The sequence below is a fragment of the Perca fluviatilis genome, chromosome 1, assembly GCF_010015445.1.
Source record: "Perca fluviatilis chromosome 1, GENO_Pfluv_1.0, whole genome shotgun sequence".
Lineage (NCBI taxonomy): Eukaryota > Metazoa > Chordata > Actinopteri > Perciformes > Percidae > Perca > Perca fluviatilis.
The window spans coordinates 32080938-32153026 of record NC_053112.1 but is presented as its reverse complement, the minus strand read 5'-3'; the positions used below and the strand labels follow the sequence as shown (position 1 = coordinate 32153026).

Here is a 72089-nt window from a genome sequence, read left to right as displayed (position 1 = left end):
AAACATGACCTCACTCAATAAATAGTTCATAAGATACCGGCCCACGCTGGATTGTAAACTTATTGCAGCCGGCAGGAAATCATATTATTTTTAATAGCGAGGTTCTGTGAAATCCGCACGTGAGTCCCTATTTCGATATTTCCACATACTGAGGCCTAATAATAAACAACCCTACCTTAACCCAAATCCCGGGTATCTTCAAAATAGATCCCTGACTTTGATCACACATGGTAACAAAATAAGTGGAATTAATTACACATTTAGACACAAAATGAAGTGTGTGACAAGTAAATTATTAATTTACAGAGGGTTATTTGGCAGTAATGTACTATTAGCTTCCAAGACCATGGAGTGTGTTATCCTCTTAATCCCCTCATGGACCCTGAATAAATGTCAGACTGCATCGTCATAAACTCGGAGGGATAATGTAGCTCATCCTGTAAGCCAAAAACATAAACACCAATAGTCAACCAAGTGCTTTGAGTTCAACTAGCCCCGTTGTGTGTAAATAACAACCGCTATTTTCAGTGGGGCTATTTCTGCTAACGCAAACTATAGTCCTCATTTGAAATTAATCATAAATAAAAACGAAAGCATAGAGTCCTGTAAGTCATACTGCGTTGACATAAAAAAAAAAGGTGAAGCATAGTAATTGTGGAAACAGTGGTGTCTTACTTGCTCTGTCAAACGGTGCTTTACTTGACTCCACGTCTCCCCCTCAGCGAGTAAAAGACGTGACTGTGGGTGTTTGCTTTTTTCAGTCATTGTTCAATTTTTTAGGAATTTTTCGAAGTTCAAAGCACAAAGTCATCGATGATTGAAAAAACGGTGTGAGATAGGAAATATGATACAAATCGTCTCTAAACAGTCCCGAGTCTTTTAGTGGGCGGTGGTTTAAAGCGATTTTAGACGCATGCAGAGTATTTCATTCGTTTCTGTTTCTGTCGCTGGTTGCAAAACCAGACCCGCACCACGTTCTTTTTCAGGTCCAGCTTCTCTGCGATTGCTGCGATTTTCTCCGAGGAGGGACGCGGCTGAATGGCAAAATAGGCCTCCAGTGATCTCTTCTCTGGCGCGGCTATCGACGTGCGCTTCCTCTTCTTCTCCGCGCCGTTGAACAACTCGGGTTTATTAAGTTTCTCCCTGTGTGATTTCTCGGCTTCTTCTAGCCAAGCTTGCAGGATGGGCTTCAAAGCAATCATGTTGTTGTGAGAGAGCGTGAGGGACTCGAATCGGCAGATGGTGCTCTGGCTGAGGGAGCCCACCCCAGGAATCTTCAGGCTGGCTAAAGCTGACCCTACATCCGCCTGGGTAACCCCGAGTTTGATCCGTCTCTGCTTAAACCTCTCTGCGAAGGCTTCCAAGTCCCTTGGATCGGCGTCCACGTCGCTCATGCCCATGTGCTGTTGTAGCCCGTGGGCGTGAGCCATGTTGATGGCTGCCTGGTGCATGTGGTTCATGCCCGCCATGTGGGCAGGGTGCGCAGCCGTGGAAACCACCGAGCCATCCGGCCCTGCCATGGCTCCTAGTGTCAGTCCCGGGGTGATGTGGTCCAGCAGGTCCCCCTCCAGTGCCTGGTGAGGCTGGTGATGGTGGTGATGGTGGTGGTGATGGTGGTGTCCGGACAAGGCGGACGGATGAGAAATAGGCACCGAGGAGGAGGAGGAGGAAGACGAGGTGCAGGGGAGAGTGTTCATGGTGTGGTAGGTTGCGTCCGGCTTGAAGGGACTGTGATGTGGAGGGTGGTGGTGGCTCTTGGTCTGCGAGACTATATCCACCGCCGCTAGAGCTTCAGCCCGGGCCAACAAACTCTCATCCAAGCCTCCGAATATATTGCTCTGCAATTGCAAATAGAATGCACACATAGCCGTCAGCAGGGAATTCTCCCTCCACTCCTCGGTTTAAAACATTTCCAGAATGTGAAAAAAAAAAGAAATCCAAAAAAAAAAGGAGCACACAAAACAAGACACATGCAACATCCCAGGTCATAAAAATTAATACGCAAGGCAAAGCCGACTGAATACATAAGTTGAGCAGAGGAAGAAAAAAAAAATATGGAGGTGTTGGGTGATTTGCTGTGCAGACATGAAAAAAACATCAAGCAAAAAAAAAAAAAAGTGGGCTGTCAAAATGTGCCTTTAAGCAGTGATTATGCAGAATACGTACCGGTGGGGTTGGGAGACAGGCTCTGCGCATAGCCTCCGAGCTGCTGCCGCTGCTGCTGATGATGGTGTTGCTGTGTCGGGAGGACGAGCAGGACGATGAGGGTGCATTGGAATTGGAGGATGAGGAATGCAACGAGTACTTGGGTTCGGGCAAGCTGGCGTGAGCCATGGCAAAAGGCTGCTTGCTGTTCAGAGACATCATCATCATATTTGCGGGCGATCCAAGCCTCGGCAAGTTCCTTTTAATAAGTTAAGACTCCGCCTCCTCGGTCGGGAGTTGAAGCCCAATTGCTTCGCGGGAATCTCAAGTCACTGTCGAATAAAGTGTAGGCTGAAGATGGTCGTCCAACACTGAAGTTATCACATCTATTTATTATTGCTAGCGGAGGTATGGAGGTGTCTCGTCTTTGTGGCAAATGAGATAACGCAGGCACCAACAAGCCATGCAACTGAGCGCAGCCGATACCTTTTCCGTTGTGGACTTGTGGCGCGATTGTTCAAAACAAAAACAAAAATAACCTGTTTTTTTTTCTCCTGCAGCCGGCTCCACCTTGTATTATATATATATATTTTTTTGCCTTGGATTTGTTTTTTTGTGGCAGAACTCCTCATAGACGACGCCAGAACGATTTGAAAAAAAAAGTTTCTTTCCGTATCTTAGGATTTCCAAAATACTTCTAGTTTCAAACAATTGCCGCTTTCGTTGACCTGTTTGGCTTTTGTGTGAAAAAGGTTTCCGTCTTGAAATGACCGTAAGTGAGAAGTAATGGTGGTGACAGTCTCTGTGCTGTACCTCGTTGAATGCTGCGGGGACCCGAACTGCCTCTGCTCTGAGGCGAAGGGCAGACTGAGTCTCTCTCCGCCTCTCTCTCTCTCTCTCTCTCTCTCTCTCTCTCTCTCACACACACACACACACACACACACACACACACACACACACACACACACACACACACTCTCTCACTTCTCTCTCTCTCTCTCTCTCTCTCTTTACAGCTCTCCCAGTCTCTCACCCTCTCACATACACACACTCTTTTCAGCTGTACCTGAGAAACCCTTTCATGATTTATTATTCTTCATTAGCCTCACCAGCACCACCACCGCCGCCGCCGCCGCCGCCGCTGGGGACTCTGCGCATGGGCAGTCTGCGACAAGGCATTTATTTCAAATGACTGCTTCTTACCACCAACACCTCGTGACTTTTTCTAATAACGATTTATTGCAACTGAAAATATGTTATTGTTGAATATTGAAACATGGACTTTAACCTTTGCCAAACAGACAATTGCGTCTCTGATAAATACAATGGACAGCTCCACACCACTGACTTAGGTCGAAATACATCCAAGTTATTATCATTTAAAGTCAAAGATATAGGCTATAACTGTGATTTTATTATAACACCTAGGCCTACGGTAAAAAATACAATTTGTAAAAAAAAAAAAAAAAAAAAAATCTAATAGTATTGGAAACTGCTCTGATTATTATAGCCTATTTATATCTTAATTTAAGGTCTAGCAAATGGTTCATATTATCGCCTGCAATTTCTTCTCATTTGTTGCTATGCCGCTTGTATGAATTTGGAAGAAACGTGTAGAAAATACGAGAAATAAATTACTAAACTTTGTGAGAAAATTATAATATTTGGTATTATTTTGTATTGTTTTCTGCATGGTGCTTTCTGCATGCAAACGGGGCACTTCGTGAATGACGACAAAAGTGGATATTTCAAATAATTAGCACCGTTTAATTGCAAATCTATATACTTGTCATAGCAGGCTATTATCTTATCTCTCCTCTAATTAAGCCACATCATTGGTAACGTCATTAAAATATTTAATCACGTTGTAATTAACAAGGGGTGTCTAATTTGTTTAATACGGTCACGTCTATAGGATGAGATAAATGTTATGATGTAAGTCTATCGGAGGTTAGAACATATTCTTATGGCAAACAATGCCTCTTGGATATGTTTTCTTTTTCCTATACGGCTCTTAATTTTTCAAACACCTCTCTCTCTCTCTCTCTCTCTCTCTCTCTCTGCACACACACACACACACACACACACACACACACACACACACACACACACACACACACACACACACACACACACACACACACATCTTGTAGCAGTTATGAAGCAGTGATCAATGACGGTGATCTATGTGTTGACCCCTTAACCACCTAAAATGTTGTAATAGTATAAATCGCTAATGTTAAGGATTCCACATCAAATCCTCCCGTTTCTTTGGAGATATGAAGAAGTATGGTGTTATCCTAAATATAAGCTACACATCGCCGCCCCGGTATGTGGGCACAGCCTGTGCAGCGTTTCAATACAAGTGTGTAAGCGTTTTAATCCGGGCTACCGATGTCACAGCGTTAACGTGGCGCTATCGACGCGTTCTCTTGAATACGCGTCGGGATGTCAGTTCCCGTTTTTCTTTTCGATTCACGCAGACATCCCACGGCTGCGACAGAAACACTGTTGGTATTGCTGCATAGCAGTTAGTTTTTTTACATTGCAAGAGAGCCATCCAGCTGCAGAAATATGTTGGCTCCCCAGCGGGACAACAGGCGCTGCTGGAGCCACCTCCAGACAGAGATCAGGCTCCGGAGACATCAAGGAGCAATCAGTGTCTGCTCACATATACCGACAGACTGATTTATGATGAAACTTTAAAGAAATCATTTATATTTCACCACCTCTAAATTGGTGTATGAAATTTTCATCCACAATGAAACACAAAAAAAAGTATATCTTAAGTCAAATAAATCAGCTTGAGCTGCTCCCAAGCAATTGGCTTTGAAGTACATTTTCAACACTTTCCTGAGTGTGTTCACGTACCTAAGGCTTTTACTTTCTGTGCCAACAGCTTTCTCACTTTCGAGGGAGGGCAGTTTGTCAGACTGGTTAACGGAATCACTTTTGAAGGGTCTGCCATGGCAAACACAATTAGATATTTCAGGATAACCACATACATTTGGCTGATATGGTTTGAAATAACATACAATGTAGGTTTTTTGAATTTTGTTTGTATTTTGTTTGGCTTATATGGGCTGTGATAGCGCCTTCTATGCTTATTTTAAACGTTTATCTTAAATGATTTATTAGCAAAAACAGATACATGAATATAATTTATGACAAGATTGAATTGAGAAAAGCGACCACAGGGATCATAACAGGATTTCAGAATTATTTGACTATGTAACAAATATTTTAATAAAGCCTATAAAAAGGACCCCTAAATGAGAAACATCCCACACTCTTAAGATCGGGCTGCTTTTGTTGTCACTTTTTTAAAATGTTTCTGTGCCATCAGCTAAATGCCCTTTCAGTTTAAAATATCTTGGCCTCAATTTGTGCCATCACACTGATCCAGTAATTGGAGGGAATGTTGCTATCACACATACAGACTTGTCTCAACGCTGGAAGGTGCAGTCATTCCTTGCCTTTATAAACATAAACCCTCAGTAGAATTGTGCAAGAAAAGACTTCTCTCACTTCAAGGCGCTTTACTACATATAAATCGGCACTGTCTAAAAATAAAAGAAAAGCCCAAGTAAAATGGAGAGAGCACATGCAGCAGGGCTTGATATAACTCAGGTGACTTGTTTGCTTTTTTTCCTCCTCGCTCTCTTGCTTACATCCGAATCAAGGCGTGCTGCAGAGGTGTCTGTGTGCTTTACACAAAGACATACTCTTCTCAGCCTCCCTCAGGAGCTCTCCACGTTAACAATCCCAATTACACCGAGACCACCAGAGACAGCTGTTTTTATTACAGAGCCGCTCCTTTGTGCCGCCAACAAGGTATCTCCGCTCCTAGACTGAACACAGAGCTAAAGCTACACTGAGAGGAGAGGGAGAGAAGTGTAGAGTGAAGTGGATGAAGTCTCTTGGCTGCTCGCAGTGGTGATGCCTTTATTCACAACTTCCCCCTCCCTTTTCTGATCTGGTGGAGCTCTTTACATGTCGGAGCAGAAGGTCAATGCTTGTTGGGAGAGGGTCTACAAAGAGATCAGGATCTAACTCAAGGCAACAGCAAATCGCACAAAGAATGGGGGTGGGGGGGGGTTAGCCACTAAGAGCGGTGCTTTATTTATTCATCTGCTTTACCTGGGAAATGTGACAGGTTCCGCAAGGAACATTGTGGCTTTAATGTGTTGTTTAAATGCATTCAGCTAAAGGTAGAAGCCTTCAGGATTTACTAAATGTCACACACTGTACTGTAGCTCTCAGAGGGAACAAGTGGCTCACCACTTGAGATAATGAAAGAGGTTTCAAAAAACTGCACTTGAATTGCAGCTCGGCTGGTATACAAACTGTGAGACGTTTTCTATTTGATCTCTGCGCGGGGCTAAATAAAAGCATCAACAGCTCTCAGGATATTCTAATTACTTATTATAGGTTTATACAGACCTGCTTGTTTGTCTGTGACATTTTCTGAGAGCCACTTTTCCTAAAATAAGACCTGAAATGTTTGAGGCAGATTATGATGGCATATTGCCAATAAGGCCTCTTTTGTGATAAAATAACAATTCATTTGATAATAACAAAACACAATTGAAAAGGCGTAGAACGTGCAATAATCTAACAACACATAATAATCCAAATAATCAAACAACACACCTTATGTCACAATTTGCAGCCATAAAATTGCTTCATGAAAGTTTAATCTTATCACCTCTGCGTAAAGCGAATCCCATCTTCATGCAGTAGGACAGAGTTTGTGCGTCTTTTACAGTCCAACAATTAATGGTGTCTTTTTTAAAATCCCTAACTGTGATCTTTTCCTTAATCTTAAAGCCGCATATTAGATTTTATGTTTTGGCCACTAGGGGGCAGTGGAACAAGATGACATCTTACCACCTTATAAAGTTATATGGCAAACGTGTTAGCAAACAGTAGCCTGTTTACACATGAGCAATTTTAGTATTGATTTGGAGTCCTGTTTGTGTCAACCTGACAAATATAAGTCCAATATTCACTTTTCATTATCTCATAATGAGTTTGCGTGTGTGTGTGTGTGTGTGTGTGTGTGTGTGTGCGTGCATGTTTGTATCTGTCTGATCTAGTCCAATCTCGCCTTCTACTGGACCCATCAACCTATTATTTTTTGTGCACATTTATGACTGTATGCTCAAGGACCTCTCGTGTTTGGTGTGATGTACAATATTTGATATATCAATATTTGATTTACAATATTTTAATGACTTCTCTGTTTTATACCATCATTGATTGCTGACTCCTCTTAACTGGCTGGTGGATCAACAACTGCTTCAGTATTGAAAGGCATTTCCAGCAATCAGCTAGGCTAAAAACAAATCTGTTGCAGGTCACATTTTTAACTTTGTAATGACATCCATAGAAAAGTTTGGTCTTATTTTGAACTGGAGCATCTGCAGATTAATTCTATCCCGATATGTTATGCTAAAGCGCTTCATGAGTGAACGCGAGGTACTCAATGCGTTGTAACCATGGGGCTTCTGTGCACTACTGTATCCCTGCCGGTACAACTGAATGACATTAGTTGGCTGTGGTAACATATATATCCCTATTCAAAGGTGGATTTATAACAAAAGGTGGCAATTTTAGTCTTTTCTAACCAAAGACTGTTATTGTTGAAAGCTAAAATTAGCTAAATTAGCATAGTCAGAATTCTATAGCCTATTTTAAGTTTAACGTTACTCAATAAAACCATGTCTTGTTTATGTCCTGATGACTGTTTATAACAGCACGGGATTGGGGCCCGCTTGCCACTCCACCTGTCAGATTACCCGCATCCCCCTACCTGCCAGCTCACCTCTCATTGAAAATGAATTACTAGGTGCGTCAATCGCTCCCCATGTGAAAGACTTTGAGGGAGCCGGGAAGGACAACTGAGTGAGATTCAACTCTTCTTTGTCAGGGAGAGGAGAGGGAGATACACCTGGCGGAGCTCTGCATTCTACTGTGTGCACTTTCTAGTTTAACGGTAACTCTGCTTTGGTCTCCCCCAACTCCTGAGGAAAACGTTGGGCTAAATGCACCACTGTCCCACCAGTTAGTCACTAGCTTTGTCTGTTTGTCATTTGGCCCTCGGCAGGAAGCGTACAGTGGGATTATCAGAGGTATCACGCAAAAAAAAAAACGCTGCTTGCTGCTAATGATGCTGATGAGAGCAGTGAACCAAAACAGTAAAGTTGCTTGCTGTCAAACCAAAAATTATGAGCTGAAAGAATTACACAGTCATTTATCCATTATTAATACAAACATATTGATTAGTTCACAGTGTGTTTTAGTTTGTAACCATTCATTTAACCTAACTGTAACCCAATATCAGCATTGAGTTTAGTGATAGTGTTGATCATCTCAGTTCGGTTGTCGCTGACTAGACAAAGACAATGTGTCCATATTTCTCCATAGCATTATGGCCAATATCATCTCTTATGTGGACTACAGTATGATAACCAACAGCAAAGCCAGCTAACCTGGTCTAGTAGTGAAGCCAACCTCAGGCCATGACTGATTAGAGGCCTTGAGAGTGAGGTGTGCCATGAGGTCAGGAAAACAAATAATATCACCACCAATTTCCCTATTACGTACCAGGTACCAATCTTTGGGGGGGGAAGCATTAGATTCTGGCCCATCCCTGCCTATTGGCTGCAGGGCAGCAGATGATAAGGTCAAGCCTCATAATGATGTCACATACCTTTAGGTACTTCAGATCAATATCGAGAGAGGCGCGTTATACCTGACAGCCAGTCAAATAAAGCCTGCCTGGCAAAGGAAGAAAAAAATGACTTGCTTTGAGATTGTCTCTTCTGATAAAATGAGATCCTCTCCGTGTTGCTGCTTTTGGCAAAGATCATATCGGTGGACGCCTTTGTGATCTTTAAAACAATGTGGTCACATATGATAAAAAAATATCCTCTAGATTTGACTGATCAACCTTGAATGACAGGATTAAAACTGTAAAATTGTAACTGCATAGTAAAGCATGGATTAGTGTAAAGCGCTTGCAGCTGATGAGCACGGTTTCTGTAGGATAACGTTTGACACGACAGACGTTCCTTTGAGTAAAGCTGACCTCATATGACAACAAACGATGACGAGGAATGCAGCGTATATGTGAAGTTACACCTCAGAGCGTGCGACTATAAAGAATGCGTAAATCAAGTGCTGTACAAGTGATTAATGTAGCAGGATGATTGCAGAATTCTGTCCAACCTGAAAGAACATTTCTTCTCCCTCTCTCATTAGTTTGACTGTCCCACGTGGTAATATATTGCTTGTCACTGGGTTGTCTAATAGTTGATGCTAATTGACCTCCTCTCCCCCTTTCTTCTGCACAAATGAAAAGATTTCCTCCGTCCTGTGATGGAGCATGTCACAATCTGATCCGACAAATTAAAAAGCTCTCTGCTGTCACACTGTCATCATTCCAAGCCCTCGCCTCATCAGCTATAATGATCATTTTTCTACACTGAAACCACTGCAGTGCACTGCCAAACGCAATACGTAAGAGGGCACGGTGCTGCAGCTGCGCGGTATTGTGATATATCAAAATTTCATCTGTGAAATCTTCAATATTGTTAATCTTGAACTATCCTTCAACCTACACATTATACTATAAGAATGTTTTAGTTCATGCTCTCTAAATTTCGAATTTTGAATCAGTTAAACTAAGTACATTTTATGTTTGCATACATTTTTGAAGAGTTCTACCTATATGTGCAAAATATGCAGCATTTATTATTTAGCACAACTCCAAATTTACAGTAGGTTATATTTTATTTAAAGGCTTAAAAACATTACCAGTGTAACCTCCTCTTTAACAGCCTCAGATTATTTACAAATTGTCACATTCACCTGCCTTGCACTGTCAACCTGTAAAAGATGCTTTTAGTCAACCAAAACAAGTCTTACGTTCTGTTTTTTTTAGAAATACACAGATCATATAAATAACAGTGACATTAGCCTAATTTCTTAATCTCAGAATACTGAATGAACATTTAGACAAGACGAGGATCTTTTCTAAACAGCTTCACAATAAATTCTTTTCATTTTTGTTGTACTTGAAACATGTGAGTGCCACTCTGCGAGGCCATTGGCCTGAACATGATAGCAACACGAAAGCTCGGCCACCGCACATTATTTGCTGCAGGGCGGTGATGTCGCTCATTACCTGCAATCAGCTGCCCCATCTGTGGCCAAAACAGAAATTGAATGTGGCATATTACCTGCTGACTTTGTGTGTATAACTTTATAATTTATGCGGTGTACCCATACTATTGACAAAAACGCAGGGCGGTGATCAAAGCAAGCCATTCAGGAGGTTGGACAGGGCCACGAAGACAGGGCCTGTAACACTAATGATCTTCAAACGCTCGTCTATTTCACTGGGAGCTATGCACAACTCCCTAGCAAGTCCCGCGTCCTCCCCCTGGAGGTAATTGTGCCTGGCTGGTTAGGTGACAGGTGTCAAGTGGCCCCTCCTCAAACGATTCATCTCGCTAAGCAGAGAGGAAAAGCCGATCTCAGGCTCTCCCTTTCTCTCTCTTTCTTTCAGTCTCTCTTTTTTGTAACCTCAAACAACTACTTTGTCATCACCGTGCCCTGATCACAGCTTTGTTTTTAATGACAGTGTTTGGAATGCAGTCCCAGCTCGGTCCACAACTTGGTTCATGCTGTCCAAACTGTTCATGTTGTATCACGAGCTTTTTGAGAACAAATTAACATATAGTATGCATGTTTGTGCATGACAGAGAGAGAGCGGGGCTGCAACTAATGACTATTTAAAAAATATATATGTTTATTTATTATTAATTAATTATTATTAATTAATTGCTGAGTTATGGAAAAGGGGTATGATTAAAATACTTCTTCCTACTCCTTTTCAGACATGTCTATGTTGGCTAATGTTTCTTATTGTTTATTGAATGTTTTGCTTTGTTTATTTTTGACATGTCTGAAATAAATGTCTTCGTTCATTCATTCATTCAATATCAATTGAACTGCCAGTTCTATTTTTGAGTGAAACATGCCCTTAAAAATGTCTTAAAGCCCAATGTGATGTCTTCAGATAGCTTGTTTTTTTACACACAACCGCCAAAAGTAAAAAATACTCAGTTTAGTATCACATAAGACAAAGAAATGCAGCAAATCCTCATAATTGAAAAGCTGGAACTGGACAATGTTTGGCATTTGTACTTGAAAAAATACTTACCGGATTAATCAAATTATCAAAATAGTTCAAATCAAATCAGCTAATCTTTTAATTCGCTTATTCATCTTTAAGAGAGAGAGACAAAGTTGCTTACGAGACACGTTAGATGTCAGAACTTTGCGCCGTGGAATTGTAGTAGTCAACACCAGGTCTTCAGCTAACGATTGCTTTTCATTATCAGTTTGCCTCTTAATTATTTTTCTGATCAACAGATTTTCATAAAATGTCATAACATATGGAAAACCAGCCTTGTTTTTTAAATGCCTTGAATAATTATAAGTTGTCAAAGTGTTTTGTTAATTGAATAATTGATTGACCAAGAAATTTCAGAACTAATTATTTCTAATCCAAAATTCTTTTGCAGCCTGTGTCCTTTCTGTGCAGAATAACTGGTGAGAGTTTATTGAGTAACTGAGTGAAAACAATGCTGAACGGTGTTGACCACAGAGTCCCTGACAGACAGGTTAGCACACAGGCCAAAAATCATGCAACCCAGTGGAGATGTGGAGAGAAAAATGCAGTGTGTGTGTGTGTGTGTGTGTGTGTGTGTGTGTGCGTGCGTGTGTGCGTGCGTGCACGTGAGAGAGACACAGAGAGCGAGAGCGAGACCACACCCTCTCCATGCCCGCCTGTCTAAGCAGAATCCCATAGGGACCTGCCATACACACGCTCTCTCACACACACACCCCAGTCATTAATTCCTGCTTTGCATCTCCACACCATGTAATATTTATGGGTCACCGCAGCTTTGTATTCACAAATGGAAACGCCAAGAGAAAAAAGGGAGAAGACACGATACCTCAATCAATCCTGTGAATAAGGTTCAGATTGTCACATCATGGCTTTTTTTCCCTCCACTAAGCCAGTGCTTAGGCAGCATTCTCTTCTTTGACCTCTAAACAAGTGTTTTGTATGACGGATTGTCAGACACAACCTTTGAGATGGAGTCATATTTAACTTCCTTAGAGTTAAAAAAAAAAAAAAAGCTCAAGGCAAAGGTATTATGAACGTGACAGAAAATTCCATAGCTGCAGAATTTGAAGAACAACAAAACTGCATTAGTCAGTAAAAAACAAATGCAGACTTAATACATTTTTGCCAGATATGACACCAGAGTATAAACGACATACAGCACTCTAGTACAGACATTTGCTGCTGCTCAGAATCTCCACACTAATCAAGGGAAGTCTTTGGTGCATTTTTCCTCTTCTACATCTGACAGATCATAATTGGGGGGCTTTTTTTCACTTCCTAAGATGTTGCCTGAAATCTGTGATGCAACAGTAGGAGCTATACCCTCGCTGCCTTTCAAATCAACAGTGTTGTCAAAACAGAGCCCTGAGGAACCCCCAGTAGAGCATGGCTCACCAGACCCCTGTAGAGATTTGAAGACCACTTTGGAACTCTAATCCACTCAAAATGTGCTGATAATTTTCCTTGCCAGGACACTCTCTGCCTGGTGTCACAAGATTGGCCTCCCGGGAGCAGATCAGCCAATGATAACAAAGTAGCCAGATGTCTGGCGCTGGCAGAGTCCCAGAAGCCAGACAGCGGCACGCAGCAGCATCCGCTGTGGGCCACAGATCAAAGATACCTGAGAATTACTTATGGGCACAAAATATGTGTTGCTTACTCTACAGTTCCCATTAATAACAATCTGGGAGAATTTGTATTTCTAATTAACTCTTTTCTTTCGGCATACAAAGTGCTGTAGGTTGTCTAAGGCTGCAGCAGCAATTTTTTCGTGGCAACTGCGAGTCGACAACAGGAAGTCGGATGCAGCACTGTCTAAAGGAGCCAGATCAGCTTTAAATGCAGTTCTGAGGCTCAGAACACCCCCTGACTTTCCCCAATAAACAAACAAACAGTGTAAGAGTCAGCGTATTTAGATTTAATCATGCTGCATGGTGCCTCCTTAGACTGGCCCTTGATGCATACCTCGAAAGCTATAAGTGTTGACGTTGAACTGATTCAACTGAGGTGTAAACGTAATTAGCTATTTATTTCTTGGCTCATTCTTTTCTCTTAAATTTTGTCCTAAAACTGAGTAGGGGATACTTAATCTGTAAAGACCAGGCCAGTTACACCAGCATTCCCTGTACATTTACAAATCGTAGCCACTAAGCATCTGACTCACACTGATTCATACTTTCTACAAGATTTGAAGCCTTGGCTTGTTTTTCACCGTGGTTGTTTGGGTTAGGCACACTGACATTAAGAAGCATTGCAGTTCCATGTTGTTTTCTCCTGCAGGCCCTGCACTTATTTTAGAGGCCCTCCATTTATTCCATCTTATGTGTTATGTTTAATACACAAATATTTAGAGTAGAGCCCTGACTTTGAACTGAAAAGAAATAGTTAAGCTCTCTCTGCCTTGGGAAGGCATTTGTTGCCTTTTTTCATCTTTATGTGGGGAAGAGGCGTATTTCATCTTGCGCACATTTGTGCATATTTTGTCAGGCTCACTATGTTCTAGTGCACTTAAAAGTCATTGTTCAACGGATGGATGATATGCATCCCATGCAATGTGTGTGTGTGTGTGTGTGTGCACACTGTATTGTATTAATTATTAAGTATAGAAAGTGTTGCTTCATGTCCGTATTTGATGGAGATCCCCCCCTCTCACACCCCGCCACCCCTTCCCCCAATTATGTATATTACCTTTGCTGGTGCATGGTTCATGCAAATTTTCATTTTCATCGCTCTCTTGAATGTGCTATCTGCTGGCTGGAATCCCTTAAAGCCTATAGTGAATACTGCCCTTCATCAGATCTTGGTTGTGACCTTTTCTTCTTGTATCTGTTATTCTACTATGACTCTCACTGTTTGAAGTGCACAGATGAACAAAAAAGCACTATTTTGAGGTTTTATTTGTTTTTGGCTTTTAATACATAATTCTTGATTGCCTTGCTTTTCCAAGGCCTTATCTTTTCTATAATTTCTGCTCACTGTATATCCTGATTTTAGACAAAGGAATGCCTACCAATCCTAACACAGGCCTTTCTCTAAGGTGTTCTTGAAGCTGAGCATAATTGTGTTGGTTAAAACATGCTGCCAATTAACAAATGAAGCAAAGATATTCATCGGTTGTTAATAAATGATCAATTTTGCTTCATATCAACCTTCTCACTGGGAAGTAGTTCCACATAAATACGTCTTTTATTAGTGTATTTAAGGCCCTGCACCAACATCCAGTCCCAGTACATTTCAGGGTTACCCCAGGTCATTTTTTTTAATGTCGTTTACTTGAAAATGTAACTTTAAAACAAGGCTTAAAACTGCCTTAGTGAGATCCTGTCTCCCAGCTCCGGCAGCTCATCACTCCTAAAACAGCCGCTCTCATCCACCCTGGCCCCGACCGTTATTAATGTGCGCTGAATAATTTAACAGGGTAAAATTACCATGCTCTTTTGAAAAGATTTTTGCCTACACAATTAAAGAGCATTATAGTGATTTTTAGTTGAACAAGAATTATGACTGTTTTCCCTCCTCTCTGCTACACTTTCTGGCTTCCTTGTTATGAGCTGTGGGTGAGCGGAGTTGTAAAGGCCTGCGATTCTCTGCTTCTGTCTGACTGCTAGGAGAGGTTGTGCTCCAGCCCTGAACTATACCATGACGAGCAGCTGATGGATAATAGATGAAGTAGTATATGTTCAACTTCCGACGAAAGGACCCCCATAATGGTCTGCTGGCTCCACTAAACATGGGCTATATTTGGGCTGTTAAAAAGTCTTTTTCCGGTGGTGTTAAAGGTGCCTGGATTGAGATAGCTACTCAAATTCCACATGGCTGCAGGTGTTGGAAGGATTGTATTTAATAATCTTTGAGTTTTTCACAGAATCCCCATGCTAAGTCAAACAGAATTTATTAAAAAGGACAGTAATAGCTTGTTTTATGAAAGTTTGTGGGCTAACAGTACAATATTATACTGCTGTTGCATGCTATCAGCATCAGCAGGAGTGTTTGCCAGGCCTTCACTCTTATTCCATGCGGACAACTGTCCACATCTCAACCACAGGCCAACAATTGGCAGTAATTGGCACGTTTCCTTGGCTGTCCTGGGAAAGATCTGAGAGTGCATACGGCCACGGACAGGCTGCCCTCTCCACCAATTAGAGAGTTGTCTCCTCGTGGGGCGGGGGCTGGGGGAGGTCTACCTCACTGCTACCTTGTCTCTTGATCAAAATGATTTGTGGAGATCCTTTCCTCTCTTCCTCCTTGCCTACCTCTCTCTTGCCACTGAGGTATTACTGTGTGTGAACTGCAAGCGAGAGTCTTCAGTCAAGGACCCCAACCAGCGGCTGACAGCCTTACAGTAGCAGTCAGTGGGACATTCACATTAGAGGTGCACTGACAGTCAGGCTGTGCAAGACAGGCTTCCCAGTGAAAATGCTCCACACTTTGCTCGTGGTTTCCTAATACACTACTTGCTGGCTCTCCTCTCCATATGAACTTTTTTTTTTCTACCAGTGGATGTGACGCTGAATTGGGTTTGGCAGAAGCTGGAGTTTCTCCGAATAGCTGAACTTGATTCTTTCTTTTACACTTTCTCTTGTTGCTAGTGTATTGGCCTTTTGTTGTTGTGTCTCCAGGCATAAGAAGTGCGTTATAGCTGCATGGCTTTATTATGATGGCTTTGACGCAATGATGGCAAGTGTCTCATGTGGTTAGAAATGTGCAGGCCACACAAGGTACCATGGGACCCCAGTGCGAAGGATCACAGGCCTCAATGCATGCTGCTAACGCTCCCCAGTTTATGCCACAGGGAAGGCTGCGGAACCAACACCCAACCCCCTTATTCTCTCCCCTCTCGGTCTCTCTTGTCCTCAAAGCCTATGTCTCTTCGTATTTCACTTCAGTAAATATGAGGAGGCGAGGAGATGCTTCCTATACTCAGAAATATGTGTCAGGCTACTGGGTTATGTTGTGTTGCAATGTGATGTAGAAGGCAACAAAGCAAGAGTGCTCAGAGAGAGAAAGAAACAGCCTTACTTATTCTCTTTAATCCATCGTGAGATATTCAGAACTAGGTTAAATTATACCTCACATTACCCAACACTTAGCTCATTTGAGCATGTAACAAGATCACTGTTTACACATGTGGGGCTAAAGTAACTAGCCAGAGTTTTTTTTTTTTCGGTCAACAATTAGCACAGGTAAACCCTAGCCTTCACCACAGGTTGACAGGCTTACCGTAAAGCAGCTTTATTTCCTGCAAGGACCTTTATGAGGGGGGCCTACCTAATATGCTGTCTGGCCCCGGGGCCTGTGGGAGTGTGGTTGGATTATTATGTTAATGTGTGTGCCTCCTGCCCTCTCCTCAGTCCCAGCTGGCCTCCCTGTCGTTAGGAAGTGCTTTGCTCTGACAGAGGAGTAATATGCTCCGTGATTGAGGGGCCAAAAGATCGAGCACTATGAGAGAGGGGCCACCACTGATAAGCATATGATAAAAGTGCCATTGTACGCAAATGCCTCAGAGACATGGAAGATGACTTAGCAATTCCTATGGATTTCAGTGGAGGAGTGAATATGTATAAGGGCTGTGTGGTCTTTTTTTTGCAGCTGAATTTAATTGCCCATAGCATTATATCTCATGCCATGTATTTTATTCTACTTTTATTGCATGGACTCTTTCATTATGAGCCAGTGGCACATCCACCTGTAAATATAATGGCTCCCACTGAACAAGCCAAGGAGTGGTGCTTTTAATCATCCTGTAGGAATCAATATGAGACTAAGAGAAGATTCAGTTTGATGTAGTTCATAATATAAATAAAGCAATTAGATGAGCTCTAATTCTGAGCGCTGTCAGTAAAAACATTCAATCAAACCCATATTTTAAGATGTCAGAAATGCTACAGAGGAGCTTCAGTGGGTGTCTGAGTGTCATTTAGGTGCAATAATGTGTAACGCAGCCTTAATTGATGGAGAGTTGGTTAAGTCAGTGTAACTCCATCAGGAAAAATGACACTGCTCTGCCAGATGGCGTTACCCTGCAGCTCTATGTCACACACTCTCATTTAATCAACCTGACACAAAAGTAAAAAGAGAGGTGAGAGAAAAAAGAAGAAAAAAAACTAAACTTCTTTTGGCTTGTCGAGAAGGAGAAACGCCGGTTGCACTGCTTTGGATCCTGCACATAATTGTGTAAAAATGTCAGCCAAACAGAGGAAGATCTCTCCTTTTAAACACTTGTCTTTTTTATCTCGCCGCCTCAGGAGTGCTCGGGTATAGCTACATATTAGCTTTGTGTGGGCCCATTCACAAAGTGTATGGAGTGTTTGTGTTTTGTCGGGGGTTTGTTTTGTTTGCTTTTTAATCAAGTTCAATTTCGTCTCTATCAATACAAGCTCTTCCCACACCCCTCTTTCTCATGTCTGCCCAGATTATAATGTGTCTCTTTTTGCCGAGGAGCCTTCACTCTTGTTATTGTTTGTTCCCTTTTATGGGGCCCCAGCTGTAACGAGAGGAAGGGTATCTGTGGGTAATTGGTGGGTAAATACTTTGCCGTGACTAAACGTCAGAGCAAGAGAGTTTGTAACACAAGCAGGTTGCTGTGCTGCTTTTGAGGGGAAGGCAAAGAAAGACAAAGAGTAAATGGAGAAGCCCTTTATGTTGTGTTTTTACCTGATTTTCTTCCAGAGCATCAAACAAAATATCTTGAATCATTGTTTTTCTGGCTTCTCTTATATCAAGAAATTATTTTCATTTAATTTTTCATTTCATTTCATGAAATATATATTTTGTAACACCATGCTTACCATTTGGAGATGTGACGGATTTAGGCTACACCCGTTTTGTTGACTAGGCGGAAAACAATTAGACGATTAATCCATTATTGCAACATTTTTATTTAATTATTAACATGATATAAGCGATTGATCATATACATAATTTTTAGTAGTATAAACTCCAAACATTATCTGGTTTAATCTTCTCAAATGTGCTGCTTTTCACAGTTTTATACGGTTGTTAGTCTATATCCTCGACGTTCCACTTCTAGGATTGCTCCGATGCCGTAGGAAATTCCGCCCGATGCATGTCTTTTGTCTGTTTCCTTCGCTTTCTTTCTGTTGGAATTTTAAACTCCGGTGGATTTATGAGGACTATGGTTAACTGCTCCTCAGATCTCTGCAGGGTAAATCCAGACAGCTAGCTAGACTATCTGTCCAATCTGAGTTTTCTGTTGCACGACTAAAACAACTTTTGACGTACACATTCCACCAAGTTCCTTCCCGAGGCTTTTTTGCAGCGGCTCCGTGCGGAGCTTAGCGCTTCCCATGACGATTGTGATTGGTTAAAAGAAATGCCAATGAACAAGAGCGTGTTTTTCTCCCATCCCAGAATACTGTGTGGACTAGCGAGACCCTCCTCCGCAGCGCTGTGGAGGAAGGTCTGGCAAAGAGAGGCTATACGGTTGTAAATGTAAATAAAGGACAGCAACTAATGATTATTCTCAGTATTGATTCATCTGCCAATTATTTTATCTATGAATTGTTAGGTCTATAAAATGACTTGAAGTAGTAAAAAAAAAACAGCCATCCCAGTTTCTAGGAGTTTGAGGAAATATCTCAAAATGTCTGTTTTGTTTTCTTATACTGTTTCATCTACAGTGAATACAATATTTTGATTCCCTGATATCCTCAAAGATATTTTGTATTACTTCAACATAAAAATAAAGATGACCAATGTTACATGATTTTACTCAACAAATAGAAAGTGCAGAAGTATGTGTCGTCTGCTTGAGGTTGGAGTGTAGTTTGTTCTGGAAACACGTTTCATGTTTCTCAAGTATTACAGCGTTTGTCATTTATCTTGACCAGTATGAATGCAACAAATAAAAACCATCAGAGGAATGAAGAATAAATAACCAGTTTGCAGTTTTCTTTTGATTGCTTAAGCACTATTTTGAAAACAAGGTTTTTCAAAACACTACACCCAATTAGCACAACCACACACCCAATTAGCAGAACACCTCAGACCATTTGCAAGATGAAACACTTGCAAAAACTATACACTAATTTATAAAAAACATATTTTGTTTCCATATGAAACACACACGTTTCATATGACTTAATTCTGTTTGAACCAGTTACACACTGCTGTTGCTAACCTAAAAACACTTTTAGCAATTCTACTTCTCAGTGATTAGAGTACTGTAAATGAAGTACACAGAGAAAGTGCAAATATACAATAAGTTCACCAAACTCAACACACACAGACCAATGCTGCAGACTGAGGAAAATATAATTTATTTCTCTCCATATACTCAAATCAGTCAACAAAACATGTCCCAGTTTTCATGCTACTACAGTACTGTGCATAACACTGTTAGCTCAGCAAACAACAACAGACAAACATAAAATACTGTATCCAGTAGAGGTTACAATTACAGTAAAAAAAACAAATACTGTAATACTAAAATACTAGACTTACCTGCTGCATTTTTTATAGTGCTTAAACCTGATTGGTGTGTCTACAATTAAGCAATCATGTGTTTGCATACCTGATGGCTGTGTTTCACAGGTTGGCTCCTAGGTGTGGTCATTTGACAGTCAGAGCTTTGGAGTTGTAAGGAAGTGACATCATGATATACTTCTGGGTCTAATGTATAAAAGTGTGTTTAGTGTTCTGCAAATCACTGTGTGTATTGTTTTGCAAAAAGTGTGAGGCTGACATTGTGCTTATGGTGGTGCACATCTGGGTCAATGTTTTTCTCCTTGAGTGTAAGGTTTTGATAATTGTGTAACACTTTTGATTTCAGTATGTAAGCAATCAGCAAAAACTGTAATTTTGAAGTTGCATTCAATCAGTGGCATGGCTTTACTCTATATACTTATCAAGCCCTCTGAGGCACCATTAGGTTGACCTCCCTTTTCACTTATAGCCATTTAGATCCCTCTGGTTGTCACGTAAGTGACTTTTCACTCAAGTTTGGCAAAATGGAACAGGGGGCGCTTTGATTGTTACCCTGTCCTTTGTTTGTTAAAGTCCTCAAGGTTTGGCAGCCATTGTCTTTATAAATTCAAAGCTGTGTTAAATGCGGCCCAGCTAATAACGGGGAGCCTTCAAACCCTCCATGAGATGATGCTGTCAAATGGTGACATAAAAACGTTGCATGTAATCCCCCTGTGCAGACCCCAGGTGTAAATATGCCAGCTCCACCATTTTCACAGCGTTTACTCCCAGTTCAAACAACCTCTTTCCCTGCTCTCCCCCTTCCCTGAAAACACAATGACAGCTCTACGATATTCTCCTCTAGATTCCTTGGCTGCCTGCAACCAATGAAACAACCAGGAACAGATAACCTCCTTCATCCACATTGTGGGTAAGACACATCTCTCTTCTTCTTTGTTTCTGTGGACTGAAACTTCTGCCACTCACACATTTTGTACTGAGCGTGCTCAGAATTTTGGGTGTGATGCTTGTAAATGAATTTGGTGATTTTTGAGCGAAGGATTGGTGCTGTTTGTTTGCACGGTTGTATGTTTGTCCACACAGTATTAGACACTTGCTGTTGACTTGAAATCAAAAGAAGCTTAATATGAACATGTAGTAGGCCTATATTGCACGCATAGTCAATAGGAACCATATAGCTTATGTCTCTAATGCCTTAAACCAAATAACAGTAAACAATAATTTGAACTCCTTCATACAGAATATATATATATATATAAACAATGCCCTGAGAGCTAGTATTTGGTATCTGTTTGATGTTGTTGATGTAATTTTCCTGTCATAGCTGAGGTACCTTTTAAACTAAAATAAATGGTGATAAATGAAAAGCCATTCATTACCTTAATCCTACAGAGAAACGTATTATATTTTTCCTGGTGGGATTTGCCATTTTCATGTTGTGCCAAACTCTATTCACATGGGAAAGTGGTCATTGAGTAAGTTTAATAAGTATACTGACTTTGCAAAGCTCTTACTGGACACAGACAGAATATACCCTCAAATGACATACATTTTTTAAACAGTTTGTCTAAACATTCAGCAAAATAAACATTTTCAGTGGTATGCGTCACTCATGTGAGTATTTTTCTATGGTTACAGTAAGTTTGGGTTAATGGGACTGTGCCTCCACTCTAACCGAACCCATTGTGTGTATCCTTGAAGACTCAATCAATATTAAAAAAATAATATCTATATATAATATAAATAAATAATAAGTACATAATTATACATGTGTTGAATGCATATAGTTTCTAAAAATACATTTGCAGAGCTGATTAATAAAAATAAAAGAATTTGAAACCTGCATTGTTTACATCCATGTTTGCTTATACCAGTCTTCTTCTTCCTTGCCTTGTTGGCATATTCTTCCTTTCTTGGCATGTTATCGCCACCAGCAATCATTCATTCGTTTTTGTGCGCACACGCAGGATAATAACAGCGACCCGCAAAACCTTGCTCCATAACGTTACTGGCTGTCAAAAACCCCACGGGGCACCTTTAAGTTGAAGCAACCAAAACTTCTTGGTTAAGAAAAGGTTATGGTCATGGTTCAAAGAAACCAGTGTTGACTTGTGGTGCGACACAGGGTGGGAACCGCCCTCTCACTATGACCCAACCATCCACCCCAGCCTCCTCTCTGAGAGGTTTTGCCATGGCATAAATACATCATCCTACTTCCTCCTTTGCCACCTAGAAAAAAAGGTAATTTCTCTCATGACTGCAAGAGGTTGATCATTAGGAAATATCATATTTATTGTTTAAAAAATCAACCAACTACCAACTGACAATGTTAACACTGGACTGACTTTAGTACATGTCATAATACATTTAGCATGTGGCACGATTATAATACTCTGTCTGAAATGTTTGAAGTAAATTAAGCACAAAAAACAAATACCATAACTAAGTGCTAACAATATTAAACAATGTAATTCAATTGCAAAAATCATATACTCAGTAAGCATATTTATGATTCAATTAAAATTAGCATATGTGTCTCTCTCTATTCTGTAGCACTGCACAAGCACATGGCACATACTTGCCCACACACTATTTAACTGTCCTTGTAGACGTGACCCACACATGTTCCTCATCCATCCCTTGTCTCTGTCTAGTTTGGCTGCTCATCATGCAGCAATCCATACTGTGGCTTCTCATTTGCAGGATCCATGTTTTGTGTGGTCCCTCTTTTGCTTCCCATGGCTCTCTCTGCAGGGAGCTGAGCTGACAGACTTGTCTGATTGATGTATTGGGGGGCGTCTCGTCAGCTATTGTTTTCCTCGACAGCGTTCAGTGGCTTCACTCACCAGCCTTATCTGTCCTACCTAGAGTATGTGAATGCGGATGTGTCACATTCACTGTACTGCAGGTGGTATCAGTTACGGAGCTATATGGGTCGCATGGCGACCTAAGAATTTACGTAACCTGTGAGCAGCAGCTAAAGAACGCTTTTGTCTGACATGAAGATTTAAGAGTTCAATTTCATTGTGGTGTTCTGTGAATTTGTTGGGTATGTGAATTTTAGCGGTTGCACTACATTGCCCCTCGCAACTTTTCTTTGGACAACTTTCCCAAATTCCATATCAAAAGAGTCACGGCTCCATGTAAGGAGAGTATTCACTTTAAGACCATGAATAGTTTTCTACTAGTTTGAGTGTGTACCTGAAAACTTTCCCACAGAACTTTCCTGCATGTCAGTGTTCACTCCCCCATCTACCCCTGCACCCTTTGATAATCCTGCCCAAAACTCTTTAAATTCACAGGAGAATTCTTAAAAATTCTTGAAAAACTCCTCTCTGGCAGTAGATGTGTTACTGCCAACCCGTTCACCTGCTTGATGAAGTGGGCAAGGCTGGAAGGTTGGAGGGGCTGGATGTCCGATCACGGCACAGGCCATTAAAGATGAAGGACTGTGGTCAGAGGTAGAGGGGAAAACCAAGCCAGGCATGCGGACAGTGGGCGCTCGCACCCTCCCTCATAGCATCACAAACCAGGCCGACACTTCCCCCAGTAATGAGCAGGGGCCCAGACTATGGGGTCAATTATTCATACCGAGTCAGCTGGGAAAGATAGAGCGAGAGAGGAGGGGTGTTGAAGCTTCATCGAATCCTACAATTCTAACACACACCGCAATGATTTTTTGTTGCAGCGCAGCCTCCATCAACACAACTAAATCTAAGCCCAAGTCTTGTCTGGGTGGATGGAGTGTAACTTTAAAAGGCATACATGAGTGGCCACTCACTCCAGTGGCCATCCTGCAGCTGTAGCCTTGGCTGCTCAGCCATTCTCTGGCCTCACAATTACTGTGTTGAAAGGACAGACATTGACCGTCAACACACTACAGCTGTTTCCAAGTAGTGTCATTATGCATACAGTAGACCATGTCGGGTCAGTTATCAAAGGGCATTACTCAACGTGGAGAGCCTCGGTGTCAAATATTAGTCCTGCCTGTTTGTGCTATGCGTGGATTATGTTACTGAATTAGCATTTTAGATGCTAGATGAAGTATAGTCTCTGCTGAAAATAAAGGGGAAGGTCAAACACAAAAGGAAATGCTTCGTAATACTTAAGATCCTCAAGCTTCACAAGGGATCGTGATGGCAGTTTTCTTGTTTTTGTCAGAAACAAATGAGCATTTGATCATTGGCAGCGCAGCATAGAAGGATCAAACCTATTGAGATGCTCCCCTTCACAACCATTTAAGAAGACATTGATGGAGCAACCCATGGGAACAAGAATGACTCCTCCTTTCAAGGCCATTTTGCCATAGCAGAAATTTCCATGTCTTCACATTTAGTGGCAATATCTCTGACGTCAGGATAATCCATTTAGGTGACAGATTGCTGAGCTTTTCACTTACAAGTTGCATATCGGTCTGAATTTTAACAGTTCACAAGTGCAAGGGGAAGAACAAATCTAGTTCTTACTGTATCTACATGATTGATCAGAGTATGTACAGTGATGATCCATGTAAAATGTGAGTATCAAACAGTCAACCCTTGTAGTATGGAAAGCTGTCTATAAAAAGGCTGTAGTCTTCAGCTTTGGGTTGATTTTAATTGGATTTCAATGTGACCAAGAAAAAACATCAAAGCACCCATAGAAACTTCTCAGTCATGCAGCATAATCTGCTTTTCTGTTGTCCATCCATATTCTCTTTTGTCCTGTCTTTCTTTTGCAAAGGTTATTTGTATTTTAACAAAAAAGATTGCTGTTTACACTACTGCATCAGCGATGCGAGTGTCTATGAACACAAAAACAAAAACTTGTAACTTACAGTAGTGGCAAGTAACAAAGTAAATTTACTTTTGAGTACTAGTAGTAGTAGTATTTTCATTTTCTGCCACGTACCACTTCTACTCTAGTACATTTCAGAGGAAAATGTACTTTTTTACTATTTGACTGCTGGAATTACTAGTTATGTTGCAGATACAAATTTTACATAAAACTTTCAATCAGCTTTAAAATGATTGGACAATGCTGTAGGTAGCTTCATGAATAATAATAAATACCAGAACTCTGTAGCCGCTCCTCATCTGTGCTTGACGCAATCAGCTCGAAGCTACCTTAACATGTTGCATGTTGGGTAAAGTAGGAGCCAGGTTTCAACTAGGAAGAAGAATCCGTGGAATAAAAAGGATGGCATCTCTGGTTCTGCTGCATTGATTTTGATACTTCTTCTTTTTTAAACTGTTTATTGTGAGTCCGACAATGTTATAGAAGTGCAACGATCATAATTGTCCATGAATATTTTATAAATAAAAGGAGTTAAGATCCTTGGTGCATTCATTTACAAATAATGGACCAAATCATGTAATAAAACCAAACATTACTGTACCTCTTTATTAAAATGGGGTTCCCTCGCAACATAATAGTATTGTATGTCTCTGCATTCATACTGGAGGGCATGCTTTGTACATTGTGCTGCGAGTGACTGTGAATATGGAGAGAGATCCATCAAAATCACATAATGGCCAACATCAAGATGTACCATGAAGTAAAAACACATGGAAAGAGGATGCCCCTCTTTATTAGCTGTCATCATTTCCATGAATATATGTGCAAATAGTGTAAATGGCTAGTATCACACAGGGAGCAAATGTGTCCCTAAAGAAGCCTTTGGAATGGGAGGGTGGAGGGAGGAGAGGCAGTGTGCATATGTGTGTGTTTGAGGGAGAGAAAGAAACCGAATGGTGGGGGGTTCATGGATGAAAAATCATCACCAGTCCAAATGCAGATATTGTGGCAGCCTCACACTCTTGCCAGTGTCACCCTCCATTCGTCACTGTCCACAAGCCTGCCTCTCATTAAGTGGCCCCGCTCCGGCGACAACTTAATTTCCTTAAGAGGACCAGACACCTGATTCAATTGTGCGCCCATTACAGATTTGTTTTCCCCGTCTAGGCCTTGCTGGGACCACATGGCTGTGAACAGAAATACACTCCCACTATATTAAATGTTGTGGACATAATTCCCAGACATATGATTCATGTCTGCCTCCCAGTATCCATCCCTCACAATGCCCTTAGCTCAAATGGTGGTGGGTAGCTCCAGTCAGCTGGGCTGGTTCAGCTGCTGTAGATATTATATTATCAGTGTTGTCTATTATTCTTTTCATTCAGATAGTTAACACTCGACTCAATTTCCAGACGAGGCCTTCTAGTTTTTTTATATATATATATATATATATATATATTTTTTTTTTTTGGTTGACTTCTCAAATCCGTCCGTGTTGATTTATGTATTTTTAGCTTTTTCATCAAGATCATTTTTCCTCATCTTATCAGGCTCATTGGTTTGTTATCACGTCATTATAAGACCCGGAGCTCTTCAATAATTCAGAAACACTTTTGAACCATTTCAACATGACTGTTCCTCAGTCCTCTGTCTTTGAAGATCAGACAGCGTAAGATGTTTTTATGCGCATGTCAGTGCGGCTGAGACTTCCATTGTCCATTTGACTGCTGGTCTCCCCTCTCACCTACACCTGTCAGTCAAACAGTAGTCGTTGGCGATCGGTGAGAAACAGCTTTTCCTCTTGTACATGGTTTAACTGATTGTTGCTGTAATTCTTCTGTCATAGCTCTTATCCGCAAGGTGTGAGTACTGTATGTTTGATACCAGATGCTCACCCAAAACCACACAAAAGCCTCACATATTAATTTATTTATGATTCTCTCTGTCGTTTTTTCTTTCTTTTTTTTTACACGCATCCTGCCAATTACCCAAAAAGTTATCCTTTGAGGAGTCGTTTTTGATCGTCCAAATAGGATTGTGTGTGTCTGTGTGCATTGTTTAGTATTGAATGTTCGGAATTCTAAGATAGATTAACACCCACCACCCTCACTTTCTCTCACACACACACACACACACACACACACACACACACACACACACACACACACACACACACACACACACACACACACACACACACACACACACACAGTCAGAGTGCATGTTTTACCTTAAACCTATCCAGAAGACACCTCTAAGATATAGAACTGCTGAGTATAGGTCTGTTCTCAGCAGCCAATAAAACAGAGAACAACTCAAAGTTATAGAAGCTATTCACTCCCCCATACTGCTCCCTTCCTGTGATGCTTTCCCTCTGATCCTGCTGAATGTGTTTGTGTTTTGTGTGTGTGTCCTTTGCTCTTATTGAAAGTATTGACAGCTTTACCAAAGCAAAATTATCCTGTTGTAAATTTCAAATGTTGCACGTTTTTATTTTTAGCTGTTCAGTTGACATTATAAGAAGGCGAGCATAAACTCATGCACAACGACTAAGATGGCGAGTATAACACAAAATCCAAGACTAGTTATGCTGCACACAGATGGAACCAACTTTCTAATGATTTTACTGTAAATGGGCTTCAACTTAAGCCACTTTAAAAATCTAAATGAAAAAACTGTGCTGTTCTCCTGTGACTTCAATTGATGCGTTTCTCTACTGCACTTTTATTTCCTTTGTTAAATTTGAGGCAACTTATAACTTATTACGACACTGTACGGTAACTGTATTGCTGGTCTATTATGTTTTGCCTATTTATGTTTTATATAATTGTATCTATTTTTTAAATCTATTTTTACTCTTGCTTATTTGAGTTTATATAAGTTTTTAATGTGTATTGTTTTTGAATGTCGTTCTAGTGCTTTTCTTTGCCTATGTGATAATTTTTATGTGAGGTAACATGAGGCCATGAGATTTTAGGTGCAAAATCTGTGTTGTACACACACTGCGACTGAATCATAATAAAACACTGAATTTCATTATAACAATTGAAGAATAATCTGTATTTAAAGTAACAATTTGACAGGGTCAATTGCAGGGTAACCAGATAGACACACACAGGCAATTTATAGTTCTCGGTTCACCTGACCTGCATGTTTTTAGAGTCTGTGGGTACAATCAAGAGACAGAGAACTGGCATTTTTGGAACTCATTATAAAGCTGTAAAGACTTTGCACGCTGATGGTCCAAGTTTCTCTTTGTGGCTTCGTTAGACTTCCAATTTCCTCTTTCTGCTTCACAGATACACCAGCTGATTCTGTACATTTCTATTTCCGCTGCATTTTTTTAATTTTTCCAGTTTTTCTCTCCCTTTTTATTTTTTACACCCCCCCGAATCTGGTCCAGTAGAGCTCAGCAGCGTGTGTGGAGGAGTGTCTCCTGTTCCCCCTGTCCTCTCCCTCTCCAGGAGCATCAAAAGGAGGAGGACCCACGCAGGGTGTTTGAAGAGCCCACCGACACTCCCCTATGGGTGGTGAACTGGCAGATGCTCAAACCACACAACTCTATCTAGACGGGAGGAGCATCCTTCTCATCTGCTTTTGTAGCTTTCATTGGTTTCCCTTGCAGCCATGAACCAGACATTAGTTTCAACTGTATTGTTGTTTGTAGATTTGTATTCTTGCACATAACATGTCGTTGATTTTTTTTAGAGTGCATCCTTCAGTCATGGTGTTATGACAATTTGTCCTTGGTTTTGTTTGTTTATAGATTGATTTGTACTCCTCTCCAGCCTTGTAGTTTTAATAATTTACCTTTAAAAGGTAGATTCACCCAATTATTTATTTAGAAAACATGCAATATTTCCTGTTGTATATCTAGTGGTATATAGAGATTAAGATTTGTGTTGTTTGTGGTGATTTATGCCAATCAGAACTGAAGGATAACACCCCCTAGATGCTAGGATTTTTTTTTTTTCTGTTGCGGTTAAATGTTTAGCCATGCGAGCAGCGTAGCTCTAGGAAGGTCAATATCGGTCTGTTAGTTGGTCTGAGAACTTTGGGCCGGATGGAAATATCTTAAATTATGGGATGAACTAGCATGTAATTTTGTCCAGACATTCATGGTCCGCAGAGAACAAAGCCTACTGACTTTGGTGATTCTCTGACTTATCCTTTAGCATCACCATGAGTTTCTGGGTTAAATTGTCCTGACAGTTATTTGATAAACCCTCATACGTTTCATCTAATTTTCAAGGGATCCTAAAATTGCAGTTCCCATACCGGGAGTTGAACCCAGGTCGCCTGGGTGAAAACCAGGAATCCTAACCGCTAGACCATATGGGACTGTTTTTTTTTTTTAAATAAAAGGATTTTTTTTTCTTCTTGAAAGACATGTTAAATGTTTGCAAACAGCGTAGCTTTAGGAATGTCAAGATCGGCCTGTTAGTCGATCTGAGAACTTTGGCCCAGATGGAAATATCTTAAAGCGCCCATATTATGCTCATTTTCAGGTTCATAATTGTATTTTAAGGTTGTACCAGAATAGGTTTACATGGTTTAATTTTCAAAAGACACCATATTTTTTTGTTGTACTGCACAGCTCTCTCTCACTGCTGCAGATCCTCTTTTCACCTGGTCTCTGTTTTAGCTACAGAGTGAGACCTCTTTTCTTCTTCTTCTTCTTCTTCTTCTTCTTCTTCTTCTTCTTCTGTACTATCTTTGATTGCCATCGCACATGCGCAGTAGCTCAGATGTAGATCATGTCAGCTAGCTAGCTCCATAGACAGTAAAAGAAAGGTTGTTTATCCAACTTCGGTCAGTTACAAGGCAGGATTAGCTGGGAGACTTCTTCTAAACGAGGGCGCACATGTAAGTAGTTATTTTGTAGATTATAGTGAACTTGTGTGTGTTGTAGCAGTGCTTTGCTATTGAGAATGAAGTAGCATGCTAGCATGCTAACGCTAGCACGCTAACGTTAGCATGCTAACGCTAGCATACTAACGGTTGCGGTTAGCCAGCTCGTTTCGGCTTGTGACGTAGAAAGCCGTGCAGATTTTGAACAGCTCACCCTGAGACCGAAGGCAGGACACATTCAGAAACCGTATCTCACTCAAAACAGCATGGATGGATTTTTTTCAAAGTTTGTATGTGTGTGGAAGCACCAAAGACACAAAATAACACCCCAAATCCTAGAAAAAGTGATTTGTTTTCATAATATGGGCACTTTAAATTATTTGATGAACTGGCATGGAATTTAGTGCAGATATTCATGTTCCGCAGAGGATAAAGCCTGCTGACTTCGATGATTCTTTGACTTATCCTTTAGCATCACCATAAGTTTTAGATTTGAGGTTCTGGGTAAAATGTCAATATCAGTCTGAGAACTTTGGGCCGGATGGAAATATCTTAAATTATTTGATGAACTGGCACGTAATTTTGTGCAGACATTCATGGTCCGCAGAGGATAAACCCACATCTAAATCTAATCTAATTTTCAAGGGATCCTAAAACTGCACTTCCCATACCTGGAGTTGAACCCGGGCCACCTGGGTGAAAACCAGGAATCCTAACCACTAGACCATATGGGACTGGTTGTGTCAAGCTCTAGGAATGTTAAAGGGATACTTCACCGATTTAGCATTCAGCTTTGTATCAGTAGAAACCCGATAGTATTTCTGAATGACCGTGCTTCCCTCCCTCATGTCCCCCTGAGACGAGAGATCTCTGCATTTGGGGCCTGGAAAAAATCTTCCGATGACGTAAAATGACGATTTTTGCGTCATCGGAAGATTTTAGGCCAGAGGCAAAGGACTACAGCCAGTAGTAGGATCTACTTCCCGTATGTTTTCAACACGCCCACAGGGGGTTGGACTGCCGAGTCTGGCCGGAGTATTCGAATAAAACGACTGTCAGCCATCTTGAATCTTCGCTAAACAGGCTTTCGGTTTTCAGCAGAAAACATTTACAACAATTATCTGCATTCAAACTACCGGACGTGTTTACCCGCGCGATTCATCGGTACAGATCGGAGAATATGAAACGTTATTACAGACGCAATACTCGGCACTCATGAGCGTCGCCTGCACGGAGACCAGCGGTGTCCGCTCAATGCCGCTAGCCGGCTAGGGGACATCCTCATCGGCTAGGTGGAAAGCTAACGCTAGCTGTCCACCTGTCCCAGCCATCCTGCTTGCAAGTGTCTGCTCATTAAACAACAAGCTGGACTACATCCTCCTTCAACGAAAATCCCCGAACGTGAGTTCAGTGACTGCTGTGTTTTTGTTGTTGTGGAAACATGCCTGAACAACAGTGTACCGGAACCGGGACTATCCAGCTACCAGGCTGCTCTCGCCGGCCCGTGGAGGTGGGCTGTGTTAAACGGACTGGTGTAGAAATAAAATCCAACTAGCTACTGCTAACTACTGGTGGAGCTTGTGACTGTTAAATGCCGACCATTCGACATTCCACGCTAATTCACGGCTGTGTTTATACTCTGTGTTTAGCTACACCAATGCTAGTATGTGTTAGCTGAACTTTCACGGATCCTGCTTGCAAGTGTCCGCTCATTTAGACCACAAACTGGACTACATCCAACTTCAACGACACTCCCAACGTCGGAGTTCTGAGACTGCGGTGTTTTTGTTGTGGAAACCTGCCTGAATAGTGTACCGGACTGTCCAGCTACCAGGCCTGCTAGCCCTCCCGGCTAGATTCCCGGGTAAAAGAGGTGGGCTGTGTTACCACGTAAACTGGCGCAGAAATGTGGTGATTTGTATCCCTTTAACTGCTAACTGCTGGTGGAGTTTGTGACTGTTAAATGCCGATCATTCTACATTACACACTAATTCACGGCTGTGTTTATGTTCGGTGTTTACCAGCCCAGCGCTAATGCTAGTATGCGTTAGCTGAACTTCTACGGAGCCTATAAAGTGTGTGTACTAAATGTAGCCTGTTTCGGTATGTCGTTTTTTATATAATGGTCTTTTATATATGTTAAATGTGTAACACCACTTGAGTCACGATGAAACGTTGTTTCGTGTATATGGTTGAAATGACAATAAAACCGCTTGAGTTGAGTTGAATGCCTCTGTCGGTCTGTCAAGCGTTAGGGTCGCTTGGGAGTAGGACTCAAAGCAAAGAAGCAGGTGCATTCTGGGATTTGGTGTTTTTCATCCATATAAGACCAAAACACATTTTCTGGCTTTTCTCGGCCTAGAAGGCACCAATTTCAATTTTTTTTTTCACATTTCTACTACATAAGTGACCCAATTTAAAGATATATTCAGCTTTCCAGCGGTGAAATATTCCTTTAATATCGGCATGTTTGTCGGTCTGAGAACTTTGGCCCGGATGGAAATATGTTAAATTGTTTGATAAACTGGCATGGAATTTAGTGCAGACATTCAGGGTGCAGACATTCATGGTCCTACTGACTTTGGTGATTCTCTGACTTATCCTTTAGCATCACCATGAGTTTCAGATTTGAGGTTCTTTGTAAAATGTCGTGACAGTTATTTGATAAACCCTCACACGTTCCATCTAATTTTCAAGGGATCCTAAATCTGCAGTTCCCGGGACACTTGGGTGAAAACCAGGAATCCTATAACGGCTAGACCCTATAGGACTTATACTTTGGGAACTGACCCTTTAGCAGGAGGCATGTTATTGAGTGCATCTGGCAAAGACAAGTGTAAACTTAGATGAGGTTTCTTCTCTCAATAACATGTCGTACTTGGTTTTTCCCCATCAAGAACATAAAATGCAATACTTTTTGCTGTGAACACAGAGAGGCACACTGTATTGTCAGGATCTTTTCATTTGCTCAGCCATCATAGCATCACACAGCTGTGGTCCCTGTCATGCTGGTTGTCTGGCCTTTAGCTTCTTGGGTGGCAGCGCTGTAGCTCTGACCTGATCTGTCTCGCTGTACTCCACCTGCTCGTTCAGTCTGCCTCTATTTGCTCGACAGCCCTTGCCTCCTCCGACAGGCCTCCCAAGAACAATGGCTCGTGAAAGACATGCCTTTCTCCCTCTCTCTCTTTAATTCTTTATCTCTTTCCTTCTTCCAATTTTTTCCATTGCGTCTCTGTATCTCTTTCACTCTGCCTGTCCATCTATCAAAGCCAACTCCTTTGTGCTCATTTCAGTGAGAGGTCTTGCAGTAAAGAAGAACCTGCAGTCTGTTTCATATTACACCTCACATAGTGCTGCAACTGTCTGTTTTTATCAGCCAGTCCTGCCTCCCACAAAACGCTTTCTCCACCTTGCACAAATAACTTTATATTACTTGTTGGTTTACTCCTAATCCATCTATTGAGTGATTTCAAGATGTAATGGAAATATAGCATGAATGTAATATGTAACAACACAAAATTAGGACATTATCATACCTACGTTGTATAATTAAATGTTAGGCATAGGGATTCATACAAATCACATTGTAAGGTAAAATAATTGTCATGGTTTAATTGAAGCTTTATGCACACAACCCTTTATATATAAGCTTTGATAAAGGGATATAAAAAGGCCAACACATTCTCACTCCCAGCGTGTCAAAAAGCGATGCTTGGTAAGGTGCCTTTGGCGCAAAAAGTCTCCTTTAGCGTAGCCCTCACTTTTTGACACTCTGGGTCGGGACTCTTGTCGTCACTTTTTGAAGCTGTGGGTCAGAACGCACGTTTAACTGACATGTGGCACAAGAACGGGACATTAAATGAGGAAAAGATCATGGGTAGGGTTACAAATGTACGTTTCAGTGACATACGGGACAAGATTGGGACATGAACCTCGGTCTCTTGGGTGAAGTGTGTGTTTGACCCATGAGCCCCCCCAACGGTCTTCGGTCTTCAATACTACTTGATACAGTTGTTGCTCTTAATACTGCGTCATCTTACAGTGCCGCGGTCAAGCTGCTGCTATGCCCGGTGCGTTCCATCCAGTCGCTGAAGTTAGATTTTTGCGCCGGTATCCAACGCTTAGAGCCACTGACCAAGCGTCATTATTTGACAAGTTGGGAATGAGATCCTAATCCTCAATGTTTTTAGGTGTATTGTTTTGATATTCTTAGAAGGCTGGAAACAAAGCATAATATTAAAGCCAGTACCAAGTTGCAGTTCATCCAATGGCCACTAGGTGCTGGCTCTACGAAAATTCTAATTGTAGTGAACTTACTGTAATGGGTGACCCTTTTTCTCTTAAAATACACTGTCAACTATCTTCTTTACAGAAAGCAATTTAGTAGTAATTTTACATCTGTTTTGTGGTAGTTTTGAACTATTGAGGCAATTGATGTGTATATTTGGGGCGCTTTTGCACTATGGGCTTGTTTCTCAACCCTTTATGCTCCTTCTTCCTTCAGTAAAGTCGTGAGCATGAAGACTTATTTTTGAGCTTGGTAACACATATCTTTGATAAAATATTCTAAACTATAGGTGCCCTTACTTTCAACTTTTTTTGCTACTTGTGCTGTGTGCTGAAAAAGTGCAGCCACCTGTGCGTGTTAACCGGCACATTATTTGTTTGAAATGCATGGATTTCAGATATCTTTCTCCTAAGCAATGCATCTGTGTGTGAACAGGTCCTTAATCAGCTAGGAATGCACTTAAAATGTGGACACTTTGCATCATGTTTGGTTTGTAATTCAGCAGGGAAACAGAAAACGCAGCTCTGTTTTACCCATTTCATTTACAGTGATCCTACTTCCCCCGAGCAAGCTATTACAACTCTGTGGTCATATTTCATTAAAGAACTGTTTAAAATGCAACACTCTTAATAGGCTCATCGTAACGGTGTGTGTGTGTGTGTGTGTGTGTGTGTGTGTGTGTGTGTGTGTGTGTGTGTGTGTGTGTGTGTTGTGTGTGTGTGTGTGTGTGTGTGTGTGTGTGAAGCAGCGCACGGCCATTATACTAGTGTGTGTGATTCCTGCGTTTGTTCAATCTTTTTATCTAGTGATCAAAAAGGGACTGTGTGCCCATGCTGAAGGGGGTTGGCCCAATGAAGGAAGGGAGAGGGTCTCTACACATGTAATCCTTGTCAATGAATTTAGGCAATCTTTTTTTATAATGAATATTTCAGTAGTTATTGCAGCGAGCTACTCGTGTGAGTCTCTTTTCACTGCTCCCTTTGCTCATAAGTGAATCACTCGTCTAATGATTTAATTAATAGCATTGTATCCACAGATGAAAAGCTTATATTTAATCAGCAAAATGGAGTGAACTGAGATCAGGGGCCTTGACTGTCATCAAAATGTGCTTGGGGTCCCACTTGCTCACTAAGCCACTTTAAGCCCTGGGACACCCATACTTAATTGAGAGTTAATAAATAAATGTGGTTAGAGTAATCCCTGGATCCAGCCCCTCAGAGCTCCCAATCTAGGTGTGTGTGTGTGTGTGTGTGTGTGTGTGTGTGTGTTGTGTGTGTGTGTGTGTGTGTGTGTGTGTGTGTGTGTGTGTGTGCATACATGCCTACCCTGGCCAAGCTCCCTATGTCACTACAACCGTGCCAAGGCAGGCTCTACTGTAGTGTGCCAGATACTGGTTTATTTACCTGAGATGCCCCCTGCGTCACTGCTAGTGCCATATGTTAGATCCCAGGACAATTGATCCCAGAAGGCACCCTCTCCCTTTTTCTCAGATTTTAGTCGATACAATGCTGCATATTCATTAAATTAATAATTCATTCAAGACTTTTTTTTTTTAACAAAAATGTTTTGATTTAAAAATTCTCCTTGGTTTTACAAATGTGTTAATGGGAAACAAAGGTAACACATATAGATACAAATTAAAACAAAGACTAACTAGCTGTATCCTGGCCTGTTTAAAACCCTCTTTAAAGTTAAATGTTGGATGAGAGTTATATTGTTATAGTTATATTGTTATAGTCATATATATATATATATATATATATATATATGTTTGATTTTTGCATGAACATTTCATGCATCATCAAACTATTACACACCCATGAAATAAGTCTACACTCCAAAATTTATACAGTTGATGTAATCTTGGTGATCAGCAAAGTTACGTACTAGAGATAGACCGATAAATCGACCAGGCAGATATATTAACCGATATTAACTTATTTCAGCTATATCAGTATCAGTGTATATGTCGCCCGTTAATAAGATTGTGTATATTATATGTTTAAAAAGACGTAATATCGGCTGATGTATCGTTATTAGATTTTTTTCAACTCTCAAATATCGCTATCAGTTTCGGTTAACAATATAGCAGATACACTTATAATAGTTTTTGAGTTAGAGGGATGCTTCTGTTCACCAGATAACATGAACATGCATTCACTTTTTATGCAATCATGCATTTACCGCTTTTAATAGGTTAATTTAAAAAAAAGAACAACAACAACAACAATAGGCAGCAATAGACAAATGAAATTAGTGATCATGAATTTCATAGATTGCTAAATTATGCTGAAATTATATGTCTGTAAAATATGGAAACTTCATCCCAGTGACTTCTGTTGAGATGAGCAGAGTTTTGAGTTGTTATGCAGCCAACCGGTAGACAACAATGGGCTTTTTTCACAGCAGACATTTTGTAATAGTAGTTAAAGCACAGGTGTTAGTAATAACAATGACAATGGCTCTGTTATATTTAAAGTGCTCATATTATCAGTCCCTCCAGAAAAACGTGATTATGCGATCGCATAATTCAATGCATAATCAGCCAAAGTCTGCATATATATGCGGGAGCCGCATTTTTTCAAATACGCGCACTTTCGCCGCATAAATTGCCTATTTTCGCGCAAAATATGCGGGGCTTGCATGATTTCATAATCCCCGCATTTTCGTTGCAAAAAAGTCACATATATCTTAGCAGAAAGTTGAAAAATGTTGCATTTACCTCACACAAGAGCAGCCATTTTCCCCTGTTGCCATGGGAACGTTATGAAGTGACGTAATTACGCGAATCATCGAAAAGGAGGGTGTTGGGGGGAATCACTTTTTTTTTCTTTTCATCAAACTGCAGTTTTTGCAAGTTCCCGCAATTTCATCGCATAAAATTGCATAAATATCCCGCATATTCCATCGCATTTTTTAAGAAAACGTGCCGCATAATCAAGGATTTTTGCCCACAACAATCACAAAAATACTGTATTATGCTTTTTGGCTTTTTCCTTTACCTTTATTGTATTATATATCTTTTTTGTGCATGTAATAGGTTTACAAAGTGAAAAAGCCCAAAGTCCACCCCAAAGAGACTTACAGAAAACACTGTTCACAAACTGCTCCAAACAGCTCTATTGTAGTCCAGCCTTTACTTCCGTGACGAATGTGCGTCACTTTGTAACACGTTATAATGCTCGCCTAGCTGCTAGCGTGGCACGCCCTCATACTCTGCTTCTGACTGGCTGGTTGTCCTTACCTAGCTACTGCACATGTGCGACTCCCAACAAAGATGGAATAGAAGTGTGATGCCTCACTCTGTAGCTAAAACAGAGAGCTCAACACACAGGGTGAAAAGAGGAGCTACAGCAATGTGCAGTAGGACAAAAATATGGTGTTTTTTGAAAATTAAACCATGTAAACCTGTTCTGGTATAACCTCTAAATACAATTATGAACCTGAAGATGAGCATAATATGAGCACTTTAAGTGTCCCAGTAAGTCGTGACAGTAATCAAGCATGCACAATACCAGGACCCAGAAACGGAAGCAGCTAAATGGAATTCAGCCATCATTCATTTTCACCTGTGCTTTTCCTTCTGTTACATGTCAAAATGTCTTGATTAAAAAGGCCAATAGAAGAGCTGTCACACTTGACATCCATGTCAAGTGAAAAAGACAGCTCTTAACAGCAGCTTGCAGCTTATACTGCATTTGGGGCAAGGTCCCCCAACTTTTACAGTTTTTTTTTTATTCTGTACTAATTCATATTTGCTGGTATGAAAGAGAAGGAAAAACTAAAAAAAAAAAGGAATGGAGAGAGAGAGAGAGAGAGAGAGAGAGAAAGAAAAGTGTGTGTTTAGCTAAGCAGGGGCAGCCCCTGGTCCATTGCCCATCATTTATTGATAAAGGCCCTGGAAAATGCGCTGGAAAAAAAAACCTAATGAAATTATCAACGTTGTTGAATTAATGATGAATGGGAATAAGAAAAGGCTGGGCTCTCTGTGGAGCCAGAGAGGAGCGCTGCTTCATTAGCCATGCAGTCTCATCACATCCTCTTTTGGAGCTGCAGACACTGGGGCTCTCCACTCTCTCCTCTCCTCACCATCAGGACCTGCCATTGGATTCCATTCAAAAAAATTCCCTCAGTCCCTCCGCCCCTACCTCTGTGCTTTTTTCTCTTTTGCCTATTTTTTTTTTTTTTTGTCTTCCCTATTACTTCACCTGCCACCCCCACCCTCATCGCTTTTCAGAAGACGGGAACTCTTTGGTGGCTAATTTCATTTATCATTTCTTTCACTTTTCCTGAAGATGAAGAGAGAAAAAGCTGACCCAATTCTGGGGGTACTCGTGGTCAGAGAGCACACCTCTTTCCTGCCTACTCTTTCTTTCTTTCTTTCTTTCTTTCTTTCTTTCTTTCTTTCTTTCTTTCTTTCTTTTTCTTTCTTCTCTTTTCTCCAGCTCTCAGTCCTGACTGCCTCTCTGTGGATATCATTCCTGATTCTGCACATGCAAATGATATGGGAGGGAGCGAAGGGGGGGGGGGGGGGTCCGTTTGGATTCATTGCCCCCTCCTCCTCCTTCTCCTCCTCGTCTTCTTCTTCTTTTCCCTGGGTGGCGCAGGAGTGGTCTGGCGAGCCGCAGCACGCTGAGAAATCACGGGCATGGGGTCTCATTAGGTAAGCAGAGGCCAGGGCAGCAGGGCTTCACCCAGACGCTGATTATTCTGAGAGCAATATCTGGAGGATCACCTCAGCTATACATCTGATTAGACACACTGATTATGCTGAGAGCAATATCTGGAGGATCACTTCAGCTACACACCTGATTAGAGCTACTGTCTCTTATAGTTCAGAGCCCTCTTTGACTCCGGAAAATGAATTAATCGTGTCTGTTGTGTGGGATTGTGTTTGAGCTTTGAAATTTACTGCATTTATAGGAACTTTTTTGCCTCATTTAAGAATTGTCTGAATACATTTTTATTTTATTTCTAAAGCATAAAAGAGCTTTTCACTTTCTTCTTTCTCCTCGTAGTCACTCCTCTTCTTGAATCCCAGCTGCTCTCTTCTGGTGAGGCCTTCCCGTATCATTTATCTGGAGACAAATGCACTTAAATGAATGTTCTGCCAATTTGATGGATACGGTAATTATCTGTGAGCACTTTATTTACTTGAATTCAACCTACAACTGAATGAATGACTTGACCGTGGTTTTGGAGCTTTATAATACCCCGGATAGATCGCCCATATATGCATGTAGCCCCTGATGACACAAAGCACCGTGCATGACAGACAGCTGTGACACGCATAATATAATGGGCCTTCCTTTACATGATGATCTGATCTGAGAGGGATTCAATTATTTAATAACAACACGACAGACTATCATTAAAACAAATTGTGTGTGTCAACGCGAGCACACAGTTGGAGCTAGGAGGTCACAGGTGTAATGTCACGTTTTGAAGTCTTGATCCCTCCCATACACACTCACACACACACACACACTCACACACACCCCCTCTCCGTCTGCTGGTTCTTTTCTTATGAATTGGCTGAATTGATCCTCATACAAATTAGGTCTGTCCTCAAAGGCTCCATCAATACATTGACTCCTTTTATGAGGGTCATCAAACAGCCATTACTGGGCATCAGGGGTCCCGTTTGGGGAGAGACTGCCCAGGGTGACTGATGAGCCGGATGGGGATGGTAGCTCGTCTGGGGCCCTCGGAGCTGTGGGACTGTAGCAAAGAAGCGAGGGGAGGGGGTGCTTATTGAGTATTAGATTCATTAGTTAAGCAAAGCCAAATTAATTTGATGTGCAACAGAGCTGCTACTACCCCAAAACATTTAACTCTACAGCTTTGGAATACTTTAAACACAATATTCATCTGTCAGGAAAAACTGAGATACATTGGACACACGATCCTCTTATCCTAAGATCCCTCCTTCAATGTAATTAGGGTGATTTTCAATTTCTGGTACAAGGGGAGGTACACATGTACTGAGTTTATTGTTGTCCATTAACATGCAAGTAATTTGGCAGAACAAATTCCAAGGGAAGTAGAAATAAAACATTTGCTCGTGCATGACGTCTTAAATTGCATCATTAAAAAACCCCATTTATTTATCTGGTCTGATCCTGCTATTTGAATGGCTTTCTCAGAGCTTTGTCTTGTCTTTATCATTGTTAAGTGTTTGTGGGAGTATGCAGTATAAATGATTCCTTGCAAGCCTGGCATAAGGTTTCAGCATACTCGATTGTTGCATTAACAAAGACCAAACTATCCTTTCCCTGATCCCCAAAACAAGAAGAAAAAAACTAATCAAACAAACAAAGCGCTTGAAAATGTGTGATATTTTACTCATGACAAGAAAAAATCATGTTAAAGCACCAGCAATAGACAAGAAGGGGGGGGGAGCCCAGGAGTATTCCCCATGGTTGCTCTCAGGTATTACGAAAGAATCTTTGAAACTGAACAGAGACACAGCAGGATGTAAACAAACTGTCACTGCTGTCAAACACTTGCTTCAAGAAGTGTCAAAAGTTTAGGCTTTTCAATTACAGCCGTTTTAATATGCATGCAAGCCTCCCCTGACTCATTAAAATGCACAATTTTAAGTCTAATTGTTGAAGAAAACTGTGTTTTATGTTGCTGCAATGGTAATAACTAATGATAGATGCATAAAATTAGCATACATTTCCCAGACCAAGAGAATATGTGATCATTGTGCCATAGAGAATTGCTCTAAGTTAGGAAGTTAATTTCATTATCTCCTCCTCCTCATTTAAACCCCGCCACTTTACAATAATTGGAAAACAGAATAAAAGATTAGCTTTTGAGTGGATGACGTGCATTAATAAAGTGTGATGGAATGTGAGTGTTACAGAGTGGGTACCAATTACAGCAGCCAATCTCAGACAGGCAGCCATTGATGGTGGTGGTTCAATCTCTTCATCTGCCGTACATTACCATCAGGGACCCACTGCAGAGACCTCTGCTCCAGCTAGCAGGCTAATTGTCAATTCTGCTTAAGTCATAAGGAGAGCTATTTTACCAGGGCTTTGGAGAGGAAGTGAACTGTAAAATTAAAGTAAAAAAAAGTCAAAGTATAGCATAATTGTAGAAATTCCAGTTCAAGGAGAAGCACAGAGAGATTTTGTGGAGTAATTTGGGTTAGATGATGTGAAAAAAAAATTCTTTTGGAAATAATATTGCAAAAGAACGATATTATCAATCCACTTTATGAAATGTGGCACAACCTGGTGTGTTAAAATTGCCAAAGGTTGAATAAATGTAACCAGCATATTGGTTTGAAATGTGATCCTCTTAAAACATTTTTTTCAGTATCAAGCACATTGTAGTCATGGTCCAGTAGGTCTATGTTTGAGTGAAGGAGAAAATTCATGACATGAGTTTCTTCCTAATTCTCATGGGTCACCCTCATCCCTCATCATGTCATTGCTTTAAACACATTAACCACATCAGTCACAGTGACCCAACACGTCATCACTTATTGGCTGTTTCAATTGTTCAAACAAATGGCCGGTACAACTGCAATTTTGCTTGCATTTGTAAAATTAAAAATCAAATCAAAGGCTCAAGAGTATATATCACAACATTTGCAGAAGTTAATATGTAGCAGATGTGTAGTCAGAGTTACTGTGTATCTGTATCCTATAGGCCAAATGGTCCATTGGAGCGTGCTAAAGGAGGACAAAACACCAGCTACAACCTATTAACCAAGACTGTTCTCTACCGAAAAACTTTCCCATTGGTCATTTGTTCAAGCAGCAATTACATCTCGTATTTACGGTTATAGTGGCGGTGCCCTCTAGTGGCCATAGTAATTATGACGGGAGCAAAGCAGAAAGTAATGTGACAATAAGAGCACCAAGTTCTGCGTAAGGGGTGGTGGATGGGTCAAATAAACACAAGGCGAGTTTTTATTAACTTTTAAGGAACAAACAGAGCTTTCTTATTCCCCTGTGGGTCGTTTTTCCTGCCACCGCTAGGGGCGCTAATTTATGAAACACTCCTGTGGGTCCTATTAGAGGGTAGGAACAAACAACCTATATCGTCGTATGGTTTGGAGGACTTGTATCAACCCCATAACTGTTCTAATTAAAGGCTTACAGTATAACTGATAATGATTAAAGCATTGGTAAATCCTTTATTAATCATAAAAAAACATCAGTTACGACTAATAAACCCTTAATAAGGGGTGTATTAGTCAATGATACCATAGTGTTTGTCTTTAATGACAAACTGTGTAGTCTCCTCATAAGATTTTATTCTCATATGAATAGTGAGTAGTGGTAACTTCTGGCATGGCCTAAAAATGACACCATCATACATTTTATTTGTATGTATAAATATATTCAATTATATGAAACTTAAGGTTTAATTACTTACCAATTTACACCAGTGAAAACAAAGGCCTTACTATTCTGGTTTGTAATCCAGAAGAAATTCAATACCATTATTCAGGATTCATTGAATGTTATCCAATGCAGTGCTGATTTTGCAGGCTGTTTACATGGAGTTTGTCACCTTCACTGGTTTATAGTTATGATGTTTGATTCTTCTGGAGGTTTATCAGCCCGTATTTCACTTGCAGGACAGTGATAAAGAACCATTTTCTGTATGGATTTAATTTTTTTAATGTTTGAAGAGCCACTGTTGCTAACAAATGGAAAGGGCATTTTTCTTTTATTTATTTTCTTAATAATGCTGTGATAAATTTACTAACTCTGGAAATTTAACACCACTGCATCATGTAAAAACAAAGCAAAAATCAGCTGATCTAAACAACATTCATTTTCCTCTACGCCTTTAATTCAACATGTAAGTAGGACAGAATGGTAGAAACCTGCCTGTATGTATACACACACACACATATACACACACACACACACACACACACACACACACACACACACACACACACACACACACACACACACACACACACACACACACACACAATCTAGCCTCATCAAAAATGATGTGTTGGGCCCTTTGTTGTCAAACTCTTTATACAGAAATCACATTTTCATGGGGGTGTATTTAAGCCATTTCTGCTGGCATAAGCATGCAGCACTGCAGCAGCATTCTCAAATGACTGTCATTTTCTGCCATTCTTTGCTACTTAACCTACCTCTCTGTTTGAGAACGTGGCACCTTGTTTTGATGCCTTACGCTGCATCGCGGCCCCCATCACAGTAAAGTCTTCAGGTTTAATAGTGGCTCGGAGGCCTGTACAAGACGCCTCGCGATTATACACTAAACAGCAAGATTTGCAGTTATTCAATTGACATCATTTTGTTGTGGAGTGGCAGTGGACAAACACAACTCCTTTGAATTAGTGTGCCACTGCTGCACTGGTGTACTGGTGTTTACTGCCTTACCTTACAGATGTTGAATGCAGCTGTCTTCTCACTCTAACAATAAAGAGCACGCTTCACACACAAACCAGCCCGCTCACCCTGACATTTATTAAGTCTGTAGACTCTTGTGCACCTTTATTTTAGCCAACAACATGTTAAATCGAATGCTTGCATCATGAAATTCTTAAAATTATCCTTCTTTACTGAATGACAGAGACAAGGACATTATGCACAATTAATAGTAGTTTGGTGTGTAAAGTACTTGTGATAAATTAGCTTCTAATGTAGCATGATATGATATCTCTCTATGAATATTTTTTGCATTTGACATGCCTTTATGCAACATGATTTCTCATTAGATTCAAATAGTAAATCTGTTTTCTGGATATCCATAGGTGCGGTTAAACATAGACAGTATATAAGAATGTGTGGAAATTGAAGTAGATTTACAAGAGGCAATTTCTCACGTTGAGCACACGAGTGCGTGTGTCGTTTATTATACAGGAAGAAAAAAAACTCTACAGGGAAAAAGACCAGCAACAAACCCCGTAGGGTCTAACGTCATCACGCATTCAGAACATTTAAAGGGGCCGTGGTCCCTGAACATATTTACATAATTACATGAAGTGACTAAGGACAGTAAATTACATGTATATGTATTACGTTTATCACTGCATGTAGAACCATATTAAGAACAAGGTGCTGCGTTAATAATCAAGAGTGTGTAGAACCACACTTAACAAATAAGGTGAATTATGTATGTCACATTCACTACAAATGGACCAACAGATCCCGTTGCTCTGGACGGAGACCAGAGAAGGCTATTAGAAGCCCTTTTCCGGTGAGCGCTGAGCGTTACTGCGCAGCCTCCAACTGAGAGAGACGAGGTAAATGTGACGTGAGCAACGTGTCTGAAAGTTGTAAGTCTTCTGGTAGCTGTGCCAAGAGAAATCTCAATCATTCCCAATCTTACAGAGACGGAGAGCGTAGGTATATGTAAGGAGATAACATGGGCACAGGCTAATTGTTGCTAACTAAAATGCTAGTTAACATTAGTAATTAAACCTAAACAGCTCATGTAAGTCGAAACTGCCTGCAAGCTTCTCCTGTACTATACGGTAATTCCTCTACTATGTGACACAATCGTTAGCCTATTTTTACAAAAACGTCTGCTACGGAGCCATAACGTGAGGTACAAGGTAATGGAGCCTTTTATACATTGTCGTGTTTCTTTAGAAATAAACAATGGATAATTAGAGTCTTTAAACGCTTCAGATGTTAATTTATTCGCTGTTAAGTTATTCGCTGTCAAGTGACGTCAAAGTGAATGGCAGTCAGTGGAATGCTAACGGGAGGTGATCGCTTTGTAGCATCAAAATGGCGCCATAGGAGGTTCGAGTTCTGAAGCGAAGCTTACCCCCTTGGGTTAAAATGGGTTACACACTATTCCCATAAACTTAAATTTCATCAAATCGCCATATGTACTATCCTGTAGGAGACACAAACAAATAGTTTTCCCTCTTTTGACCAATGGAGTCCTAAGGTTTTGTTTCTCTGGTGAAGAATTATCCACCTGCTATCAAGCCTCTTTGATCCTCAGTTGGTTCAATATCCACCGTTTCCATTAAATCTTTTCTTTAGAAGAGCTGCCAATAAAAAGACAGGCTTTTCAGGAGTGATGTCCAAGACCTGCAGGACCGTGCCCTTAACACCCCGACACACAAACGCACACACCTTTCTACACACAGTGAGATTGACAGGTGTCTGTACAGAATGTTACAATTTAACACATAGGTTCACATTTTTTCAAGTATGTCTCAAAACAACACTCATCTTCCCATATCTACATTGCTATCAGTCTCGTTTATCATTTCTCCTGTCCATACTGGCTGTGAAGAGATATGCTATTGATGCTATTTCAATGCACGAGATGGGGGGACAAAAATCCTTGTCCTCTTTCTGTGAAAAAACATATATATGAGGGTTTAGCTGTAGCAGTTAGTCCAATTAAGAGGACATTAAATTCTGTACTTTTGCCTTCCACCCATCTCAGCAAGTAGACGCTGTCTGAGGAAAGAGAAAGAGGAAAGTTCACATTGAAATGGCCATAACTTTGAAAGAAAACGCACGTATTTTGACTGACTGCGTCTACTCAAACTGTGGATTTTCACGTACATTGAAAATACATTAGGAGGGGATCTTTTCATGGACAGAAAGGAATGATTACAGCAACCAATAACTCTCTCAATGTACATATGGGCAAGTGAGTACTGCAAAAAATAGACTTAAAAAAGTGAATCTTTAAAACTTTAAGCTTTAAACATAGGTTTTGAGTAAAGACTGATGAGAAGTGTAGAGATGTAGTGTAGAATAAATGGACTTTGATTATGTTCTGTATGTGACAACACACTTACAGTCTGTTCTATTTCTGGTTTAATCAGAACAAGTGTAAAGTCAGTGAAGTCATAATCATTCATTTGTTGTTTATAGATTAACAATCTGACCTAATGGACTGACTAGATGATAGTTAGATTACAATACTGCCCTGCAACTAAAGTTCCTGATACAGGAAACATAAAAGCGGCAAACTCAACTTAATTGATCAGAGTTACACATGATGTGTATCTAAATGTGTAATTTACACATATCAGCCATACCATGAATTACCTTAATTAGAAACATTCCCCGGAGCTCTTTCTATTGATCGCCCAGCACGCTAAATCAAAAGTAATGTTGGACAGTTACCCGAGAACGCCATGGATGATTAATCAGGCGCAGCTCAATCATTACTCTTTTAAAGAATTTCCTCTTCTTTTAACACGTCTTCCTTTTTTCCCCTTTTTTGTATTTTTAATTTTCTTTTCCCAGCACTTTATTTGATGTTTTGTAACTTTTCATGTGTTGCCAGTGGATTAGGGCCTTTAAAAAGGAGATGCTTCCCTTCGAGGGTGGCAAGGGTGTATATGCATATGAATATTTTCCATTGATGAATATGATACACTGCCGCGGCGCCTTTGATAGTCTCCTGCTTGGGTCTTAAGTGATGTCATAATGGTGGGACACCGACCCTGGGCAAAACATCCCAATCCACAGCAGAGAGGAGCAAACATTACAGCCCTTTGACGTCCTCTGTGTTTAATATTACAGCACTGTTTACTGGGGAGGGAGTTGGTTCTGGTGTCCGCCAGGGAGCCCCAGTATGTTTAAGGTCAAGCCATCTCCGTTCCTCTTCAGTCAACTTCAGGATCTTTAATCACTTGTTGTTTTTGACTGTGCTGTTTTCAATCGTGGCCAGGTCTTTATAATGTATGAGGACATTACATAGTTATGAACAGCTTGGCAGGCAAGTCGAGGCAGTGATGGAACTTGTTAGGTACTTTCAGAAAGAACTTCATGTTCTTCAGCGTACCTTCAGGTTAAAGGAATAGTTCGACATGAGAAGATCGATACAAAAGTCACTGCGCTCGGCTATTAAATAGTCACGCACATAAACCCTGTAAAACACCATTTTTGTTATGGTTTTGTTTTTGTATAGATTAAACTAACAAAATCTAAATTAGTGAACTTCAAAGGTTCTGGTAGGCGTATTTTATTTATTTATTTTTATTTTTAAGAGCGCCAGGCTAGCTGTTTCCCTCTGTTTCCAGTCTTTATGCTAAGCTAATCTAACCAGTATCGACACTTATTTGCAAGAAAGCAATAAGGGGATTCCCCAAAATGTCAAACTATTGCTTTAGCATCTTAGGCCGGTTACACACTGGCTGCGTGGAGTGACCATGGTGTCTCTGTTGCGTGTCAGCTGCGTGGATTTTTCTATGTCTTTACACACCAGAAACGTGTCTGACGTGGCGCTGCTACTGCTAGCCTTGTCTGGACTCATGTATGTTTCCCATTGATAAAATGAAATACCTTGTTAAACATAAATGTATACTGATTTGATTACAGCAAAGACAATGGCAGTATTGACGGCAAAATAGGCTGCAGAATATTTCGTTCTGTATTGACAGGTGCAATATTAGAAAATCGATTTTTATTTTTTAAAATTACATTTATATCTGCATTTATATCAAAACCTAGAGGCTTTCAAACATCAACATGTCATTTATTAATATGTGTTTGTGTCTAAACGACATATAAACATCTTTTCCCATTCTATTTTGCCTGGAAACGCTTCCAACACGCTTGCGTGTCGTGTGAAAAATAGGCGTCGGTTCTATTTTTTAGGAGGCACGCGTTTTCGGCGCGCCTGAGACGCGCATGTCACACAGGCAGTGTGTAAGCTCTAACCTGTTAACATGGGAGCCGAAATATAAACAGACACGCCACGCAGCTGACACGCTCACGCGACGCGTCCAGTGTGTTATCGGCCTTATAATGTATTAAACCGAGGATGCTTTTATCCTTTTGTGACTTAGATCTATGAGGTTCCCTTTTTGAGTATAGGGGTCATGATCTTTGAATGTTTCTTACAATGCAAAGTGTTTCTTGCTACGCTAGACACACGTCGTATCTTCACTGTTCAATACCTCACATAGTTAGGATGTTAGGATTAGGAAGTTACCAACAAGCTGAACTTAAAGTGTGTCATATATCATATAGATAAATAAGCACCAAGGAAGCAGTTTTGAAAGAAAACATATGTTTTTGATCACATACGGTACCATCTAAAATTATTTTTTTAAACTTATTACATAGAAACAGAAGGAAATCAAAATTTTTTGTTAAAAAAGGCCGACTGTGAAACACGATTTGGTTATTCAGGAGACAAGAGAAGAGGATGGACCACTTCCTCAAAAACCAAATGACCCCTTGTTGGTTTGGCGGATTGAAGATTTATTAATTTTTTGAATTACTTAATGTATAATGCATATGGACTAAAGATTTGACTCATTACTTACTCAGGGATTTCCTCTTTTCGGCTAGGGTAAAAAATGTGGAGGAGATGCATGAAAGTCAAAAGAATTAGCTTGTGCTGTCGGTTTTCTTTTTAACAGAACTTCCGTAGGTTCTGAACAAAGGCAGTTAACATGTCAGCGTGCTCAGATGTTACACAGGATGCTCATTTGCTGTATCTCTTTGTAACAGATCCAGATGTTTATTCAGGATATGTTTATACATTAAAAAAACAATGACTTATCTGGTATGTTTTAACCTCAAGCTCTAGTGTTTTAGTTCCAGGTCTTTAAAGTGAAAAACATTTCATCAGGCAAATTGTTTCACAAAGTAAAGTTAATGACAATAAGAGCCAAACAAACAGCACTGTATCTAAATATACAGTATTTGTAAATAAAAGTAAGCTCACAAAATATGCTTACGACTTAATCCAATACCCCTTAAATAACATCTTTTCCAGCCCCTGAGCTCGACAAGGCCTGCAGCTTTTTTTTTTTACAAGAAGTTGTGTGTCAACTTACCAAAGCTATTTCAAAAGTGCACATGCAATGACAATTTCGGCGTTATGGGCCTTTTTGATGTGTTTATTTTCCGTTGGAGTTTTAAAAAATCTTTTTTTTACAAGTAACAGTACATATTACATTTTTTTTAACATTAAGGTGAAAAAACCTTTGCAAGTGAGAAGTCTCTATTCTGTTTTTGTTTTTTTTAAAAAGGTTGCAGGTGTTAAAATGATCTAACAAAGGTTACTGCCGGTGGAGGCGGGAGGTAAGAGGGAAGCTATCGAACTTGTGTCCTGGTTTCCCTACTAGATAATGATCTCTTGAAAGTGTGTGTTTTTTCCTCTTCTTCCAGTAAGTGTGTGTGAGATGAAAGATAGTTCCGGGGCTAGTGCACCAGCGCACATCTGACTGAGGCAGGTGTTAGAAATGTAGATGGCTGGCGGAGACTAAAGACAATACAAATTTGAAGTGAAAACGCTACTGGCACGCCTCCTCTGTTCTTAACACGTGAAGCCCCAGGCCGATCAATTATTCATACTATTGTGCGTGCGCGTGGCATAGTGTTAGTTCTGTAGTCGGAGAGGAGGTGTCTGTTGCACTTAAAGAGTGAGCGCCACGTCGCTTGGCAGGCCCAGGTCTGTCAGCCTGTCTCGGTCTGTCTCTCTCTGCTTCTTTCTTACACACACACACACACACACACACACACACACACACACACGTAAAAAGCCCTTGTTCTGCCTGAGCCTTTTTAATGATGGGATCAGGGGCGAGAATTGGTGGCTAAAGTGCAGCTCCAGTTGTTTGAAAAGAGGAGAAAAGAAAGAGAAACATATAGCAAGAAGAGTGTGAAAGAGAGAAAGACGGGGTGGGCGAAAAAAAGGGGGGAGGACGGGGGGAGGGGGGGGGGGGTTGCTTTTTACACTGGGGGTATTTTTCAAAGCAGTGCAGACTTGAAGCCATTGGGAGACTCCTTTGACTTTAATCTTGGCTGCTTCTTTGAAAATTATGACCGAGGACCACGGTTGCTTCATTAAAAGACATGTTCTGTTTCTTGTGTAGTTTCAGCCAGATTTTCCCTTTTGTGCGTGTGGTGCTGATTTCAGCTTTCCACCCTCGGTGCTTCCAGCAGCCTCCTGAGCACCTTGCCGTGTTAAGGGCCACTCACTTTGAATGTGTGTAAATAGACCAGTGAATGTTAATTGAGGAGACACACTTGATTTCCTCTTGCCTCTTACCTCCCGAAGTACCCACTTCGGTGTGCTGTACTCAACATCCTCTGTGTCTACACACTATTGTCCTTTGTTAAACAGTGATCAGTCATCATGTCATCTACTCTACATACGTAATGTAACAAAATAAGATGAAAGTTGGTTGGACGGGGCACAATAAGTGCTGTCCTCTCTATTAAAACTGAGCCAAATGTCTGCTGGAGGAAGTTGGAGTTGATGGGTGTCTATGTAGCAAAGTACTTGACTTAGACATCGGAGACTGGGGTTTGTGTCACCAATGATCGGGTTAGGCTCTAAGAGAACTATGAAGTATGAATGTTTGTATGAAGTGTTGTCTGGTCTCATCGGAAGACAAGTTCAAAGCCAGCCATCATTAAGACGGAAGTACAATCTTGTTTTAATATGGGAATAACTAATCATTTTTCAGACTGTCTCTCCTGGAAGACATTCATTGTGTTGCACTCGGTTGTTCACATAACAAGTGACAGCAAGAGTTGTGTAAAAAATGAAAAAAGAGAGCTAGAGAGGGAAGTTCAAACCCTGGCCTCACCTGCACACTGCTGGCCAATCACACCGTGAAGTGGGTATGAATGTTGGATTGTCAGTTTTGAAAAATTATAAAAATGGTTGGACACAGCCTCACCAATTCTGCTGTCGAAAAGGTGAAGGGGGGAGGGTTTTTTATCCATCCGACAAGCACTTCTGATTGCGTATAGTGGCCCCTTAACTGGTAAACTTCTGGACTGTTAATGTTTTTTTCCTAAGCTTATCCAAGTTTTAGTTGTACCGGCACATACATACATGCATACTCTCATGCATATCCATACATATACATACACATGCTGCATGCATAACGTGAGTGTGTATGAGTATTAGGCTTTTTATGAGTGTGAGTATGTACGTTTGTGCATGTTTGAGTATGTATATATGTGCGTGCTTAGTATGTTTGTATGTGTGCATAAGTATGTATGTGTGTGGGGCGGCAGATAAGAAATATTATTTTTTGTCATTTTGTGAAACCCTGACAAAGATTTTTGATATCTAGTTATTATTATATATTAGGGCAATTAAACCAAAATTATTTATTATTTTTATTCAGAACTCAACTGTCTGTCATGTAAACCCGAAAATACAAATAAAAAGTCATTAAAATCATGAACTCAAGTGACGACAGGAGCTAACTGCAGGACGACTCAATCACCATGAACAGTTGTTAATGTTCTATCAGACTATAACTACTCGAGAGTCTGCTCTTGAGACTCCGCTCTAATTTTCAGGACAATTAGGGCAGGATTCGGGATTTGTGACAATTGCTTGGATTTCGGGACTCTCTCGAATTTTTCGGGATGTCTGGTCACCCTAATGCATATGCATGAGAGTATGCATGTATGTGTAAGTACTTTGCACTGGTATACAGTATATGCATGAGCAAGTGAAGCCATTAACAGTCCAGAAGTTTACCAGTTAAGGGGCCACTATACACAATCAAAAGTGCTTGTCGGATGGATAAAAAACCCTCCCCTCCTTCATTTTTTTCGACAACGGAATTGGGGAGGCTGTGTCCAACCATTTTTATAACTTTTCAAAACTGACAATCCGACATTTAAACTCAACACAACCCGACACAACCAACATAATGACTCATCGTCATCTCCACCAACATGTACTTTCCTGTGAACCTTTTTTTGTTATGAAAAGATGTTGAATGCAGTGTGAAGCTTATCATTGTACTTGGGCAAAACAATAAATGTATTATTTATACTTGCCACTCACACTGGCTGGTTGCATCTCAACTGTAGCACTACTCTCACACAAAAAGGTCACTGCTTCACTATCTCTCTCTCTTTGCCCACCGTGCACACACACACACACACACACAGACACACACACACACAAACGCACCATATATTGTAGATTTGATCCAGTGGCAGTAGGAAATGAAGGTAACGAGATGAGACCTGTGTGAAATGCCACACAAAGTACTAATCGATCCCTTGCTGTGTTCACATACTGTGAGTGCACAAATCAGGGCACAGCAAGCTGCCTCTAATGACCTGCACCAGGACACACACACATACTTACACACACACACACACACACACACACACACACACATGGCTGCAACCTCAACCCACAAGATATATGTATAAATAAATGCACACACATAACCTACCTGTACACAGACACAGTTGTGCCAGCTGTCAGCAGCTGAGCCGGGATCATTTGCCCACTGCTCTCTCATCATCCTCTAACCCTTCTCCCTTTCCATCAAGTGTTTTCTCCCTGTGAATATACAGTTCACACAAATGTTGACTGGTAAATGCTTTGTGAAGTGCCAGTTGTACAAATCATGTCATTGCAGTTCCCCAAAGCCCTGCCAGCAGGAAGCATATGTAGGTTCTGATCCTCTGTTAACCGTATGTGTTTTAAACATACAGTACATGCAGTATTCATGCTGTACCAGACTGTGAATGTACAGTGTGTGTATGTGTATGTGTGTGTGTGCGGCGCGTATACGTGCGTGCGTGCGTGCGTGCGGCGTAGCGTAACAGTTTTTCTACTTCTTTGTTCAAGCATGCTTGTTTTTTTGTTTGTTTGTGTGTGTGTGTGTGTGTGTGTGTGTGTGTGTGATAATTTGTCTGTGTATTAAAAGCCTGATATATTATTTCTCTGTGCCATAGACCTCCATTGTTGCCAAAAACTAATAAAACACATAAATGAGCCACGCCATTGCACTGGATGACATAATCCTTCAATGCAGTTAACATGGGCACTGTAATTTATTTTGAGTTGATACCAAATACATCGTGCTGCTGCCATAAATACTCACAACTAATCAGTAGCTGAAAATAATCCCGAACATATACACTATTTTCTCCTGTTTGAACAATGAATGCTAAAATCTACAGTGGCCAGCTGTTTTTGGAAATTATTAAGACTTGTTAAAAAATGAGAGTATGTATTTGTAAGTTTTTTAGTAGGAACAAATGGGCTTGGGGTTGAGAGCCACGGACTAGGGAAGTCAGAAAGTATTGTGTGACAGACTTTTTGTTTTTTGACAATAGCAACCAAAAAAACAAATGTATATATATATATATATATATATATATATATATATATATATATATATATATATATATATATATATATCTCTTTATCTAATCTTTAATAAGGGTAATTATGCTTTAATTTGGATCTTTTTTTCTATTGGCTATAATGACATTCAATTCAATTTTCAATTCAATTTTCAATTCAATTTTCAATTCAATTTTCAATTCAATTTTCCATTTTCAATTCAATTTTATTTATAGTATCAAATCATAACAAGAGTTATCTCAAGACACTTTACAGATAGGGTAGGTCTAGACCACAATCTATAATATACAAAGACCCAACAATTCTAGTAATTCCCCCAAGAGCAAGCTTTTAGTGCGACCCTGGCGAGGAAAAACTCCTTTTAGGGAGAAAACTCGGACAGACCCAGGCTCTTGGTAGGCGGTGTCTGGTTGGGGGTGTGATGAACAGTGGCAATAATAGTCACAGTAAAGATAATGGAACTATAACTAGAAATAGTAATTGTACTCACCAAGTAAATTGCTGATATATGAGTCAGATGATCAGACCTCCAGGTAAGCCAAACTTATTTGGAAGAGAAAATGAAGATAATTTCACACAACTTTTGGCTTGTTTACAACCTGTCTATCATCTGAACTCTTGTATTTCTTACCATGTCTGATTTGTCACTGTTTTTAGATCTTATTACAAGTACAATTGTGTAATAACCGTTAGAAACAATGGCCAAAGTTATGAAAACTAAGAGCCTAGTTGTAATATACTGGATTTTGTGTGTTTCTTCATTGACAGTCTAAGGTTCAGGCCATTCTCATTACATCAGCTCATGCAGTAGTGGATTTTTTTTTTTTTTTTCCAAAATTCAATCACTCCAAACTTGAATTTTTGTGATCAAAAACACACATGAACACATGGTGTAGAGCTTCTAGGATTCCTCAGTTCAATGTGTAAAACATGCTTTTCTTATTTGAAAACGCAGTGCAGTAAGTCAAGGCCAGGCCTCTCCCAAAGCTAGGTGTTTTATAAATATATTCAGTTCAGTTTATCAAATGGACTCAAAAATTAAAATTTTCAGACTACTGTAATAAAAGCCAAACTGTCCCTCTGTGCACGTACATGAAACAAACAAAGAGACATGCGGGGGCCCTTTGATCAGTCAATCCGTAAACAAACCCTCATGCAGAAGCCCTGCAATTGGGTATGTGCAGATCAAACTGTGTCAAATCATCAACGGGCGAATAATAAGCTCTTGTTCTCTGAAGGGCAGCAGTCACAGCAGCACCATCAATTAGACTCCCGAGTTTTTCCTTTCTACTGATCGTGAGCTGAGCGAGTCAGACTCTGCTTTGTCCTGTACCATACCTTCAAACTTGGCTGTTTACATTATTGTGAAGATGATGGAGAAATGAACGTGGATTGTTTTTGAAAAGTGTTGAATTCTGAAGGGGTTACAATCAAGCAAACACTGCCATGTTGATGGGTGGAAATTGTGCCTGATTTTTTTTTTTTTTATTATTACCTGTATTGTACCAATACTGTTGGCAGTCGGGACGTTCTTGGTGAGACATCTTTGTATGGCATATTTGAATATATGGCTGTCCTGGCATTGTTTGAGTTCTTTATATTTTGTCCCTGAATGTGCGGCCACATAGGTAGAAGCTTCGCAACTATGGATGAAGTTTGCAACATCTGTTTTTTGTCTGCTCCTTCTTGTTAGTGCATGCCTCACGCTGTGCACAAGAGTATTACCCTCAAACACGTCTGTCGTCTTTGTTTTGAGCTCTATTGGGACCCCCCTTGCAAAAAATGATGTTTTGGAAGGCAAGCCAAACCAGTGTTCGTAAGAGAGCATGGAATCAATAGTGTCTTCTTTTCTTACTTGATTTAAATGAGGGCTACCAGCTCTGAAGTTCCTTCTTGCCATGTTCATCTTGAAAGAATGTGCGCTGGTTGCACCGACTCCAAAGCCCAGCACAGTTACCATTGGCATATTAATAATTTAATGCAAATAATCATTGAGTATGCAGTTTGTGTGTGAATTTGAGCTGAAAGACAAAAGTAGAAAGTGGGGCCTCACATTGCGTTGTGGAAAATAAAGTGAGATGTTACACAGGCCTCTTTCTAGCGTCTCCGCGGGTGAATGCTGGAATGAATCCCCTCAAGAGCTCTACCATCTCATCTAGCTTTCTCTGATTTAGATCCTATCAACCCTTCTCATTTCACGCTGCCGTAATACGAGATGTCAAAGTGTAATTTGACAAGGTTTCTCCAAGTAAACAGGCACTGAGTTTCGCTCAGTGTTTTAATTGTGCCCTCAAAGTTCCCTGGCCAACTGTTAACTCAACCTGGGGTGATTTAAATTTACGGTGAGGTTGCTCACTGCATTAGGTGGTGCTGGCGGTGTGTATGTGCTTATGATTGTGTATGGAGAGATGATAGTTGTGATGCTGGTTTGTTGGGTTGGGGGGGAGAGGAGGGAGTTGCTATATGTCACACAGACACAGAAATAGATATTATATTAAAGCTTCTCCTCACCATGGTTGCTCTCAGGCTTCAACTCCAGCACCATTCCCTTAGTCCCATTAGACTGTCAATAATTCATGTCAGGGATTTCATGGGATTCAGCAGATACTTTCGCCCGTATTGATGGCAAATTTCTTTTATTTACACGGGGCATATAATGAAATAAGAAGCCGCACATAACTCTGTACTTAGTCTTTAGGCTAATTTCTGAGGGAGAAAAGAAGGCATTGGTGGTGGTGTTGTGGAGGGAAAGAAAGCCAGTGGGGCTTTGGTTGTACCAAGGGTCCCAGAGCTACTTCCCTCAGCCTCCCTGCTTATTGCTCTCATTACAGGTCGTTCTTTTCTTCTTCATCCTTGTCCTTGTCTCTGTGTTTGTGTGGTGGCAGACGCTGTCGGTTTGGAATTCTACAGTATGGTTGTCAGCCACGCTAAGTAGCAACATTTTTCAGTCTGGTAAGTTCAGAAAATGACATCACTTTACTGTAATGCAGCCTTTAAAACCAGGAAAAGACAACACTTATGTCATATTACGATATGACGATATCCAAAATCTAAGACAATATCTAGTCTCACATCACGATATCGATATAATATCGATATATTGCCCAGCTCTACTATAGAGTCTTCTATGTCTTGAGCCGGTACCGATACTTTTTGTGCTTTTACACTGATCTACTTATCTACAGTTGAAAGTATAGTAGGAACGCACAAAAAACATAAATTTGCAAGCAAAAGCAGAGACTGGCTGCTCATAGATGTAAGCTAAGGGGGTTTCAAAATGTAAAATAAATCAGCTCATCAAATGTTTTATGTGGAAGAAAATGCAACCAATGCATTTGACAGGCTTCAAGGATTTACACAATGCATTTTAGTGAGAGCTGCTCAATATAAACATAAATTAGTTTGTTTACAATTAAACTTTAAGGTTAAGATTGTGGTTTTGGTTTAATACTGAAACACTCAAGGCATCCTGCAGCATGCTTCGTCTATACATTGACTTTGTCGTTATTCAATCAAGACCACAATCTTTTTCCTAACAAAGCACGTAAAAAAAGGAGTAGATATTGTAGGAAAACAAATAAAATACAGTATAATAACACAACATAACTTAATCGAGGGTGGGGCTGTGTCTGATTATTGTTTTAACTATAGATGAAACTGACACTGACGTATCAAATGATTTGTTACACAGAACTATCTGAAAAGCTGTCATTGGAAACTGTTTGGAAAAGGGAATATAGCATCTGTCTATCCATCTATCACGGGATAACTTCAACCAATCAGATCAACGATCCATATCGTTTCCATTGAGAAAAGTCTTCCATGCTGTTCTTTGCTCTTCTTTCAATGAAGAAATACTCCCCAGTTCTGATATAACTGATGCTATCCCAGCTCTACGCTAACCTCTTTAGGAGCTGCCATTGTTGTTTTGAACGATCAGTCGCCTCTCTATGTCGTCACACACACCTAAAGCACGCCCGTAGATGCCAGTAGCTCCTTACAGGACACTGATTGGTCCGAACCACAGTGGTTCTGACACAAACACACTACTTGAAGCCTGACAAGATGGTATAACGTTTGATCTTGTGATCCCGCGATTATCACATAATCTTGTGATATCGGGAGAATCTAGCTGCCGTGCAAGGTAATGTTTTAGTGAGAAGATTCAAGATGCATCTGTTCGTTGGGAAACTTTAATAACTGATTGGTTGTCGAGCTTGGGCTGTCTAATTGTACTTCAGTAAAACTTTGCATTACCAACAAATCTCAGCTTTTGGGGAACAATTCTTTTTTCAGTTTTAGTTTTTACAGTAAGTGAGGATTCCCAATTCCAGTTGATTTGCAGTACAACCGGAAAAATCACCATAGGATTATGGGCACATTAACATTAATTCCTGTAGTTTTAAATGTATAAAGAGCTCTGTGTTCTGCACCTTTCCACAACACTAAGTAAAAAATAATTCAAATGCAAATGTATAAGCCCTCATAAGTCCAAATGATCAAAAGCACGAAAACAGTCATAAAGTGGTTTCATCACCTGCTATAACAATCAATTAAAATACAATATGCAAATAATCTGTGTGTGTGTGTGTGTGTGTGTGTGTGTGTGCTCGCCACAATGGTGTGGAATGAATCAGCGAGTGCCCATGGACATTGTCATATGGACATATTAGCAGCAGTACTGGATCCCTTAGTGTTTTATGTGTATAATTTCCCCCTGATAGTGGTGGTAGTTATGGTGTTTTGTGTGTGTGTGTGTGTGTGTGTGTGTGTGAGAGAGAGAGAGAGAGAGAGAGAGAGAGAAATAGAAGAGGAGAATGAGAGAGCTAGAGAGGTGATGTGGAAGGATGAGGGAGGCTGAGACAGGAGAGCTGCCCCCAGTAATGAGGCCCTTTTATGGGCTTTAATTTGTCCCACTCCCCTGGGAGACTGATGGATGGCTCTCTTTATGCTCACTCTCTTTCTTTCCCCCATCTGTGATACAGAGGATTTATTTATACCCTGATATTACCTCTCTAACAAGTGCTGCCTTGCCATTACGGCTGCCTGACTCTTCCTGCACAGATAGATAGATAGATAGATAGATAGATAGATAGATAGATAGATAGATAGATAGATAGATAGATAGATAGATAGATAGATAGATAGATTATGTAGTAATATAATATGTAATAATAATATTATGTGAGTCTGTTTTTTGTGTAAAAGAAAAGTAGCATGCACTGTGTGTGTGTGTGTGTGTGTGTGTGTGTGTGTGTGTGTGTGTGTGTGTGTGTGTGTGTGTGTGTGTGTGTGTGTGTGTGTGTGTGTGTGTGTGTGTGTGTGTGTGTGTTTGGATGTCTGTAGGCTCGCCTTCCTGTCTGTGTATGATTCTTCCTCCTTTTCTTTTTTTAGTTTATTTGTTTATTTTTCTCTGCGAGTGGATGCAGGGGAAAAAAACAAAACATTTTTGCCCCTGGGCAATTCATTGGAAATTCTGGCTGACTCTTGTTCGGTTTGACTCTAGGGAAATGAAATTTAAAAACTAACTTAAAAGTTAACCACCAGTTGGCAGTTTTGGCAAGTGATAAAAATGACCAGTTGGAGAGGCAGATTTAGGTTGACAGCCGCGGAGGGATGAAAATAGCACGCTGCATACGTTTACCATGGCTGTTTCAAAGGCATGGGCACCACGCTGGCAGGGCTGCCGATGCCAGTGTTCATCCATTCATCCGCAGCTCAGGGGCTTGTCACCGCAGAAACTTCAAGGGGGAGTTTTAAGTCACAGCAGTCATTCTACATCAACAAATAATGTACCAACATACATATATGCATATGTACTGTATATATGGTTTGTTTTGGACAATGCGAGTGACAATTCACCTGTTTGATCATTGCTTTGACAATTTAGTCTTGCTTTAACAGTAGAGTGTGAATAAAGAATAGCCACTGGCCATCTACTCTATATTATCTGTGCAAAACTTCTATTAAAAAATCATTCTTTACAGACTCAGCTTAGTTTCCTTGAAGGTGAATTGCCGCTTTTTACCTGTTTCTATCCATCTTCCATTCATACCGCTTCCCTTCAACTCACATAAATGAAATAACAACACAGGAGAAGAAAAAGAAGAAGAGCACTGAGAGTAGTAACAACAAAAATATTGGTTTGCTTTCTTTCTGCTCGCTCTACCCCTCTGGATATGTGATCACTAACATCTATTGCATGTATTGAGGGCTGGGCGATGGTTTGGCACGTACATTGTCAAATCACACCTCTGAGTAACTCTCAGCACACTTAGCTCAAGGCCCCTCCAGCTTACATAATCCTCTGATCTGTCTGCTGCTGGAGCAGGGCCAGCTGAGGATTGACAAACACACTGAGCTAGAAATGAGACACGCCATGCTGTCTTACAGGGTTGAGAGGGAGCAGTGATGACAGCCATTGTGACTGGTAACCCTGTCTACATGGATGCCTATTGTAAACGAAAATCCCACAGCATCATGACGTCAGAGATTCAGACAAAAAAAGCATCAAACTTTTTTTTACAACCTCTTTAATACCTATCATCAATCCTCCCCTCAAGGATAATTTTTCCTTTGATTCTAGACGGCAGGGTGGTCTCCTTTTCACACTTTGCCCTTCTCACCCACACATCTTCTATTTCCATCCTTCGCCCGACCTTCCACCCGTTTGGCTGGTGAGGAGGGAAGCCCACTTGCAGTGCCCCCTTTGGCAGTTCTTTTCAACTTCACAGTGTCCCGTGGTTGAGCTTGGATCCACTACAGAAAGCCATCTGCCCACTGTGATCGCTCGCTAAAGTGTCTTAATTAGGCCTCATTGCCTTTGTGTTACATGCCCCCTTTCAAATGGACCTCAGAAAACGCCCAGTGAACATTGCCACGTGAACAAAATACTGTGAGTAAGGAAAGAGAGAACTGGACTTAATATTTACACACTGAGCCATGTGATATATCTCAGTGAGTCATGTCACATAATCTGACAGATATTGTCATTCTATGAAATGGCTGTGCTTTAGGGATTTTGTTTTTGTTAAGGGGCTCATGGGAGTGTGCAGGCAGAGACCAGCCTCACTGATCTGCTATCATTTGCATGTTGAACACACTCATGGCTCCTTGATGCTGACGTGGAACACTGGCTCTACAATGTGCCGCAGCTGCAAGGTCCAGAGTGCCAAAGTTACCCTACGAACAAACACACACAGATGTACACAGTCACACACTAACACACATACACATACCAAGGGAGCCCCTGTCAACCAGTGTCCTGTTCCATGTCTTCATTTTGGGGCTGCTGATGAGACGTGTTGTGTCGGGGATACTCTCAGGGCCTTCAGATCTGTCAGTGGTTTTTCAGCCTTCATCACCTTTTGATCTACAGGAAATGGACTGAACTGCTGTTGTTGTACTACAACACTCACTCTTAGCTGGTACAGTGGACCTTTTTAGATGATTTCCTTCTAGACTGCCATTGGTTACAGTTTACATCTGCAGTTACCAACATGGGAGAGTTAAATAATAAGTTGCCTTCATTCTATTCCATTATTTATACAGTAGTTAGATGTCTCTAAGGAGTGCAGTAATGATAGTGATGATGATCAGGATGTTTTATCCCAGTATTCCTTGAAATATTATGATCTGTATTGGACATGTTCACACCTCATGATGTCTATCCAATGCCAAATGCAAGAAGCATTGTGTCCAATATGTAGTGACCCAGAAGGTCAGAGTGTGGAAGTCAGAAGGGTGGATGAGTGTGTAGCGCATCTGAATTTCATGTAGGAGACCAGACTTTGTGCCCTGTCACAGATTCAAGTGCAATTAATGCCTTCATATTACCAGTAACCATAGTGTTTCCCAAACCTTAACCAAGTGTTTTAGTTACCTAACTCCAACCATAATTTAACCATAATGACCAACAAGTAATGATTTGGTAAGCAATAGTATTAGTCATAAAATGTGTCATCAAATATAATCCAAAATTTATAGAATCATCCAATATCGACAATCTTCTTGTGATTTTAACAATTATCAAGTTGGGACTGTTTTGAAGCCTCTTCCTTTCGTTTGCTTTTAATGACGTAAAAGAAGGATAATGCCAATTTGATTCTGTCTTGCATTATAAAAGTTGCAGGTCAACAGAAAACTATCATGTCTCAAGCACCTAAATGCACAAATAGGGACTTTTCCTACTCACAGCTTCATTGCTGTACTTTGAAAGATAAAGCTAACATGATTTTGCGGTGAGATTGTCTATCTCAAGCAGGTTTTAAGTCTGTAAATGGTGATTTGTATACTGACTAAACAAATGGAAAGCAGCTGGAGTAAAACTTACACTACTGTATGCTTTTCAAAATGGTTAGCAATAATGTAAACTATGCAGAATTTGTTGTAATGGGATAAAAGATTATTTCAAATATGATTATCTGATTCAAAAGCTGGATTTAAAAAAATTCCTCTAACTACTAGTACAACATGTATATACAAATCCAGCAACAAAAAAAAAGGTGACAGGCACTTCCTGAAAACAGATGCACTGGTATCGTCTTGTTTCTAATTTTTCAAGGCCTGATTGATCCCTCATTTGTCACAGTCACAGACAACAAATCCAAAAGTACCTCAACTGCTCTTTTTTTCTACTTCCTCCCCCTTTCTTTTCTTCGCAGTCTTTCTTTCACCATCCATTACAAGTGTGTGACAGGTTCCAGACGGGTTGAGAGGGGAGAACAATGTGTTGTGACCCTCAGTCCTGCCCTCCAGCTCAGCGCCTGGTTCCAACTCCTACTCCCAGCAGGCCGTGGGGGGCCTGGCCACCGCCCTTCTACCCACCTCCCTCACCACCCCTCCTCCACCACCAGAATCAATCGCTCTGCGACACCATACAAACGATCCACTGATGTCCATGCATCACAGTACAATGCACGACCAACAACCAGCAATGTGTGTAGGACTGAGAGAGAGGGAGCGAGACTAAGATGGAGAGTTATTACAGGTAAATATGAAATATGGAATGGAAGAGGAAAATGAAAAGAGAGCGACATGGAAGCAGAAAAAAACAAAATCAGAAATAGAAACATTGTGTGCATAATTGTGATTCTTCTGACGAATGTTGCAATTACGAATCCAATTGCGATTATTTTTTACAAATTTGTGGTCTACATTTTATCACATAGAATCAGATAAAATAATGCAGCAGTCTTTTCTTGTTTTAGGTCATCCAAAACCAGAAAAGTAAACTTCTAAGTGAACTTGTCTAGTTTTCTATAAAACTGTAGCTCACATGTACCAAAATATTGCATTAGTTGTAGCCTTAATCCAACATTACTAAACCTCTTGGCTTGGAGCAGTAACTTCCTGGAGTTCTCTGCATATTTTGGCACATAAAACGGCGAATTGTAGTTTTGACACCTGTTTTTTTGTGCAGATTAAACAAACAAGATATAACAGTCTTTGTGCAAAGCTAACCTTCTGTTTGCTGTAGGTTCATATTTAATAGGCAAAAGTGGTATCGATCTTCTCATCTAATTTCTGAGCATGGGTAAACTCCGCTAAAAATAGGCAATAGTCTCCATTCCCATTGCCAGTAGGCGACGAGTATGCCTTTCTGTTTTTTTATTAGTGTGTAATATTCGATGCCACGAACGCACTGGAAAACAGAGTTAGAAAACACTAGAAAGCAGTATGGAGGCCAATGACGATGTTACGGTGGATACTTCTGTTTTTATCTATTTGTTATTCACTCTCTCTTTCAAACTTGTTGCCGACTAACTTGGAATGATGTCTGAGTGCTGCTTGCGCTGAGATTGAAGGAATTTGTGGCCGAGATGACAGAAGTATCCAACGAAGGCGACGCACATCATAGCATCGCGCTGAAAAGGGCCGAAAATTAGCAACTCCACCCCGATGTCATGTTTCCATCACTGCAGATCAGGATGGAGCCGATAAATACCTGTGACTACTGCACAGTCATTACCAGTCAGTCCCGGTAATGAATGCCGATTGTAACCACTAAAGACAAAAGCCAGATGTTAGTGGGTGTTAGTGTTTTTTCTGGCCAATGGGACAGGGGTCAACTCCCCACCAGAAATGTTGACCTAGCAAATTCGGCTGTGACCTTTCACCTCCTACAGCTTGTTTACACTCTGGTAATTGTGTGAGAAACCATTACATTTGTGTCTCTTGCCATTTTAAAACGATTAATCATTCAGCCGAAGCACACGTGTAAGAACTGATAATTTGTCCGAGCTTTAATTACATCCTGGTAGATTCAGTGAGCATCTGAGGTCCTCTGCGGTCAGCCACTGCTATTGTTTACTTCAAGTGTTGTATTACTCTGACTCCCAGAGGTCCCCTGGGAGCTCAGTGCCCTCCCTCACATCTCCCCCTACACCCTCTTACACGCACACAGCCTACTATGGCAAAATTGTGTTAATTTACCCAGCCAGTAGTATTAACCATATTATATCAAATAACTGCCACAGACAATTGGGCAGCCAGCTCCGTGACTTCATTTTAATTGATTTTCTTACATGCTCTCAGCCGCAGATGATTTGGTTTCCCTCTGACACTATGTTTATTAAAGGCATATTGCATAAAGGAATAAATAGATATTGTTGGTTGGATTTATATTAGCTTTGAGGGAATGCAGAGGTTCGCCCCTTGTTTTAATACAAGCCCAACTTTAAGTGTTTAGTTTGATTAAAGTCAATGTGTTTGTCTAAGCTCCAGGCCAAAGGGACACCTTAGTGTGCATGTAATGGTGTGTGTTTGTGATGGAGAAAGTGAGGAAATGGAGAGATGTTTACATCTATTCCAACCTGTCCATCATGGCGATAATGCTCAGCTACCTGGGTGAGCTGACTTCATTGGAATATGTAACACGGCGAATGAATAGAGCCACTCTTAGCTGGCCAGAAACAGATTTTATTTTTTTGTCTTTTCTTCAAGTGGAATGGCTGCGAGGAGACCCCAGGACCATTTCATCTTGAACATCCTTTACCAGCTGTCTCAGTCTTAAAGGCATGCTGTTCAGCCCACAGAAAATCCCACTAATCATCTTTTTGTGTTTGAGGGCACAATATGCTGAAACAGGCAGGGTGCACACACACACACGCACGCACACACACATATATATATATATATTTATATATACACATCAACACACACACACACACACACACACATACATGCAGACACACATGCAGACACTGCCAGCCTGCTGCTCTCTTGTCCCCATGCCCTGAGGGGGAGAGAAAGAGGGATAGGAGGGAGGGGGGGGGGGGTTCAGTATAATCACTTGTTAGAGGTCTGGCACCGTCCCCCCACTCCACCTCCTTACACCTCCTCCAACAGTTCTGTCCATCCACCAATCTGTACAGTATCGCTTTCCTTGTTTACCCCATGACGTCTCCCCGTATGTCTGCTCTTCTTCCTCCTCTGTCGGTAATCCATAGATTGTATAAAACTTTAAACGTATGTTCTCTCTCTGACTGAAACTCTCCTCTATCTCTATCAGTTATAGGCAGTAACACTTTATAAATAATAGGAAAAATTTGACGTTAGTAACCAAATTTGAAATGGTTTCAGTAATGTGTTTGTGTTATATTACTGAAAGAAAGCAATATCTTCATCAAGGTAGGCATAATCAAAGTTTGATATTGGACTAATAAGCTAATTCACAATTAGAAATAAACTGATGAGCTGAATGTGTCGGCTTTAAAATATGTGTGACAGTCACCATTACTGTTTGTGGGTTTTTAAGGGAAGACAGAGTACTACAGAGGTCAAATTTCCACAGCATCAGTCTGAAAAACTGCATAATTATTTAAAGTGGTAGGAGAAGGTGCAGTCGCAGATCAAATGTCTGACAGGACTTTCTTTGTGTTGGCATTTTAAACTCCGGCCGATTTATGAGGACTATGGTTAACTGCTCCTCAGATCTCTGCAGGGTAAATCCAGACAGCTAGCTAGACTATCTGTGAATCTGTGTTTTCTGTTGCACGACTAAAACAACCTTTGAATGTACACTTTTGAATGTTCTACCAAAACAAGTTCCTTCCCGAGGCTATTTTGCAGCGGTACCGTTGCTCCGTCCGGCGCTTAGTGCCGCCCACGACAACTGTGCTTTGTTAAAAGAAATGCCAATTAACCAGAACACGTTTTTCTCCCATCACGGATTGCTGTGTGGATTAGCCAGACCCTCCTCCGTAGCGCTGTGGAGGAAGGTCTGGCAATGCGAGACTACATTGAACCTAACATTACATTCTGGATCTTTAAGTAATCCAAGGCATGTGCTTATGCAAACGTTTTATTAAGATAGAGTCACTGTCCTGACAGTTTTAATGTCTTTACACAGTAACATGGACAAATGGAGTGAGGGATCCCACACGATTATGACATTGAAGGAGGCCATATAAAGTCCAACCCACCTGGTGATGAACCTGATCTCTCTGAAATAGGCTCCTGTCTAACTGTGGTGAGTCTACTTTTTTTTAATTATAGTACTCTTAATTGCTGATCCTAATAGTTTGATGAATTGTCATTATGCATGGCAAAAGAAATATCTTCATAAATAAAAAAAATCACCAAAGACCGGCAACATTGTAGACAGCGATGAAATGCAGGATTATATTTGATGGAATTTTAAAATAAATCTAAACCCACTAATTAACCTTGCTTTCTAAGATTGTGTAATTGGATTATAAGTGGATGTAACAGAAACTAGAGAACATTCAATGTGAGTCTGTATTGCTTACAGAATTTTAATAATTAAAAGAATAACTTTACCATCAATTCAGTGCTTTGAACACAATGCAGAACACAATGCAGATCAGTGTTAAATTGGCCCAAATCTCATCATCACACTGATTAATAAGAACACAAAGTAAGAGAAGGAGTTTTTGTCTCATTTTATGCAGTGTACTACTAGTAAACAAGGCCATTTGTGCCAAACCATCTAAAACCTGTGTCTTCGCATCTCTTTCTGTACTGTAGTATAATACTTACACAAGGAGTCTAAGTCATGTGAACATTAAGTCCTTTGTCTAATTCCCCCACTCAATGACTTTATTAGTGAACAGCTAATGCATCATTCTTCTCATTGACTAATGTCCTGGTTCATTTTGTCCTTTCCGCGTTGCCGTCGCCCGCCGTGCAACACTGATTAATGCCATCACAGCAAATTAGATAGCCAAGGAACAACATGTTTATCATTTTCAAGCATTAAGAAAAGTACTTTCTTGCTTCATTTCCTTCAGTGCATTCAAAGCAGTGGGCACATCAAGGTGATGTATGGATGTACGGTATAAATGGGAAAATATTAATTGGAATATAGCCAGAGATGTGCCCTTTCTTCTAAAGGTTGTGAGACAGAGGATAAGAGCGGAGTGTAAGGTACCTCCACGTAATGATGTCATTCTTTACCGTGCACACACAGTGAAGCTGATTTGAAATGCGTAAGGCCTGTTTGAACACTAAGACCAAGTTTTTCAGTCCTTTAAAGCTATGGAATTGTAAGTTTCTAAACATTGTCAGTAAAAGCTTATTGAAATGACTTCGTAACAAAGATGGCTGAATATCCAGAGTTGTGTTTGTGACGTCTGGTTGGCTACAGTTGTTGTACCCACGTGGCAAGCACAAGTTATTATGTGCAACTATTTTGCTAATTGTACAAAATAGATTTGCTAATAAAAGCTGTAGTGCAACTTCTGTTTAGTATAAAGCCCCGGAGGCGTCACTACTAACTGCCATTTGTGATCTTGATAGCATGTCCACTCTTCTGTATAGAGCAGTGGTTCCCAACGGGTCATAAGATAAATGAGTTCTGTGTTGTTGTATTTTTTCAAGATAAGCAAATTGTGCAAGATCACCTAGAAAATCTTGATAATCCAACAATGGCAGCTTCAGGTATTGACAGAAATAGAGCAAGTGCTCCGATATTCTTATATCATTTTCATCCTCATATCATGCTGAGAACGTAGCCTGGCATTGGTATGTACTTATCCAATGTTCCCTCTCCCGGGCTGTATATCACATCATAAAGAATACATAAACCCCTTCTACCAAAAAAAAAAAAAAAACTACCCAGTCTCCAAGGCATCAGTGCCTAGTCCTGTTCTCCAACTCTGAAACAGAAAAAGAGCTGAAACAAAGAACTTTCCTTGGAAAGAAAAAAAGAAAAACACCATCGCTCAAACAAAACAGAAATCGAGAGACAATGCTAATAACTGTAAAATATGAATGGTGACTTGACATATTTACAAATGCGCTAAGAGGCGCCCTACTAAATGCGATGAAATGGGAAACCAATGGCATGGAAGAAAGCGGTTGTGGGCCCCCATCTCTTGCCATTAGATGTTCAGTGGAAGCTGTCAACAGAAGGCGCATTTGCCTGCCAAGCTCCCTCTCTGACTGAGCTCTCTGCCTGCAGCACGCCCCGAGCTCCTCTTTGACTCAAAGGGTTCATTTCACTTCTTTTAGCGTCATTCGCATGTGGTGCTACACAAAAAACAGGCTTGCTTGCAGCCTGCCTCTTGTGTGTGTGTGTGGGTGTATGTGTGTGTGTGTGTGTGTGTGTGTGTGTGTGTGTGTGTGTGTGTGTGTGTGTGTGTGTGTGTGTGTGTGTGTGTGTGTGTGTGTGTGAGTGTGTCTGTCTATGTCTGTGTGTGTGTCTGTGTGTTTGTGAGAATCGCAAGTGATGCTGCCTCAATATTTGCACTGATGGCCAAAAAGCAGCAGTGACAGGAACAGGGAGTCCATTACTATGCTATTAGCATTAGGCTAGCTCTTTTTTACTGAAGAAATAGTCAGCTGGTGTACACTGTGATATTTTTACACAATAAATGTAAATTCGGGGTCTTGATAATGACTATGTGACCTGTGACAACAATACATTACTTCACCATAAAGGCAAAAAGCTTGGAAGGAAAACCCTGGCGTAGAGCATTGGTAATTAATGTTACTTACTGTAATTTAATAGTGTATGTTTCATTTTCCTTGCGGGGTGCAAATGTTCCACCTAAACAAGTTCCTTCCCGAGACCATTTTGCAGAGCCACCATCACTGCGTCCGAAGCTTAGTGCTGCCCAGGATGATTGTGATTGGTTTAAAGAAATGCCAATAAACCAGAACGTTGTTTTCCTTCAAAATGGATGTGTGGTGTAGCCAGACCTTATTCTACAGCACTGTGGAGATAGGTCTGGCAATGCAAGACTAATATAACCTTAAAATGTATCATTACAAAGAACATTTAAATAAGCTGAGTATGATAAAAAAAAAAAATGTTTAAGAAGTTGAAAAGACAGTGGTACCTGTCAGGAATGAAGTGCAACAAAAATAATTTAAATAAAGGAAACACATTCTTCAAAAGGCAAAAGGCCTAATTTACATATAACTATTCAACTGTAATAACAACTTACTTAAACGTAGGTATATGGTGCAAACAGGCCTTTTGCAAGTACCTTTCCCTGTTAAACATTATGCTTGCATTCTTATTTTCAAACAAAGAATACCCAAAAGATGCAGAGCAGTTTAAAAAGATTTTCATCTTGCGTTCAAAAGTTGTGTTTTTTACCTCAAGAATATGCAAATCACCATAGTTTACACTAAGTTTACTACCACGTGAATACAAAAGCTAAACTACAGTGCTGGTGCTGCAAATGTTATTTTTTGCTGATGATTAAAATTCATACTGATTTTCACACATTTTGTAATCATGTAATCAGGCATAATGTAATCACATTACGCCTGACACATCAGCAGATTTTGGGAATTTAAATGAACGAGGCCTAATCACTGGCAAACAAGCAAACATTTTTTCACAAGTGTATGACTGCACAATCCTGTGGCTGTCCTCTGGCCACTCTCTTCGGCTAGAAGCCCAAGGGTCGGACCAGTGGAGTGGAAGATGAAGAGGGCTGTTTGAACGTAATAGGTTTTGACTGGCATGTGTTACACACTTCACTGCACCATTGATTGCGCGCTTGTTTGCTAAATCACTGCAGGTTTCCCCAGTCTTGTAGGCCTGTGACACGTGTGGTGTGTGGTCACTTCAGCTTGAAAAAAAAAAAAAAAAAAAAAAAAGAGGGGGAAAAAAAAAAAAAAAAAGAGAGAGAGAGAGAGAGAGAGAGAGAGAGAGAGAGAGAGAGGAACCCTGGTGACCGGAAGAGGACATAAGTTAAAAATGACAATAAAACAGGCAATTTAGCAGTTTCACTCCCCATATGATGAAACTCACAACAACAGGAATCTATCCCTTATTTCATTCACAAATCTTAGCACTTTGGTCCTTTCCTCCATGGACACTCAGCATAACACCCCCCTCCTCCTCCTCCGCCTCCTCCTCTCTTCCATTTCACTCCCTCTCTACCCCCCCTTGTTTCAGACATGCTTTTTACAGCTTGGAGGATGTGGCAGTGGAGGGAGTTTGGTGTCATGGGTCAATGTCACTCAGCCAACAGTCAGCTCAACGGATGTGGATTGGTAAGATGAGACCTCCCAGTGGCTGACTTTCACTCTCTCTTCCGGTCTCGCCTTTGCCATTTTCAAAGATAAAACAACAGACCTTAACTAATAGACTATATGCTAATGATGAAAAACTGACAATATGTTGAATTATGTTGTAAGGCAGTTATATGACAAAATGTTGTTTTTTTTCAACTACATAACAGAGCAGTTTAGGCCGAGCACACATGATTCTCACTGGTTTGAGAGATTCAAACATGAATTTAGATGTTATTGGTTTTCATCTCATTTAATCAGGCATTACTAATAACAAGTAAGCTATTCATCTGAGTAACAAGCACTTTTAATAAACTACTTGCATGAATCAATATGTCGATACCTTCCACAAAAATGACCCAGGTAAAATGTGATTTCACAAAGTGCAGCCCCATTCCTTATAAAACATTTAACGACGCCTCTACCGTCCTGCACTCAAACATTGACACTGAACACACAGGTAACGTTAACGTCTAATGTCTGTAAAGGTTCATTCAGCGCTTAAGGCTAAGGGGTGGACATTGGGACGGGGCCAGGTTCTCTGAAGGACACAACTCTGTGAGTCGCGAGCTTTTAAGTGCCTGAAAGCAACAGTGAACCTATTGCTCCTTCAGACCACCTCTAGCTTCACAACCCAAAATAATTTCTGCGCTCTACATTGAGGTGGGCTCTATAAACTTGCAAAGTAAAACATCTCCAAGTTTTTTACCAGGAAGTTGCATTCAAATGAGCAAATGAATATAATAGGTTGATCACAAATACATCTATATTTTCTCACTCTTACATACAAAGCATTGTACAGGCACCTGCATATGTGGCTGAGCTACTTCAACTGTATTTGACTGCTTGCTGTCTTAGGTCTAATATGTTAAATTTCCTGTCTGTTCTACGCACCTGGCTTAAGACCTGTGGTGATCGATCTTTTGAGACTTTGGAACGCTCTGCCTCCACTGTTATGGTCTACTGTTTCTGTGGGCTGTTTTAAAAATCATTAAAAAACCTACCTTTTTAGACAGGTTTTAAAAATCATGAAAAAACCTACCTTTTTAGACAGGAGCCAGAAAAAGACGAGACTAAAATGTTTTGCATACAATTAAAACTAAGATAAAATCTCTCTTCATTTTTGTCTACAATCGCCTCTACTTTTTCATCATGAGATAGAATATTCAGCTCTAGGGTTGGGTACCGAGACCCGGTGCTACGGCACCGACAGGTGCCTTAACGACCGGTGCCACTTAATGCCTGCGCTTCTCTCTGATGCTCATTAACGGACATTAGAGGCAACCAAAACATCGCTGCACGGGACGCTAGCTAATACTACACTTGGCAGCAGGTAATGTTAGCCTACCGTTAGCTAGCAGCTGGAGTAAACACGTTTAAAATGCTGACAGCTAAACGTTTGTCTGTATTTCATTGTAGAGGATTCCAACACCGAGACATACGACAGTCTGTAGCTGCCGTTGTCTGAAAAACAACACATATGTTGCGTTCACTTGAAATATGCCTCGCCAGCTTCGTGCTGCATTCAAAGTTATTGTAAAATATCCTTTTCCCATGCAGTGGTTGTTTTGTCGTTTAACAGGAATTTACTGGTGAAATAAGGAAGAGGCTCGATATTTATATAACATTATATAATTTATTTTTATATAACTATTTGACTGAAATGGTTATCAGAAATAATCTCAGAAATAATTTATTTAAAAAAAGACTAAAATGTTTTGACTAAAACTTGACTAAGATATACTGAGTTCTCTTTTGACTAAAACTAGACTAAAATGATGAGACTTTTAGTCGACTAAAACTTGACTAACAAAAAAAGATATGTGAATGACTAAATATGACTAAAACTAACAAGGACATTTGGCACAAGACTAAGATTAAGACTAAATTAAAAATAGGTGACAAAATGAACACTAACAGACATTCATGGTTCCCAGAGGATGAATCCTATGACTTTGTGGATCCCCTTTACCTCTAGAGACTCAATGATGTGGGATTGGATGTATTGCCATGAAATCTGAATGTCCCTCAGGATGAGTTGTTATCAGTTTGGTGATCCTGTGACTTTTAATTTAGCGCAACCATGAGGTCAACAATTTTTTTTTGTCTAACACTTCATGTTAAATCCTTATATAGGAAATGTTAGCATGCCAACACACTAAACAAAAAATTACTAAGTATGGAACATTATACATTCTTAACATCAGCATGTTATCAATATAGTATTTGCTTAAAGCTGTGTTGTGCAGCCTCACAGAGCTGCTAGCATGGCTGTACACTCAATTGAAAGGTCAATTCCAGGTAGCAGCAGCTTTTCAGATGGATAAAGTATAGCATTTTGAATTAAGAAGTACCTGTTAAAATCTACATTATAATCAAGTTAACATGTTAAATTAATTATTTTTTTTATTTTTTGGGCATTTTTAGGCCTTAATTGACAGGACAGCCGAAGAAATGAAAGGGGAGAGAGAGGGGGAATGACATGCAGCAAAGGGCCGCAGGTAAGAGTGGAACCCGGGCCCGCGGCGTCGAGGAGTAAACCTCTATAAATGGGCGCCCACTCTACCAACTGAGCTATCTGGGCGCCCAAATTAATTTTTTTAAATGTAGAGAACGCTAAACTGTTCTGTGAAAGGCCATGGCCTAAACCGGCTCATTGTTTTACATCATTTTTTTCTTTTTCCCCTCTGTAATTTCAGGTTGTTGAAAGAACCACAACTAGCCTACCCAGCGCCTGGAGTCCTCTCCTCCGCCTTGGGAAGCCTTGGCGAGTAAACAGTGTCTTTGCAGATT

General features: G+C 40.5%; 1 protein-coding gene, 1 long non-coding RNA gene and 2 other non-coding genes across 4 annotated transcripts in view; 1 reads left to right on the top strand and 3 right to left on the bottom strand.

Annotated features, from left to right (window-relative positions):
• The window catches only part of pou4f2 (POU class 4 homeobox 2), a 3570-nt gene extending 562 nt beyond the window's left edge, over positions 1–3008 (bottom strand). The window contains exons 1-2 of the mRNA XM_039814324.1: positions 2167–3008; positions 1–1838 (exon numbers count right to left, since the gene is read on the bottom strand). The exon at positions 1–1838 is cut by the window's left edge and continues 562 nt beyond it. Coding sequence (XP_039670258.1) covers positions 906–1838; positions 2167–2373 — 1140 coding nt within the window. The 5' untranslated portion in view covers positions 2374–3008 and the 3' untranslated portion in view covers positions 1–905. The remainder of the gene's footprint in view (positions 1839–2166) is intronic.
• A 17644-nt stretch (positions 3009–20652) lies between these two features.
• LOC120567382 lies at positions 20653–69264 on the top strand. The gene is made up of 4 exons (XR_005640563.1): positions 20653–20705; positions 61466–61791; positions 65155–65274; positions 69181–69264. It is a non-coding gene; the product is annotated as an uncharacterized LOC120567382 (long non-coding RNA).
• trnae-uuc lies at positions 28841–28912 on the bottom strand. Its single transcript has one exon. It is a non-coding gene; the product is annotated as a tRNA-Glu (tRNA).
• trnae-uuc lies at positions 30085–30156 on the bottom strand. The gene has a single exon. It is a non-coding gene; the product is annotated as a tRNA-Glu (tRNA).
• Positions 69265–72089: the final 2825 nt, after the last annotated feature.